We start from the raw sequence: 72,089 nt of genomic DNA on the forward strand, positions 1-72,089 counted from the left end.
GGGGATCCTGTGGGGTCCACAGATGCTGAGATGATCCTGTGGGGTCCACAGATCCTGAGGTGTCAAGGAATTGCATCCCTGCACCAATTAGGCATCTAAAATGCCTTTGCATGCAATTCTGGCGTTTAAACGCCGAATTGATGCTTGTTCTGGGCGTTCAACGCCCAGATGCAGCATATTTCTGGCGTTGAACGCCAGCCAGTTGCTTGTTTCTGGTGTTCAGTGCCAGCTCTTCTTCACTGCGCATTTTTGGCGTCTGGACGCTAGGATGCTGCTTGTTTCTGGCATTCAACGCCAGATCCATACTCTGTTCTGGCGTTAAACGCCAGCCAGATGCTCCTTACTGGCGTTTAAACGCCAGTAAGATCCTCCTCCAGGGTGTGATTTTTCTTCTACTGTTTTTGATTCTGTTTTTAATTTTTTGATTTATTTTGTGACTCCACATGATCATGAACCTAATAAAATATGAAATAACAATAAAATAAAATTAGAGAAATAAAAATTGGGTTGCCTCCCAACAAGCGCTTCTTTAATGTCAATAGCTTAACAGTGGGCTCTCATGGAGCCTCACAGATGTTCAGAGCATTGTTGAGACTCCCCAACACCAAACTTAGAGTTTGGATATGGGAGTTCAACACCAAACTTAGAGTTTGACTGTGGGGGCTCTGGTTAACTCTATTTTGAGAAAAGCTTACTGTGCCTCTTTTCCATGTTTACAGAAGGATGTCCTTGAGTTTTAAACTCAAAGGAGTCCTCATTCAATTGAAGAACTAGTTCACCTCTGTTAACATCAATCACAGCTCTTGCTGTGGCTAGGAAGGGTCTCCCAAGGATGATGGATTCATCTTCATCCTTCCCAGTATCTAGGACTATGAAATCAGCAGGGATGTAAAGGCCTTCAACCTTTACTAATACGTCCTCTACTTGTCTATAAGCCTGTTTTCTTGAATTGTCTGCCATCTCTAATGAGATTTTAGCAGCTTGCACCCCAAAGATTCCCAGTTTCTCTATTACAGAGAAGGGCATGAGGTTTATCCCTGAACCAAGGTCACACAGAGCCTTTTCAAAGATCATGGTGCCTATGGTACAAGGTATTAGGAACTTTCCAGGATCCTGTTTCTTCTGAGGCAATGTCAGTTGATCCAGATCACTCAGTTCATTGGTGAACAAGGGAGGTTCATCTTCCCAAGTCTCAATACCAAATAATTTGGCATTCAGCTTCATGATTGCACCAAGGTACTTGGTAACTTGCTCCTTAGTAACATCCTCATTCTCTTCAGAAGAGGAATACTCATCAGAGCTCATGAATGACATAAGGAGGTTTAATGGAATCTCTATGGTCTCTAGTTGAGTCTCAGATTCCTTTGGTTCCTCAGAGGGAAACTCCTTATTGATCACTGGACGTCCCAGGAGGTCTTCCTCCTTGGGATTCACGTCCTCCCCTTCTTCCTTGGATTCGGCCATGATGGTTATATCAATGGCCTTGCACTCTCCTTTTGGATTTTCTTCTGTATTACTTGGGAGAGTACTAGGAGGGATTTCAGTGATCCTTTTACTCAACTGGCCCACTTGTGCATCCAAATTTCTAATGGAGGACCTTGTTTCATTCATGAAACTCACAGTGGCCTTAGATAGATCAGAGACTAAGTTTGCTAAATTAGAAGTATTTTGTTCAGAGTTCTCTGTCTGTTGCTGAGTGGATGATGGAAAAGGTTTACTATTGTTAAACCTATTTCTTCCACCATTATTAAAGCCTTGTTGAGGCCTTTGTTGATCCTTCCATGAGAGATTTGGGTGATTTCTCCATGAGAGGTTATAGGTGTTTCCATAAGGTTCACCCATGTAATTCACCTCTGCTATTGCAGGGTTTTCAGGATCATAAGCTTCTTCTTCAGAAGATGCCTCTTGAGTACTGTTGGATGCAGCTTGCATTCCATTCAGACTCTGAGAAATCATATTGACTTGCTGAGTCAATATTTTATTCTATGCCAATATGGCATTCAGAGTATCAATTTCAAGAACTCCCTTCTTCTGAGGCGTCCCATTACTCACAGGATTCCTCTCAGAAGTGTACATGAACTGGTTATTAGCAACCATGTCAATGAGTTCTTGAGCTTCTGCAGGCATTTTCTCTAGCTCTGTCTCTTACAGCAAAGGGTAAAAGCATGAGCCTGTAGACTTCAGGATCTACTCCATTAGTCTTAACAGTATCACAGATCTGCAAAAATTCAATTAAGAACTGAAAAGGATCTTCAGATGGAAGTCCATGGAACTTGCAGTTCTGCTGCATCAGAGAAACTAATTGAGGTTTCAGCTCAAAATTGTTTGCTCCAATAGTAGGGATGGAGATGCTTCTTCCATGTAAATTGGAATTAGGTGCAGTAAAGTCACCAAGCATTCTCCTTGCATTATTATTATTTTCGGCTGCCATCTCCTCTTCCTGTTCGAAAATTTCTGAAAGGTGCTTGCTGGATTGTTGTAATTTAGCTTCTCTTAGTTTCCTTTTCAGAGTCCTTTCAGGTTCTGGATCTGCTTCAACAAGAATATTCTTGTCCTTGCTCCTGCTCATATGAAAAAGAGGAAACAGAAAAATAATAATAGGGATCCTTTTTACCACAGTATAGAGGTCCCTGTGTGAGTAAAAGAAAAGAAGAAGAAAAAATGTAATGTAAGGAAAGAAACACAAGGGTGAGGAGAGTAGAGATGTGAGATGAAGAGAAGTGTTGGTAGATGAATAAATAAATAGAATGAGATGAGAGAGAGAAAGAGAATTTTTGAAAATTATTTTTGAAAAATGGTTAGTGATTTTCGAAAATTAAATGAAGAAATAAATTAAAATTGAATTTTGAAAAAGAGGGAGATATTTTCGAAAATTAGAGAGAGAGAGTTAGTTAGGTAGTTTTGAAATAGATAAGAAATAAACAAAAAATTAGTTAGTTAGTTGAAACAAATTTGAAAATCAATTTTGAAAAGATAAGAAGATAAGAAGTTAGAAAAGATATTTTAAAATCAGATTTTTGAAAAAGATATGATTTTGATAAAAAGATATTTTTGAAAAGATATGATTGAAATTAGTTTTGGAAAAGATTTGATTTTTAAAATCACACTTAATGACTTGATTCACAAGAAATCACAAGATATGATTCTAGAACTTAAAGTTTGAATCTTTCTTAACAAGCAAGTAAAAGCTTGAAAATTTTTTTGAATCAAAACATTAATTGATGATGTTATTTTCGAAAATTATGTGATAAAGATAAGAAAAAAATTTTTGAAAAATATTTTTAAAATTTTCGAAAATAAATAAAAAAATGAAAAAGATTTGATTTTTGAAAAAGATTTTGAAAAAGATAAGATTTTTAAATTGAAAATTTGATTTGACTCATAAGAAACAATTGAATTTTAAAAATTTTTGAAAAAATCAAATCTAATTTTCGAAATTTTGAGAGAGAAAAAGGGGAAGATATTTTTTTGATTTTTGAAATTTTAATGATGAGAGAGAAAAACATGAAAATGATGCAATGCATGAAAATTTTGGATCAAAATATGTGATGAATGCAAGAACACTATGAATGTCAAGATGAACACCAAGAACACTTTGAATGTCAAGATGAACACCAAGAACATATTTTTGAAAAATTTTTGAAAAAGAAAACATGCAAGACACCAAACTTAGAAATCTTTAATGCTTAGACACTAAGAATTCAAGAATGCATATGAAAAACAAGAAAAGACACAAAACAAGAAAACATCAAGATCAAACAAGAAGATTTACCAAGAACAACTTGAAGATCATGAAGAACACTATGAATGCATGATTTTTTTCAAAAAATGCAAAATGAATATGCAATTGACACCAAACTTACAATTTGACTCAAGACTCAAACAAGAAACATGAAATATTTTTTTTTATTTTTATGATTTTCTAATTTTTTTGTATTTTTCGAAAATTATTTGTGAAAAAGAAAAATAAGGATTCCAAAATTTTTAATATGAATTCCAGGAATCTTGCATTCTTAGTCTAAAGCTCCAATCTGAGGGTTAGACATGGCTTAATAGCCAGTCAAGCTTTAGCATGTAAATCAGGTGGATCTGGAACAGCAGCAGGTGGATTAGCAACAACTAGCTTGCTCTTGATAATATTGGGTTGGGAGTCCCAGTCCAAATGAATTTAGACATGGCTTTACAGCCAGTCAGGCTTCAACATGCTTTATGAAACACTAGAATTCATTCTTAAAAAATTTTAGAATAATTTTCGAAAACAGATGAGAAATTTTTGAAAGAATTTTTTTTTTGAAAAATTTTTGAGAATAAAACAAAAAAGAAAATTACCTAATCTGAGCAACAAGATGAACCGTCAGTTGTCCAAACTCAAACAATCCCCGGAAACGGCGCCAAAAACTTGGTATGCGAAATTGTTACTCAGGTTGTAAAATTTGTTGTTCGTTCTCTTCCTGGCAATGGCACCAAAAACGGATGCACAGAACCATAGTCCAAACATAACTTCACAACTTCGCACAACTAACCAGTAAGTGCACTGGGTCGTCCAAGTAATAAAACCTTACGTGAGTAAGGGTCGATCCCACGGAGATTGTTGGTATGAAGCAAGCTATGGTCACCTTGTAAATCTCAGTCAGGCGGATATCAAATGGTTATGGAGTTTTTGAATAATAATAAATAAATAGAAAATAAGGATAGAAATACTTATGTAATTCATTGGTGAGAATTTCAGATAAGCGTATAGAGATGCTTTCGTTCTTCTGAACCTCTGCTTTCCTGTTGTCTTCATCCAATCAGTCTTACTCCTTTCCATGGCTGGCTTTATGTAAGGACATCACCATTGTCAATGGCTACTTTTCATCCTCTCTGTGAAAATGGTCCGATGCGCTGTCACTGCATGGCTAATCATCTGGAGGCATCACCGTGGTCAATGGTTGCATCCCATCCTCTTGTGAAAATGGTCCAAATGCTCTGTCACAGCACGGCTAATCATCTGAGGTTCTCGATCATACTGGAATAGTATTCACCCTCCTTTTGCGTCTGTCACTACGCCCAGCACTCGCGAGTTTGAAGTTCGTCACAGTCATTCAATCCTAGAGTCCTACTCGGAATACCACAGACAAGGTTTAGACTTTTCGGACTCTCATGAATGCCGCCATCAATCTAGCTTATACCACGAAGATTCTGACTAAGAGATCCAAGAGATACTCATTCAATCTAAGGTGGAACGGAAGTGGTTGTCAGGCACGCGTTCGTGGGGGAATAATGATGATTGTCACGTTCATCACATTCATATTGAAGTGCGAATGAATATCTTAGAAGCGGAATAAGTTGAATTGAATAGAGAAACAGTAGTACTTTGTATTAATTCATGAGGAACAGCAGAGCTCCACACCTTAATCTATGGAGTGTAGAAACTCTACCGTTGAAAAATACATAAGTGAAAGGTTCAGGCATGGCCAAATGGCCAGCCCCCAAAACATGATCACAGGATCAAAAATACAATCCAGGATGTCAAATACAATAGTAAAAAGTCCTATTTATACTAAACTAGTTACTAGGGTTTACAGAAGTAAGTAATTGATGCATAAATCCACTTCCGGGGCCCACTTGGTGTGTGCTTGGGCTGAGCTTGAATGTTACACGTGCAGAGGCTCTTTCTGAAGTTGAACGCCAGGTTGTAACGTGTTTCTGGCGTTCAACTCTGGTTCGTGACGTGTTTCTAGTGTTTAACTCCAGACAGCAGCGTAAAACTGGCGTTCAACGCCCTTTTACGTCATCTAAACTCGGCCAAAGTATAAACTATTATATATTGCTGGAAAGCCCTGGACGTCTACTTTCCAACGCAACTGGAAGCGCGCCATTTTGAGTTCTGTAGCTCCAGAAAATCCACTTTGAGTATAGGGAGGTCAGAATCCAACAGCATCAGCAGTCCTTCTTCAACCTCTAAATCTGATTTTTGCTCAAGTCCCTCAATTTCAGCTAGAAAGTACCTGAAATCACAGAAAAATACACAAACTCATAGTAAAGTCCAGAAATGTGAATTTAACATAAAAAACTAATAAAAACATCCCTAAAAGTAACTAGATCCTACTAAAAACATACTAAAAACAATGCCAAAAGCGTATAAATTATCCGCTCATCAGTCTCATTACCAAATAGCTTGGCATTTAGCTTCATGATTGCTCTAAGGTACTTAGCAACTTGTTCTTCAGTAACATCTTCATCCTCTTCAGAGGAAGAATACTCATCAGAGCTCATGAATGGAAAAAGTAAATTCAATGGAATCTCTATGGTCTCAGTGTGAGCCTCAGATTCCCATGGTTCCTCCTTAGGGAACTCCTTGGAGGCCAGTGGACATCCATTGAGGTCTTCCTTAGTGTAGATCACTGCCTCTTCCTCCTCTCCAGGTTCGGCCGTGTGGGTTATGTTGATGGCCTTGCACTCTCCTTTTGGATTCTCTTCTGTATTGCTTGGAAGAGTACTAGGAGGGAGTTCAGTAACTTTCTTGCTCAGCTGACCCACTTGTGCCTCCAAATTTCTAATGGAGGACCTTGTTTCAGTCATGAAACTTTGAGTGGTTTTAATTAGATCAGAGACTACAGTTGCTAAGTCAGAGTGGCTCTGCTTAGAATTCTCTGTCTGTTACTGAGAAGATGATGGAAAAGGCTTGCTATTGCTAAACCTATTTCTTCCACCATTATTGTTGTTGAAGCCTTGTTGAGGCCTCTAGTGATCCTTCCATGAGAGGTTTGGATGATTTCTCCATGAAGGATTATAGGTGCTTCCATAGGGTTCTCCCATGTAATTCACCTCTTCCATTGCTGGGTTCTCAGGATCATAAGCTTCTTCTTCAGATGAAGCTTCTTTGGTACTGCCTATTGCTGCTTGCATTCCAGACAGACTCTGAGAAATCATATTGACTTGTTGAGTCAATATTTTGTTCTGAGCCAATATGGCATTCAGAGTATCAATCTCAAGAACTCCTTTCTTCTGATTTGTCCCATTATTCACAGGATTCCTTTCAGAAGTGTACATGAATTGGTTATTTGCAACCATTTTAATGAGTTCCTGAGCTTCTGTAGGCATCTTCTTCAGATGAAGAGATCCTCCAGCAGAGCTGTCCAATGACATCTTGGACAATTCAGATAGACCATCATAGAAAATACCTATGATGCTCCATTCTGAAAGCATGTCAGAAGGACACCTTCTGATCAATTGCTTGTATCTTTCCCAGGCTTCATAGAGGGATTCACCTTCCTTCTGTCTGAAGGTTTGGACTTTCACTCTAAGCTTGCTCAATTTTTTAGGTGGAAAGAATTTTGCCAAGAAGGCATTAACTAGCTTTTCCCAAGAGTTCAGGCTTTCTTTAGGTTGTGAATCCAACCATGTTCTAGCTCTGTCTCTTACAGCAAAGGGAAAAAGCATAAGTCTATAGGCCTCGGGATCAACCCCATTAGTCTTGACAGTGTCACAGATTTGCAAGAATTCAGCTAAGAATTGATGAGAATCTTCTAATGGAAGTCCATGAAACTTGCAATTCTGTTGCATTAGAGAAACTAATTGAGGCTTAAGCTCAAAGTTGATTGTTCCAATGGCAGGGATTGAGATGCTTCTCCCATAGAAGTCAGGAGTAGGTGCAGTAAAGTCACCAAGCACCTTCCTTGCATTGTTAGCATTGTTGTTGTTTTCGGCTGCCATGGCTTCTTCTTGTTTGAAAAGTTCTGTTAGGTCCTCTATAGAGAGTTGTACTTTAGCTTCTCTGAGCTTTCTCTTCAAGGTCCTTTCAGGTTCAGGATCAGCTTCAACAAGAATGCCCTTGTCCTTGCTCCTGCTCATATTGAAAGAGAGGAGAAGAAAATATGGAATCCTCTATGTCACAGTATAAAGATTCCTTGAGGTGTCAGAGGTAAAGAAGAATAGAAGGAGAAGGTAGAAAAGAAAGAATTCGAACTTATCAAGAGGGATAGATTTCGAATTGTACATTGAGGAGGAGTGTTAGTCTATAAATAGAAGGATGTGAGAAGAGGGGAAGAATTTTCGAAAATAAAGTAAAAAGATTTTGAAATAATTAAGAGAAATTTTGAAAATCTGGTAAATGATTTTCGAAAACTAAGATTGGGAAAGAAATTAAGTGATTTTTGAAAAAGATTTTGAAATTAGAAATAAAAAAGATATGATTGAAACTTAATTTTGAAAAAGATGTGATTGAAAAGACATGATTGAGAAGATATGATTGAGAATCAAATTTAAAAGAAGAAAGTTTTTAAAATTAAAGTTGATTACTTGACCAACAAGAAATTAAAAGATATGATTCTAGAATTAAAACTTTTGATCCTTTCTTAATAGGCAAGTAACAACTTGAAAATTTTGAATTAAATCACTAATTGTAGCAAGGATTTTCGAAAATAGTAATAAATAAAAAAAATTGAAAAGAAATTGATTTTGAAAAGATATGATTGAAAAAATATGATTTGAAAAAAAATTGATTTTGAAAAATTATGAAAACTTGAAAAAGATTTGAATTAAAAACAAAATCTTCCCTCTAATGTCCTCCTGGCGTTAAACGCCCAGAATGGCATCCATTCTGGCGTTTAACACCCAAAATGCTACCTTTTTGGGTGTTTAACGCCCAGCCAGGCACCCTGGCTGGCGTTTAAACTCCAGTTTTCCTTCTTCACTGGGCGTTTTGAACGCCCAGTTTTTTCTGTGTAATTTCTCTGCTGAATGTTCTGAATCTTCAATTCTCTGTGTTATTGACTTGAAAAGACACAATTTTAAAATTTTTTTTTGAATTTTTAATGATGAGAAACAATAAAAAATGCAACTAAGATCAAATAAACAATGCATGCAAGACACCAAACTTAGAAGTTTGTGTACTAAGGACTATAACAATTTGAAAATGTATGTAAGAAACAACAAAAGACACAAAATAAGAGAAATTAAAGATCAGATCACTGAAATCATCAAGAACAACTTGAAGATCAATGAAGAACATAATGCATATATTTGAAAAATGCAAGAAGAATAAAGACATGCAACTGACACCAAGCTTAAAAATTGACACTTGACTTAAACAAGAAACATAAAATATTTTTTGTTTTTATGATTTTATAAATTTTTTTGTGATTTTTCGAAAATTATATGGAAAAAGAGAAAAAGGACTTCAAAATTCTTAATGAGAATTCCAGGAATCATGCAATGTTAGTCTAAAACTCCGGTCCAGGAATTAGACATGGCTTACTAGTCAGCCAAGCTTTCAGTGAAAGCTTCAGTCCAAAACACTAGACATGGCCAATGGCCAGCCAAGCTTTAGCAAATCATTACGTTCAACAGCAAGATTGATAGAAATCAACAAGCCCTTGTGATGATAAGTTGAAACCTCGGTCCAAAAGATTAGACATGGCTTCTCAGCCAGCCAGACTTCAACAAATCATCATGAAACTCTAGAATTCATTCTTAAAAACTCTGAAGAACAAAATAGAAATACATTTTTTTTTGAAATTTTTCGAAAATTAAAAGGTAAAAATCTTAAACATAAAATAAAATTACATAATCTGAGCAACAAGATGAACCGTCAGTTATCCAAACTCGAACAATCTCTAGCAACGACGCAAAAAACTTGGTGCACGAAATTGTGATCATCAATGGCGCCAACAACTTGGTACGCACAATTGTAATCTCAACTCTTTATCACAACTCCACACAACTAACCAGCAAGTGCACTGGGTCGTCCAAGTAATAAACCTTACGTGAGTAAGGGTCGATCCCACGGAGATTGTCGGCTTGAAGTAAGCTATAGTCATCTTGTAAATCTCAGTCAGGCGGATTCAAATGGTTATGGAGAATTGATAATTAAAAGATGAATAAAACATAAAATAAAGATAGAGATACTTATGTAATTCATTGGTAGGAATATCAGATAAGCGTATGAAGATGCTTTATTCCTTCTGAACTTCTGCTTTCCTATTGCCTTCTTCCAATCATTCATACTTCTTTCCATGGCAAGCTTTATGTTGAGCATCATTGTTGTCAATGGCTACATCACTGTTGATCCTTTTGCGTCTGTCACTACGCCCAACACTCGCAAGTTTGAAACTTGTCACAGTCATCCCTTTCCAGATCCTACTCGGAATACCACAGACAAGGTTTAGACTTTCCGGATCTCAGGAATGGCTGCCAATAATTCTAGCCTATACCACGAAGGTTCCAATCTTAGATTAGAAACCCAAGAGATATACATTCAAGCTTGTTTGCATGTAGAACGGAAGTGGTTGTCAGGCACGCGTTCATAGGTGAGAATGGTGATGAGTGTCACGGATCATCACATTCGTCAGGTTGAAGAACAAGTGTATATCTTAGAGAAGAAGTAGGCGTGAATTGAATAGAAAAACAATAGTACTTTGCATTAATTCATGAGGAACAGCAGAGCTCTACACCTTAATCTATAGTGTGTAGAAACTCTACCGTTGAAAATACATAAGAACAAAAGGTCTAGGCATGGCCGAATGGCCAGCCTCCCAAAGCGTGAACATACAAGTTCCAAGATGAAAAGTATGATCCCGTGTCTAAAATACAATAGCAAAAGGTCCTATTTGTAGAAAACTAGTAACCTAGGGTTTACAAAAATGAGTAAATGATGCAGAATCTACTTCCGGCCCACTTGGTGTGTACTTGGGCTGAGCATTGAAGCTTTCACATGTAGAGACTTTTCTTGGAGTTAAACGCTAGCTTTTGTGCCAGTTTGGGCGTTTAACTCCAGCTTTTATGTCAGTTCCGGCGTTTTGACGCCAGAATTTCTATGCTGACTTGGAACGCCGGTTTGGGCCATCAAATCTCGGGCAAAGTATGGACTATTATATATTGCTGGAAAGCCCAGGATGTCTACTTTCCAACTCAATTGAAAGCGCGCCAATTAGGCTTCTGTAGCTCCAGGAAATCCACTTCGAGTGCAGGGAGATCAGAATCCAACAGCATCTGCAGTCCTTTTTCAGCCTCTGAATCAGATTTTTGCTCAGGTCCCTCAATTTCAGCCAGAAAATACCTGAAATCATACAAAAACACACAAACTCATAGTAAAGTCTAGAAAAGTGAATTTTAAATAAAAACTAATAAAAATATAATAAAAACTAACTAAAATATACTAAAAACATACTAAAAACAATGCCAAAAAGCGTATAAATTATTCGCTCATCAGTACTCTATTTAGATTTATAGTTGCTTATGTTAATCCTGATTCTAGCTACTTCTGTACCGTATCTTTTCCTACAGATTGAGATTTCTATTTTGTTATGAAAGTGAATGATCGGTTAAGATGGATATTGGTTAGGGTTGCTGTTGATGATGATGACTCTATCATCTACTTGGTCTGTTTGATTCTTGGTCTGTTTGATTCGAAATCCTTCTGGGGTAGGCATGTCAGGGTTTTCAGTTCATTTAATTTAAATGTTTTTTAAATCTGTTATTTCTGAATTTCATATTGCATTTTCGGTCTGATGAGCGGATAATTTTTACGCTTTTTGGCACTGTTTTTAGTATATTTTTAGTATATTTTAGTTAGCTTTTATTATATTTTTATTAGTTTTTATTTAAAATTCACTTTTCTAGACTTTACTATGAGTTTGTGTATTTTTATATGATTTCAAGTATTTTCTGGCTAAAATTGAGGGACCTGAGCAAAAATCTGATTCAGAGGCTGAAAAAGGACTGCAGATGCTGTTGGATTCTGACCTCCCTGCACTCGAAGTAGATTTTCTGGAGCTACAGAAGCCCAATTGGTGCGCTCTCAATTGCGTTAGAAAGTAGACATCCTGGGCTTTCCAGAAATATATAATAGTCTATACTTTGCCCGAGATTTGATGGCCCAAACCGGCGTTCCAAGTCAGCATAGAAATTCTGGCGTCAAAACGCCAGAACTGGCATAAAAGCTGGAGTTAAATGCCCAAACTGGCACAAAAGCTAGCGTTTAACTCCAAGAAAAGTCTCTACACATGAAAGCTTCAATGCTCAGCCCAAGCACACACCAAGTGGGCACCGGAAGTGGATTTTTACACTAAACATCCTAGCTTACTCGTTTTCTGTAACCCTAGGTCACTAGTCTATTATAAAAACTACTTTTAGTGATTCATCTTGTACCTCATGACATTCTACACGTTTCATATTGTATCTTCTACGGCATGAGTCTCTAAACCCCATTGTTGGGGGTGAGGAGCTCTGCTGTTCTTCATGAATTAATGTAATTACTACTGTTTTCCATTCTATCACGCTTGCTTCTATTCTAAGATATTTATTCGCACTTCAACCTGATAAATGTGATGATCCGTGACAATCATCATCAGTCTCACCTATGAACGCGTGCCTGACAACCACCTCCGTTCTACATGCAATCAAGCTTGAATGTGTATCTCTTGGGTTTCTAATCTAAGATTGGAACCTTCGTGGTATAGGCTAGAATTACTGGCGGCCATTCCCGAGATCCCGAAAGTCTAAACCTTGTCTGTGGTATTCCGAGTAGGATCTGGGAAGGGATGACCGTGATGAGCTTCAAACTCGCGAGTGTTGGGCGTGTGACAGACGCAAAAGGATCAATGGATCCTATTCCAACATGATCGAGAACCAACAGCTGATTAGCCGTGCGGTGACAGCGCATTTGGAACATTTTCACTGAGAGGACGGGAAGTAGCCATTGACAACGGTGATGCCCAACATAAAGCTTTCCATGGAAGGAGCCTTGCGTGCATGAAGAAGAAGACAGTAGGAAAGCAGAGATTCAGAAAATAAAGCATCTCCAAAACCTCAACCTGTTCTCCATTACTGCAAAACAAGTATTTATTTCATGTTCTTTTATTTTTTACAATTAAATCTGAGAATTATTGATATTCTGACTAAGAGTTACAAGATAACCATAGCTTGCTTCAAGCCGACAATCTCCGTGGGATCGACCCTTACTCATGTATGGTATTACTTGGACGACCCAGTGCACTTGCTGGTTAGTTGTGCGGAATTGCAAAAGTGTGATTGTGATTTCGTTCACCAAGTTTTTGGCGCCGTTGCCGGGGATTGTTCGAGTTTGGACAACTGACGGTTTATCTTGTTGCTTAGATTAGGAATATTTTATTTTTTGTTGGTTTAGAGTCTTTTATTTGAGTTTAGTTTCATATTTTAAGTTGGTGTCAATTGCATGCTTTTACTTTCTTTTAATTTTTCGAATTTACATACTCTTAGTTGTTTCTTGATCTTTAAAAATTCTAAGTTTGGTGTCTTCTTTGTGTTTTCCTTTAATTTTTCGAAAATTTGTGTTTGATTTTCTAAAAATTTTAAGTTTGGTGTGTTTTTGTGCTTTTATTTACTTAAAAATTTTTCAAAAATTTGTTCTTGGTGTTCATCTTGATCTTCAAAGTGTTCTTGGTGTTCATCTTGACATTCAAAGTTTTCTTGTTTGTTCTCTTTATTTTGATCTAAAATTTCTGAGTTTAGTGTCATTTTGTTGTTTTTCTCTTTCCTCATTAAAATTCAAAAATAAAAAAATTTCTTTTCCTTATTTTACTCATAAATTTCAAAATTTTGCATTAAATTAGTCAAAGATTTTCAAAATCATATCTTTTTTTAGTCAAGTCAAAATTCTAATTTCAAAAATTGATCTTTTGAAATATTTTTCAAAAATCAAATCTTTTTAATTTCTTCAATCATATCTTTTTTTTTATTAAATTGCAATCATATCTTCTCAATCATATCTTTTTAAAGATAATTTTCAATCATATCTTTTTGATTGCTAATTTTCAAAATCTTTTTAATCAATTAATTAATTTAGTTTTCAATTTGCTTTTATTTTCTTCTAATTTTTGAAAGTTCTATTTTAAATTCCATTTATTTTGTTTTATTTTTTTTTTCTTTTTTCGGTTACTTTTAATTAAAAAAATAATAAAATAATAATAATAATAAAAAAAATTTTAAAATATAATTTAATTGCAATTCATATCAATTTCCTTTCCTCCATCATGGACATAAGTGGAAGTGAACAGTCTAGAAAGACTCTGGGATCATATGCTAACCCCATTACAGCTGCATATGGGAGTAGCATCTGTATACCTCCCATCAAGACAAGCAGTTTTGAGCTAAATTCTCAGCTCATTATCATGGTGCAGCAAAATTGCCAGTATTCTGGTCTTCCACAGGAAGAACCTACTGAGTTTCTGGCACAGTTCTTACAAATTGCTAACACAGTACGTGATAAAGAAGTGGATCAGAATGTCTACAGATTATTATTGTTTCCATTTGCTGTAAAAGATCAAGCTAAGAGGTGGTTAAATAACCAACCCACAGCAAGCATAAAAACATGGAGACAGTTATCAGACAAATTCCTGAATCAATTTTAGCCTCCAAAAAGGATGACACAGCTAAGGCTGGACATCCAAGGCTTTAAACAAGAGGATCATGAATCCCTTTATAATGCCTGGGAGAGGTATAGAGGGATGCTGAGAAAATGCCCCTCTGAAATATTTTTAAAGTGGGTACAGTTAGATATCTTCTACTATGGGCTTACAGAAAAAGCTCAGATGTCTCTAGACCACTCAGCTGGTGGATCTATACACATGAGGAAGACGATTGAAGAGGCTCAAGAACTCATAGATACGGTTGCTAGAAATTAGTATATGTACTCAAGTAGTGAATCCTCTATAAAAGAAGAGGCTAGGGCAGTAACTACTGATCCTAATCCTCAAGAACAAATTATTGAACTTAATCAGCAATTACTCCTTGTGACAAAACAATTAGCAGAATTTAAAGATATGCTCCAAGACATTAAAAATGCTAACAAGAATATGGAAGCACAATTGAATCAGACAAGACAGCAGCTATCTAAACAGATAACAGAAGAATGCCAAGCTGTCCAATTAAGGAGCGGGAAGACATTAAATAAATCAGCTCAAAGTAACAGAAAGCCAAGAAAGGAACAACTGACAGAGGATGACCAAACCACTGCCTAAAATCCCTCTGAGGACAGCAAGAGAACAGAGAGGAATGATTCTGGCATTCAAACGCCAGAAAAGGGTGAAAAATTGGCGTCAAACGCCCATCCCTTGCCCAGCTCTGGCGTTCAAACGCCAATGAGGGATCAGACACCTGCAAGTGCTGATAGCAACCCCTCTAAGAAGGCTTCTCCAACCACCTCTGTAGGGAATAAACCTACAGCAACTAAGGTTGAAGAATATAAAGCCAAGATGCCTTATCCTCAGAAACTCTGCCAAGCGGAGCAGGATAAACAATTTGCCCGCTTTGCAGACTATCTCAGGACTCTTGAGATAAATATCCCGTTTACAGAGGCACTTGAGCAAATGCCCTCTTATGCTAAGTTCATGAAAGAGATCTTAAGTCATAAGAAGGATTGGAGAGAAACTGAAAAGGTGTTTCTCACTGAAGAATGCAGTGCAGTCATTCTGAAATGCTTACCAGAGAAGCTTCAAGATCCAGGAAGCTTTATGATACCATGCACATTAGAGGGTGCTTGCACCAAGACAGCTCTATGTGACCTTGGAGCAAGTATCAACCTAATACCTGCATCCACTATCAGAAAGCTTGGCTTGACTGAAGAAGTCAAACTAACCCGGATATGTCTTCAACTTGCTGATGGCTCCATTAAATATCCATCAGGCATAATTGAGGACATGATTGTCAAGGTTGGGCTATTTGTCTTTCCCACTGACTTTGTAGTGCTGGAAATAGAGGTACACAAGAGTGCAACTCTCATTTTAGGAAGGCTTTTCCTAGCAACTGGACGAACTCTTATTGATGTACAAAAGGGGGAAGTGACCCTGAGAGTCAATGAGGATGAGTTCAAGTTAAATGCTGTCAAAGCTATGCAGCATCCAGACACATCAGATGACTGCATAAGCACTGATATTATTGACTCTTTGGTGGAAGAGATCAATATGGCTGAAAGTCTTGAATCAGAGCTAGAGGACATCTTTAAAGATGTTCAGCCTGGTCTGGAGGAATCAGAGAAAATAAAAGAACCTCTGAAAATTCCTCAGGAAGAGGATAAGCCTCCTAAACCCGAGCTCAAACCACTACCACCATCCCTGAAATATGTATTTCTGGAAAAAGGTGACACTTTTCTAGTGATCATAAGCTCTGCTTTAAATCCACAGGAAGAGAAAGCACTAATTCAAGTGCTAAGGACACACAAGACAGCTCTTGGGTGGTCCATAAGTGATCTTAAGGGCATTAGCCCAGCAAGATGCATGCACAAGATCCTATTGGAGAATGATGCTAAGCCAGTGGTTCAACCATAGAGGCAGCTAAATCCAGCCATGAAAGAGGTGGTGCAGAAAGAGGTCACTAAGTTACTAGAGGCTGGGATTATTTATCCTATTTTTGATAGCCCTTGGGTAAGCCCTGTCCAAGTTATACCCAAAAAGGGAGGCATGACAGTGGTTCACAATGAAAAGAATGAACTGGTTCCTATAAGAACAGTTATAGAGTGGCGTATGTGTATTGACTACAGAAGGCTTAATACAGCCACCAGAGAGGATCATTTTTCTTTACCATTCATAGACCAGATGCTAGAGAGACTAGCAGGTCATGACTATTACTACTTTTTGGATGGCTATTCAGGCTACAACCAAATTGCAGTAGATCCTCAAGACCAAGAGAAAACAATATTCACATGTCCCTCTGGCGTATTTGCTTACAGAAGGATGCCTTTTGGTCTGTGCAATGCACCTGCAACCTTTCAGAGGTGATGCTCTCTATCTTCTCTGATATGGTAGAAAAATTTTTGGAAGTCTTCATGGATGACTTTTCAGTATTTGGAGACTCATTCAGCTCCTGTCTTGACCATTTAGCACTTGTTCTGAAAAGATGCCAAGAGACCAACCTAGTTTTAAACTGGGAAAAATGCCACTTTATGGTGACTGAGGGAATTGTCCTTGGGCATAAAATTTCAAACAAGGGAATAGAAGTGGATCAAGCTAAAGTGGAGGTAATTGAAAAATTGCCACCACCTGCCAATGTTAAGGCAATCAGAAGCTTTCTGGGGCATGCAGGATTCTATAGGAGGTTTATAAAGGATTTTTCAAAAATTGCAAAACCTCTGAGCAATCTGCTAGCTACTGACATGCCATTTGTGTTTGACACAGAGTGTCTGCAGGCGTTTGAGACCCTGAAAGCTAAGCTGGTCACAGCACCGGTCATCTCTGCACCAAACTGGACATTACCATTCGAACTAATATGTGATGTCAGTGACCATGCCATTGGTGTAGTGTTGGGACAGAGGTATAACAAGCTTCTGCACGTCATTTACTATGCTAGCCGTGTTTTAAATGATGCACAGAAGAATTACACAACCACAGAAAAAGAGTTACTTACAGTGGTTTATGCCATTGACAAGTTTAGATCCTATTTAGTAGGTTCAAAAGTGATTCTGTATACTGACCATGCTACTCTTAAATACCTACTCACAAAGCAGGATTCAAAACCCAGACTCATAAGATGGGTGTTGCTTCTGCAAGAGTTTGATATAGAAATAAGAGAAGAAAAAGGACAGAGAACCAGGTAGCTGATCACCTGTCCTGAATAGAACCAGTAGCAGGGGCGTCCCTTCCTCCTACTGAGATCTCTGAGACCTTTCCGGATGAGCAACTCTTTGCCATTCAGGAAGCACCATGGTTTGCAAACATTGCAAACTATAAAGCTATGAGGTTCATACCCAATGATACAGCAGGGTACAAAGAAAAAAACTAATTTCTGATGTAAACTACTACCTATGGGATGAGCCATACATCTTTAAAAGATGTGCAGACGGAATGATCCGCAGATATGTACCTAGAGAGGAGGCACAGAAGATCCTGTGGCATTGCCATAGATTACAATATGGAGGACATTTTGGAGGTGAGCGAACAGCCAATAAGGTCTTCCAATGTGGCTTCTACTGGCCTACTATCTATAAAGATGCCCGAGAGTTTGTGCGTAACTGTGACAGTTGCCAAAGAGCTGGTAACCTACCTCATGGTTATGCCATGCCTCAACAAAGGATCTTAGAGATTGAGTTGTTTGATGTGTGGGGCATTGACTTCATGGGTCCTTTCCCACCATCATACTCAAACACTTATATTCTGGTGGCTGTAGACTACGTATCTAAATGGGTAGAAGCAATTGCCACACCCACTAATAATACTAAGACTGTGCTGAAGTTCCTCCAGAAACATATTTTCAGCAGATTTGGTGTTCCCAGAGTACTAATCAGTGATGGGGGCACTCATTTCTGCAATAAACAACTTTACTCTGCTATGGTCAGATATGGAATTAGCCATAAAGTGGCAACTCCGTATCATCCACAGACAAATGGGCAGGCTGAAGTCTCTAACAGAGAACTAAAGAGAATCTTGGAACGGACTGTAATTGCCCGTAGAAAGGATTGGGCAAAGAGCTTGGATGATGCTCTATGGGCATACAGAACAGCATTCAAGACTCCTATAGGAACCTCTCCATACCAGCTTGTGTATGGTAAGGCCTGTCATCTGCCCATGGAACTGGAACATAAGACCTACTGGGCAACCAGATTCCTAAACCTGGATTCTAAGTTAGCTGGAGAGAAAAGATTGCTCCAGCTGAACGAGCTAGAGGAATTCAGACTCAATGCTTTTGAAAATGCAAAAAATTTATAAGGAGAAAGAAAAAAGGTGGCATGACAAGAAACTGTCATCTAGAGTCTTTGAACCAGGACAGAAGGTTCTGTTGTTTAACTATAGGCTCAAATTATTTCCCGGGAAATTAAAATCCCGGTGGAGGAGACCATATGTGATTACAGGTGTGTCACCATATGGATATGTTGAGCTTCAGGATTTTGACTCTGATAAAAAGTTCATTGTTAATGGACTGAGAATCAAACATTATCTTGAAAGCAATTTTGAGCAAGAATGCTCAAAACTGAGGCTTGGATAAAGCTCAGTCAAGGTCCAGCTAAAGACAATAAAGAAGCGCTTGTTGGGAGGCAACCCAATTTTATTATATCTATTTATTTTCTATTGTTATTTTATGTTTCCTGTAGGTTGATGATCATGTGAAGTCACAAAAATAACTGAAAAAGCAAAAATAGAATGAAAAATAGTATTAAAAATAGCACACCCTAGAGGAGAAGCTTACTGGCGTTTAAACGCCAGTAAGGGTAGCAGAATGGGCGTTAAACGCCCAGTCTGGCACCATTCTGGGCGTTTAACGCCAGAAAGGGGGCACAGAGCTGGTGTTTAACGCCTAAAAAGGGCAAAAAGCTGGCGTTAAACACCAGAAATGGGCAGCAATCTGGCGTTTAACGCCAGGATTGGCAGCAAAGGGCGTTTTGCAAGCCTAATTGGTGCAGGGATGAGAAATCCTTGACACCTCAGGATCTGTGGACCCCACAGGATCCCCACCAACCTCAATTCACTCTCTCTTCTTCACACCTTTTCATAATACTCTTCCCCAAATACCCTTCATCTTCACACATCTTAAACACTACTTCACCCCCTTGGCCGAAACACTAACCCCCTCCATCTCCTCTATTTCTTCTTCCTCTACTCTCTTCTTTCTTCTTTTTGCTTGGGGACGAGCAAACATTCTAAGTTTGGTGTGGTAAAAGCTAAAGCTTTTTATTTTTCCATAACTATTTATGGCACCAAAGGCCGGAGAAACCTCTAGAAAGAGGAAAGGGAAGGCAAAAGCTTTCACCTCCCTAGGAGAATTAAGTTCCAATATGGGACAACTAAGGGTGGAACACCAAGAGCATCCCATTCTCCTTCATGAAATTAGAGAAGATCAAAGAATCATGAGAGAGGAGCAACAAAGGCAAGGAAGAGACATTGAGGAGCTCAAGCACTCCATAAGATCTTCAAGAGGAAGAACAAGCCGTCATCACTAAGGTGGACCCGTTCTTTAATTCCCTTGTTCTTTATTTTCTGTTTTTCAAATTGTTATGCTTTATGTTTATCTATGTTTGTGTTTTTATTACATGATTAGTAGTATCTTAGTGTCATGCCTTAAAGCTATGAATCTATCACCTTTCTTAAATAAAAAGTGTTTTTAATTAAAAAAGAAAAAGAAGTGCATGAATTTCGAATTTTAAAACAGCTTAATTATTTTGATGTGGTGGCAATACTTTTGTTTTTCTGAATGAATGCTTGAACAGTGCATATGTTTGAATTTGTTATTTATGAATGTTAAAATTGTTGGCTCTTGAAAGAATGATGGAAAAGGAGAAGTGTTATTGATAATCTGAAAAATCAAAAAAATTAATTCTTGAAGTAAGAAAAAGCAGTGAATAGAAAAAAAAAGAGAGGATGATATGCGAAAAAAAAGAGAAGAAAAAGAAAGAGAAAGCAAGCAGAAGAAGCCAATAGCCCTTTAAACCAAAAGGCAAGGGTAATAAAAAGGATCCAAGGCTTTGAGCATCAGTGGATAGGAGGGCCCTCAGGAATAAAATCCTGGCCTAAGCAGCTAAACCAAGCTGTCCTTAACCATGTGCTTATGGCGTGAAGGTGTCAAGTGAAAACTTGAGACTGAGCGGTTAAAGTCGTGGTCCAGAGTAAAAAAGAGTGTGCTTAAGAGCTCTGGACACCTTTAATTGGGGACTTTAGCAAAGCTGAGTCACAATCTGAAAAGGTTCACCCAGTTACGTGTCTGTGGCATTTATGTATCCGGTGGTAACACTGGAAAACAAAATGCTTAGGGTCACGGCCAAGACTCATAAAGTAGCTGTGTTCAAAAATCAACATACTTAACTAGGAGAATCAATAACACTATCAGGATTCTGAGTTCCTATAGAAGCCAATCAATCTGAACTTCAAAGGATAAAGTGAGATGCCAAAACTATTCAGAGGCAAAAAGCTAAAAGCCCCGCTCATCTAATTAATGCTGATCTTCATAAATGTTTTTGGAATTCATTGTATATTCTCTTCTTTTTATCCTATTTGATTTTCAGTTGCTTGGGGACAAGCAACAATTTAAGTTTGGTGTTGTGATGAGCGGATAATTTATACGCTTTTTGGCACTGTTTTTAGTATGTTTTAAGTATATTTTAGTTAGTTTTTATTATATTTTTATTAGTTTTTATTTAAAATTCACTTTTCTGGACTTTACTATGAGTTTGTGTGTTTTTATGTGATTTCAGGTATTTTCTGGCTGAAATTGAGGGACCTGAGCAAAAATTTGATTCAGAGGCTGAAAAAGGACTGCAGATGCTGTTGGATTCTGACCTCCCTGCACTCGAAGTGGATTTCCGGAGCTACAGAAGCTTAATTGGTGCACTCTCAATTGCGTTGGAATGTAGACATCCTGGGCTTTCCAGCAATATATAATAGTTCATACTTTGCCCGAGATTTGATGGCCCAAACTGGGGTTCCAAGTCAGCATAGAAATTCTGGCATCAAAACGCCAGAACTGGCATAAAAGTTGGAGTTAAACGCCCAAACTGGCACAAAAGCTGGCGTTTAAGTCCAAGAAAAGTCTCTACACATGAAAGCTTCAATGCTCAGCCCAAGCACACACCAAGTGGGCCCCGGAAGTGGATTTTTATACTAAACATCCTAGCTTACTCGTTTTCTGTAACCCTAGGTCACTAGTCTATTATAAAAACTACTTTTAGTGATTCATCTTGTACCTCATGATATTCTACACGTTTCATATTGTATCTTCTATGGCATGAGTCTCTAAACCCCATTGTTGGGGGTGAGGAGCTCTGCTATTCTTCATGAATTAATGTAATTACTACTGTTTTCCATTCTATCACGCTTGCTTCTATTCTAAGATATTCATTCGCACTTCAACCTGATGAATGTGATGATCCGTGACAATCATCAGTCTCACCTATGAACGCGTGCCTGACAACCACCTCCGTTCTACATGCAATCAAGCTTGAATGTGTATCTCTTGGGTTTCTAATCTAAGATTGGAACCTTCGTGGTATAGGCTAGAATTACTGGCGGCCATTCCTGAGATCCGAAAAGTCTAAACCTTGTCTGTGGTATTCCGAGTAGGATCTGGGAAGGGATGACCGTGACGAGCTTCAAACTCGTGAGTGTTGGGCGTGTGACAGACGCAAAAGGATCAATGGATCCAATTCCAACATGATCAAGAACCAACAGCTGATTAGCCGTGCGGTGACAGCGCATTTTGGAACATTTTCACTGAGAGGACGGGAAGTAGCCATTGACAACGGTGATGCCCAACATAAAGCTTGCCATGGAAGGTGTAAGACCCAGAACCTTTAAAAAGTATTTTTATGATCAAGTCTCAAATCATATGGTTATTTATAGCCTTAATTTCAGAAATTATTTTATTAAAGGTAATTAAGGCAAGTTTCGATTTATTGAATTTGAGATAAGTTATGATTATTATCCAATTTTATAATTATTGGATTATTTTCTATATTTGAATTATAAAATTGATAGTTATGAAATAATAAAGATTTTATACGATTTGGATTAGATAAGTAATATTTTAAATATTACTATTGCTATTTTGGAAAATGAAGAAATCAAGTATATTATTTCTAATTATTTGGCTGGGACATTTTATTGAGAATAATTTGTGAAATTGATGAGCAAATAGTATTTTTATACATTATTATTGTTGGGTTAAAATTCATTTCTAGTTACTACTATATTGTCACTATTTTCATTTAAAATTACAAAAGTAACCCTAACCCTAATTTTTGAAAATGAAACCCTAACCCTGAAAACCCTAAACCGACCCGTTTCACCCAGTTCCCTAATGCTACAGCAGCAGCAGCTGCTGCCCCTCTCTACCCTATACACACAAACACACGCACACATTGAGACCCAAGGGGGAGAAAGAAAACAAAATAGAGGGAGAAAAGGGAAAGAGTTCGCTGGCGGGGAGGTGAGGAGAGCGACGCAGCCGCCGAGCCCATCACCATGCCGATCGTCTTCATCGCCGCTAGCTGAAGAGAGATGTGATGGAGAGGGAGGGTCTGCGGACGGAGGTGTCGCCGTCCCCCTGAGGCCGCATTGTCGCCACTGCTTCTCCCAACGACGCTGCTGCACGACCCAGAGGAACTCGTCTCCGTTGGAACTGCCGCACCTAATCCACCCGCGCCGCCGTCGCAGAGCATATTTGAGGCAAGGGAGAGGGTCATGATGGGGGAAAGGGTCGCACTGCCCAGTCGCCGGTCTGCTCGTCGCCAGCGTTGCCGCGAGCTTGCCGCCACCGTTGTGAAGGATCCGCCATTCCCTTGTTGCCGCTGGAGAGAGGGAGATCGGAACGAGTAAGGAGGAGGAGGGTTGTGTCCGCCACCATCTGAGCTCGCTGCTGTGGGTGATGGCAAGCTGAACTGGAGCCAGAAGAGTGTTCAGGCCGCCGTAGGTGCCGCTGCCAGACAAGGGAGTTACGTCTCCATGATACTGACCGCCGGGAGTCGTTCTGTGACTTCCGGGACCACCGGCAGAGCCTCTGGTTACTTCTGCCATGGCCGGAAAACTCTACCGGTAAGGGCTTTGAACTTGGTTTTCATTCGTTTAAGATTCCGGAAGCTTTATCGCCTCTGTATGTGGGTTTCAGTTACCAACGCCGGAGTCCGGTTGCCGCTGTCGTTTGAGGTGGCTGTCGGGCTGCCGCCGAACCAGTTCAGAGACCGCCATTGTTCGGTTCAGCCGTTCCTTCTTTGTTTTGGTAAGTAAGTATGTTTCGAAAAGCCTCGCGTTAGCATTTCGTTGTGTTTGGTTAATGAATATGAATTTTGGTAACGTGGGGTTGAGTCCTGATTATTGTATGTTGCGATTAGTGTCGCTGTGGTTATTGCGGATGTGGCTTGAAGCTGAGGTTGCGGTTGTTGATGATTTTGGGTTGAGGCAGAAAGGACTCTGTGATGCGTTTGAGTTATGGAATTTGCGTTTTAAGGTAGGGGCGCTTTCCGAAAACTATAGTTTATTATTGGAATTATTACATATGGATACTGATGTGAGATATGGTGTATTTAGTGATTGTATCTGCCTTATGTATTATTTGATTGAGTCGAATGATTATGGATGTTTGTTTGGCTGAATTGTTGTGCGGCTTTGTGAAATGTAATGTTTTGAAGTGATTCTTTAAAGATTTGAAATTTGAGTTTAATCCGTTGAGGATTGATTTGATTTGAGTCAATTATTTGATGATGTGAAAAGTCGAATGCACTTTTGAATTTAGCCTGGTTTACTTTAATTGACTTGATCTTGGACAAATGATTTGTTACTGAACCGTTTCTTTAAAGCTTTGAAAATGAGTTAAATCGGTTGATATTGATTTGTTGTATTTCTAATAAGGCAACTCCCAAAATATACTCTGTTTAGTGCTATTATGCTCTCTGCCATATCTCGGAGGTCTCAAACCTGCCCCATTATCGATGATCCTTGGGATTCTACTGACACATTGCCAAACTTGCCTACTACCCAGCCTCACAGGTGTCTCTTCTTGTTAAGTTTTATTCTTTCTGAACGAGTCTTTGTTATGCTGAAAAGGATGATCCATGTCGAGGAATCTTCGATGACAATCAAACCATGAATTTTTACCGCCGTTTAGCAACCAAAATGCCTTTGTATCCTCCATACAAATGGGATATGCGATTCTTCCTTGAGTGGACCAACCTGACAACATGCCGTATCCAGGAAAATCGTTAATGGTCCACATCAACAAGGCCTGCAGTTGAAAGTTTGTCTTCATCGAAATAAAATACGTTAATGGTCCCTTAAATATGTAGAATTCACAAGGTTTTGATCAATTAGAAACTAAAAAGCATTCACTTCAATAGAGTTAGGTAAAATAAATTGAAAATAAACATTGAAGTGACAATTTTGACCAAAAACTTTCTTTAAAGCCATTGAGGTGTTTTTGTAAGTACTTGGTATACAAGGAATTCTCCAATAAAGACTTTGCATAACCAGTTCCCAAGAATTTAGCTCAGTGAAATTAGATAGCAAGAAGTCTTTGCATTCAGCAACAAAAACAGCAGTAAACAGTAACTCATGCAACTAGACGATTGATCAATTGAGCTAGGTAACATGTCAAAGCAATGTCAAAGACAATGCTAAACACGTTCATTACAAAACTTTTGCTCAATTAACATCAATTATCAAGATTGAGCAAGTAGAAATCTTTCAACCAATTTCGGTAGCATAAAATTGGCAAAGTCAGCAACCATCCATGAATTTGACAAATCACTAAATCAGACAAGGATATCAGGTCAATTCATGAAGGAATCACATAACTTCAATATTAATTTAACAATAACACAACATGTCAATCAATAAATCAAACATTTTTCCTCAAGAATTTAGCAATTGTTCAATTAGTAGTTCATAGGAATTCAAACAAATAAGTGCACATGAGTTAAAATGGCAATTTCCAAAATAATCAACATGGGACAATGAATTCATTACCACTTAATCAAAAACATCAGAAAACTCCAAACACATTCAACAAATTCAAAAATTCCAAATATAAACACATAGTGGCAAAATAAACAGACCTAAATCCACTACAAACTATGTTCTACCTACCTAACAACCTAAATCAACTAAACATATGCAATTTAACTAAATGAATTAATCAAAATTAAACTAGCAGAAATTAAAAGGGAAGAATGAACTAACCTTGAAGCAGAGTAACTAAACAGAGGAAAAAGGGGAAGGGATTGTGGTTGGCACAGAACAGTGGTGGCCATTAGAGGAGTGTCGCCGGCGGCTATAAAGGTTGGAGGAAAAATGGAAAAGGGAGAAGAATGGTCGTGGTGAGAGAGAAGGAAGGTCGTGGTGGGTTTGGGATGCAAAGGGCAAAGGGAAGAAGCGATGATGGTGAACACCGGAAGTAAGGTGGATGGTGATGGTGAATTTGGTGGTGCTGTGAAAGAAGGGATGGAAGAGAGAAGAGGGAAAGAAAGGAAAGAGGAGCTCTTTTGTTTTTGTTTTTCTAAAGAGAGGGTTAGGGTTCGCACAAAGGTAAAGAGGTCTTTGAATTCCCGCGTATGCGGATAGGATGCACTGGATATAACGCGCATATGCGGCGAGCACATGTGCACGCGAGAATGCCAAAAATTAAGGGGTTGCGTACGCGAGTCAAGACACGCGACACGACCTATGGCTAGTGTTCCCTTATGTCGCGTACGCAAAACATGGTTGCGTACGCAACTTTGCCAAAATATATTGGGGTGCATACGCGAGAATATGCACGCGATGCGGCCGAATGCCACTGGTAGATGGTGCCGCATACGCGGATGGTTGCCGCGTACGTAGGAATGGCAAAATGGAGTGGTGCGTACGCGAGAGTATGGCTGTGTACGCGAGAGGTGAAAACTCTAAACTCTATAGGACTTCGATAAAACTCCACTATTTACACCCTACAACTAACTCTCAAACTCTAGACACTCAAACTCATTATCAAACTCACTAAAAAAAAAAAGAAAACTCAAAATTCAAATGGAAAGATGCTCAAAAAGAAAAACAAGAAAGATTAGAAGGTATTACCATGGTGGGTTGTCTCCTACCTAGCACTTTTCTTCAAAGTCCTTAAGTTGGACTTTGCATGAATTTATGAACTTTTCCGAGGTGCATCCATGAGAAGATACACCTCTAGCTCCTTCTTTGATTTATATCCATGTTGAAGCTTTCTTGCAATACCTACCTGTGTAAGGTCTATATTGCACTGCTTGACTGCCCAATATGCCTTATGCCCTACCTCAACCAGAAGGTGACATGCTTTACCATAGACGATCCGAAAGGGACTCATTCCTATCGGGGTCTTGTATTCCATCCGGTAAGCCCATAAAGCATCACTCAACCGAGAACTCAAATCCTTTTGCTGTGGGTTCACCACTTTCTCTAAAATTCTTTTGATCTCCCAGTTGGATACTTCAGCTTGATCATTGGTCTGAGGGTGGTAGGCAGTAGCAACTTTGTACATCACACCATATCTTTTCAGCAATGCCTCCACTTTTCTGTTGCAAAAATGAGTTCCTTAGTCACTCACAATTTCTCGTCGTGACCCATACTGGTAAACAATATTGTTTCTTATGAAAGAAACAACCGTGTTAGCGTCGTCAATCTGTGTTGGAATCACTTTCACCCACTTTGACACATAGTCAACAGCTAAAAGAATGTAAAGAAACCCATTTAAACTAGGAAAGGGCCCCATAAAGTTAATACCCCATACATCAAAGATTTCATAGAAAAGCACGGGTTACTGAGGCATCTGATCCTTTCGAGAGGTATTTCCAGATTTTTGACATTGGTGACAAACAAGGCAATATTGGTTTACATCTCTAAACAACGTTGGCCACCAGAATCCACAATCTAATACTTTCTTAGTAGTTCTTTGATGGCCAAAATGACCTCCACGTATGAGTGAAAACTTAAGTATGGACTGAAATTCTGCTTTTGAAACACACCTGTAGATTACTTGGTCTGCCCCACGTCTCTATAAATGAGGGTCATCCCAAATATAATATATGAAATCACTCCTTAATTTATCTCTTTGGTGTTTGAAAAAATTGGGAGAAAAGATCAGGGCGACCAAGTAATTAGCCATGGGAGCAAATCAACGGGTGCTACTAGAGATTGCTTGCAAGCTATCTAACGGAAATGAATCGTCTATAGAAAATGGATCCTATTTAATGTGCTCAAGGCGGATCAAATAATCCGTAACCTAGTTTCGGGATCCATTCATATCCCTAATCTCAACGTCAAATTCTTGCAAGAGCAAGATCCAACAAATGAGTCTAGGATTTGATTCATTCTTTATTAGCAAATACTTAAGGGCCACATGATCCGAGTACACTACTATCTTAGAGCCTGGCAAGTATGGTCTAAACTTGTCCAATGCGAAAACAACTGCTAAGAGCTCTTTTTTGGTAATAGTGTAATTGGATTGCGCCGCCTCAAATGTTTTTAAAGCATAGGAAATATGATGTGTGAGCATCTTATACCCTTTTTCTTATCATTTTCTAGTTGTTTTTAGTTAAATTTTATTAAGTTTTACTATGTTTTAGTGTAAAATTTATCTTTGAATGCTACTTATGCAGAGACGAAGAAAGGATAGCAGATACTGTCAATCTTGACATCCTTGTATTCCAACGAGCATAACTTGAGCTACAGAGGTTCACTTGATGCGGCCTCAATAGTGTTAGAAAGATAACTTCCAGAGCTTTCCAACGATATATGATAGTCTATACTTATTTTCCTGCCAAATCTGGCACTAAAAGTCCAAATCTGGAATTTAACGCCTAAAGAGGAGCAAGCCCAGCGTTGAACGCCCAAAACTGGCATTCAACGCCAGCCAGGGAGCAAGGATCAGCACACTTTGCCCCCTATGGGTGTTCAACGCCCAGATTGGTGCTGAATGCCAGGCAGAACCGAAGCAATCACCAAAGTGGGCCCCAAAGTGGATTTTAGCACTCCTTAGCTTTTATCTTATCATTGTAACTTTTAAATTTAAATTAACATCTTTTAGGTTTAGCTTTTAGTATTTAAAGAGGAGATCACTTAGGTTTAAGAACAATCAGATCCAGGCAGATCTTCTTTACTTTATTTTTTCTATAAAGTATGAGTAACTAAACCTCCTGGTTAAGGTTAGGAGCTCTGCTTATTTCTATGGATTAATCTTATTACTCTTCTATTTTAATTAATGTTTGATTCAATTCTAATGTGTTGTTTTCATTCTTAATCCTAGGAATCTGGGGTGGAACAACAGTATGACCCCTTATTCTACATGAGCACTTGTGATTGTCGACAGAGCTATCTGGCTTGGGCTATAGCTTGAAAACACTCCTCCTAAACTGAGGGTTACTTACGGCAGAATGGGATACGTGACATTTAATCCTGTCAATTTTGGGTAATTAAGGTTTCTGTTGCGCTAAACTAGATTTCTGAACTTCACACTCTGATCTGAAAGAATTGACCTTGTCTGTGGTGTTTTAGTAAGATTTTGGAAGATTAACTCGCTAAGACATTAGGCTTTAATCACTTATAGTTTGCCATGGAATGAATTATTCATTGTTAAAATATTTAGTAAGAAGTGTTAATCCGGAAAGATAAATATCTCCGAGGCCTTAATTGTTTTTCTCATTATTGTTTCTATACCAATTCTTTACTGCTTTCCTTACTATCTTGTTTTATGTGTTCTCAACAATAACCCTCTTTTCTGTTTGCCTGACTAAGTCCTGCAAGACAACTATTGGTTGCTCAATTCAACAATTTCGTGGAATCGATCCTCACTCACTTTAGGTATTACTTGGACGACCTGGTGCATTTGTCGGTGAAGTTGTGTGAGTTCATATTTTGCGCACCACAATGGTACAGGGAAGCTTACCCTCGCACTTTGAAAGTGCAGCACCCACAGCATGATTGGAGACTTCACACATGATTTCAAATAGTTGGGTCCAATTAGGGCCTCTCACAATTAGTGCTGTGGTGATTCAGCTTCTCAAATGCCTCTTTGCAAGCATCTCCAAATTCAAAATCAACATCCTTTTGAAACAGGTTGGACAGAGGCAAGGCTATTTTACTAAAGTCTTTGATAAAACATCTGTAGAAGCCTGCATGTCCCAAAAAAGAATGGACCTCCCTCACAGAAGAGGGGTAAGGCAAACTAGAAATAACATCAACCTTGGCTGGGTCAATAGAAATTTCACTAGTAGAAACAACATGTCCAAACACCATACCTTGACTAACCATAAAATGACATTTCTCAAAATTTATTACAAGATGAGCATTGACACATTTTTCTGAGACCTTAGCCAAGTTATTCAAACAACTATCAAAAGAATCACTATATACGCTGAAATCATCCATAAAGATTTCCAAACAATTTTCCATAAGATTGGCAAAGATCTTGTCATGCACCTTTGGAACGTAGATAGTGCATTGCACAAGCCAAATGGCATCCCTTTATAAGCAAAGGTTCCAAAGGGGCAAGTGAAAGTAGTATTTTCCTGATCCTTAGGGGCAATATGTATTTGGAAGTAACCAGTACAGCCATCAAGGAAGCAATAGTGGGTTTTACCAGACAACCTGTCTAACATCTGGTCAATGAATGGGAGAAGGTAGTGGTCCTTCCTAGTTGTGGCGTTTAGTCTTCTATAATCAATGCAAACTCGCCAAGAGTTTTGAACCCTTGTTGTGACAACTTCACCATCTTCCTTCGTCTCTATTGTGGTCCCAGATTTCTTAGGAACTATCTGAACTGGACTAACCCACTTGCTGTCAGAGATTGAGTAGATGATATCCGCATCTAGAAGTCTAGTAACCTCTTTTTTCACCGCATCAAGAATCGTCGGATTAAGCCTTCTTTATGGTTGCCTCACTGGCCGAGCTCCGTCTTCAAGAAAGATGATATGCGTAGAAGTCCGTGGGCTAATCTCCAGAATATCCGCTAAGCTCCAACCAATGGAACTCCGATGTTTTCTTGAAACTTCAAAGAGCTTCTTCTCCTCTTGTGTAGAAAGCTCACTCACAATGATGAATGGAAACTTGTTGTTTTCCTCAAGGAAAGCATATTTAAGATGAGGTGGCAAAGGCTTCAACTCATCACTCAACTCATATTGTGGTTCTTTGTCTTCATAATTATGGGAGGATGGTGAGTCATTCTTAATAATCTCCTCATGCTTCCCCATACTTTGAATCTTATCAACACCCATTTTTCCATGAGTCTCCTCTTACACTTTCGCTACTACTTCATCGATGATATCGCACCGAAGGTTGGAGTGCTCCTGCAGTGGATGCCTCATCACTCCATCCAAATTGAACTTAATGGTCTTGTCACCCACCTTGAATGAATAAGTGCCAGTGAAGGCATCTAGTTTGAATTCGGAGGTCTTAAAAAAGGGTCTACCAAGTAAAATGGATGAAGGCTTTCCATAATCCGTTGGAGGTATCTCAAGAATGTAGAAATCAACAGGGAATACCAGATCTTTAATATGCACAAGCACATCTTTTGCTATCCCAGCCACGATAATAACACTCTTGTTAGCCAAAACAAACCTTGCAGGCAACCTCTTCAATGGAGACAACTTCAACCGTGCAAACACTAAGAGGGACATAATACTTACACACGCACCTAAATCACCCATACAGTCATAGAATGCAACACCAACAATCCAGCAAGAAACCAAACACAGTCCCGAATCACTATACTTCTTCGGGATAGAATTGATCAAAGAAGATATAGAACTATCCAAAGAAAGAGTCTCAAGATTACCTATCATTTCTTTGTGTGTACACAAGTCTTTCAAGAACTTAGCATACTTAGGAACTTGTTGAATGGCATCAAAAAGGAGAATTATTACCTCCACCTTTTTGAAGATTTGCACCATGTTAAGATCAAACTCCGGAGCCTTTTTGGCCTTCTTGACCATAGTAGGGAAAGGGATGAAAATGGACTCGTTCATCAAAATCTTCCGCTTGGGCTCTTTAGGCTTCAGATCTTTCTCTTCTTGCCTTGGCACTTCCTCCTCATTTATGTCTTCTACCTCCATAATTACTTCCTCTGTGTGAACATCCTCCATGGTCTTAAGAGAAACTTCCTCTAACATGATACCAGACCTTAAGGTGATAGCATTGAGGCCATCCTTTAGGTTAGGGAGAGGTTGAGAGGGAAGGCTATTGGAACTAGATGGTTGGGAGGTGTTTGTGTTGTTGTTGGAAGGGGGTAAAGACATTCTAGATAGAACATCGGCTATGAAAGCCATTTGGTCACAGAGGATTCTATTGTTTTCTCTTGTTTTTCTACCATAGAACGAAGTTCCTTTTTTCTTGGAGGAAGGGACAAAGAGTATCTTCAATAGAGGGTTTGACTTGAAGAAGAAGAAGATTGGTTGGTGGGAGCTGGTTGGTATTTTTGGTTGTGAGATTGGTTTTGGTGTTGGAATGTTAGATTGTGGTAGGCTTGGTTGTTTTGATAAGAATGGTTGTTGAAAGGTAGTTGATAAGAAGATTAGTAGCCTTGTTAGTATTGAGAGGGGAAATTGGATGGCCCTTGGTTCCACCTTTGATTATAGTTATCTCGCCACCCTTGATTGTAGTTATTCCCATAAGAATAAGAACCTTGATTTTTAGGGTGGTAGGTGAAACGGTTGTTGTTAGTATTGACCATCGCAAGAGTGTAGTCTCCTTGAATTTGAGAGCATTGATCGGTTGGTGCAGAATTTACCATTCACAACTTACCGGCAAGTGCACCAAGTCGTACCAAGTAATAACTCACGGTGAGTGAGTATTGATCCCACGAGAATTAACGGACTAATCAAGCAATGATTGATTAGCTATTCTAGTTAGACAAATTGAAATGAAAATTTTGATTGTCAAATAGCATAAAAGTAATAAATTAAGAAAGCAGACAATGAACGGTGGAGAAAACGGTCTGAGAAAGAGTTAAGGCTTTGGAGATGTTTAAATATCCGGATTAATATTCAATGTCAACTAGCTTGATCATGCAATGATTTCGTTTATGGTAAACCCCAAGTGATTAAATTCATATTTCTAGGCAATCAAATCCTTTCTAATCCAACCGACCGTCAATTCCTTGATCACTCATTTGTATCAGACGGTTAAGTTCAATTTCTGATTTACAAGCCACATAAACCATAAGAACCCAAAATTAATGTAGTTATATGTCACGTACTATACTAACCCAGACAATTAAGGAGTTATAAGAAATTGGTTTCAAGCTATATTCTAATGATATAACTTTTCCAAGGCTCAAATGGAACTCAAGTTAGATTAGAGTTATTATCCAGTAATCACCAATCCTTAGGATGAAGAACGAAACCAATTCTTAAACAGTAAACAATGCATTAATCAAGAGTAGGAGAACATATAATTATTAATCCATCAACATAAATAGAGCTCCTAATCTTAACAATGGAGGTTTAGTTGCTCATAGTGTGGAAAACTCTAGCAGAGAAAAAAAAGTCTAAAAGTGCAGAATGAAAATTAGGAAAAGAGAAGTCCCTATGTGGGCGGATCTCAATCCTACTTATAGTCCTCATTAAAATTGATTTAAAACTTAAATAAAAACCTAAAAAATCTTTTCTAATAGTTATTTGATTTATAAAAACCAAATCTCCAAAAGCCTTGTTGTTTTGTTGCACTTATGGTCCCCGCTTTTCCACGCTATTGGCGCTAAACGCCTGGCATTTAGTGCCACTCATCCAGCAAACCTTGTACGCTAAATGCCGATGAGAGAACGTTTAGTGCCAGCTATCCAAAAACCAGGCACGAATTACAAAGTTTTTGGCACTAAATGCTGAGTCGTGGCATTTAGTGCCACTAGTCCAGCTATCCCTACTGAATATTTGTGATACAGAAAATTCTCAGTGTGGTGTTGAGTTGTTTGGATATCAATGAGTACAATTCACACAGCAAAAGCAAACAAAGAAAAGGAGAAGCAAAGTGTGACAGCTAAGAATTCAGGTTCTTTTAGTTCCTTCAAGAGATGGGGCAGGAAAAGCCCCTTTCTGAGATATGGCCTTCCAATGATATCTCTTACTATTCTTGGTGCTCTTGGCCTTGGTCATCTCTTGCAAGGCAGGTATGTTGATCTCTCTAAAATTCAAATCTTTTTAGTTGTGAATTGTGAAAATCTATATTCTTCTGTTATGTGAAGATGTGAAGGTGTTGGGTCTATAAAACCAAAGCTATATATGGTTACACAATGGGAAACATGTGAATATTGCATTATCAATTAGGCTCATGTTGGAAGGCACAAAAAACTCATGCTTATTCTGATTTTTGAAGCTCTCATTCTGAATCTATTATCTCACTTATTGAAGACTTTCAATGTTTAAAGATTTGTGTTATTTTATAATATTGGATCAACATTATTCAATAGAATCCAATGCATGGAGAATACTGTTCACATTCTTAATTTCTTAACCATGTTTTCAAGATTGGTGTGCATATACAAAAACATATTTTGGTGGTCTTCTAGTGATGTCACTTGTTCCTAAATACAACTAAGAAAACAAGATAATGCCCTAGATTTTAGTTAGTTATGTTATCTACTTAGATGTTCCTTCTTTATTTGTTCTCTTATGCTCGCAGCAAGGATATTGCAAAGGTGAAGGATGATCAGGAATGGGAAATAACTGAAGCAAGAAAAGCATTGTCTAGACTTGGACCAGTAGATGCATACAATCCAAAAACCATCTCATTGGAGGATGAGCTCAAGGTGTGTTTTCCCCCCTAAATACATGAAAAATTGATATATCTCAACACATTGTATCTACTTGCATGAATTTCATCAATAAACCAAGAAAGTCAAAGTAGTATTATTTTTGAAAAGGAGTAGTTATTCTTAGCTAGGACATGCTTATAATAAGCACTGTATTTAATATTAAACTTAAACATGTGTTGAATAATATGGGGCTGGCGTGAAGAATTCACCAATATAGATAACGCTTTGGTGTACATTTTGACTATTGAATATAGTACTTTGAGAGATAATCTAGTTTCAGGACCTAAGAAAATTTCTTCCCTTCCATTAGAAATTTCAGGGTAAACATTTTTATTATAGACATGATACATAATAAGGTGCAATAGTATTGTCTGATCTATGTAGCTGACCTCACTTAGTGGGATATAGTGTTGTTGTTGTTGTTGTCTTCATTAGAAATTTCAGGTAATAATGACTATCCAAAAGTTCACTTTTATTTATTTTGTTGTGTAGGCCTTGCAACAAAAGGTGAACATTGACGATTATGAGTACAAGAAAATTCCTAAACCAAATGAGGGCAAGTGAGATTAGATTATAGCTGTGAACTTCAAACAACTTCCAAACTTCTCTTATATCAAGCACAGAACTAATTTTATGGGGTCAAAGAGTCGGTTCTTACATACAAGTAGGGAAGCTGTTATTGCCACTTATTGTGTTTTGACTATGGAAGATAAAGTTGAGATTTAATTGTACGAGTCTCTTTGTTTTAAGCGATTTTTAAGTAGAGAATTTAAAACTCATCGTAAGTGTGTGTTAGATTCTACTTTAATAAGAGTATGTGCTTGTTTGGGTGCCATTATTTTGATAAAAAAAATTTTTTTCAATGAAAAAAGATCTTTTTTATTTTTTAGCGTGTTTGGCAAATTTCTAATAGTAAAAGTAAAAGTGCTAGAAAAATAAAAAAAAAAACATCTTTTTTGAGAAGTTTCAATTTACATCTTTTTTAAAAGATCTTTTTTCTTTAAAAAAATATGTTTTTCATGTAATAAATAAACAAAAAAGTACTTCTATATTGTTATACCCAAACATAAGTGATAGATAAAAAGATCTTTTTGCATGAGATATCCAAACATAAAATTACTTTTACTTTTCCATAAGATCTTTTAAAAAAAGATATCTCGAAAAAAATCTTTTCTTAGAAGCTCACCCAAACAAGCCCTATATATGTCTTTTCATATTTTGGTTGGTCAATATTAATCATTTCTTCAATTTATGCACATTGGATGCAGTAACTATAATGCTTATTAGGCCATTCCATTTTTGCAGTCATAACATCAACTTTGGTTCAACCTTTTTGGTATATTTATAATTTAATGCTTTTGGTATGCGAAATTGTTACTCAGAGGTTGTAAAATTTGTTGTTCGTTCTCTCCCTGGCAATGGCTCCAAGAACTGGTGCACAATACCATGGTCCAGACATAACTTCACAACTTCGCACAACTAACCAGCAAGTGCACTGGGTCGTCCAAGTAATAAAACCTTACGTGAGTAAGGGTCGATCCCACGGAGATTGTTGGTATGAAGCAAGCTATGGTCACCTTGTAAATCTCAGTCAGGCGGATATCAAATGGTTATGGAGTTTTCGAATAATAATAAATAAATATAAAATAAAGATAGAAATCCTTATGTATATCATTGGTGAGAATTTCAGATAAGCGTATAGAGATGCTTTCGTTCCTCTGACTCTCTGCTTTCCCGCTGTCTTCATCCAATCAGTCTTACTCCTTTCCATGGCAAGCTTTCTGTAAGGGCATCACCGTTGTCAATGGCTACATCCCATCCTCTCTATGAAAATGGTCCAAATGCTCTGTCACGGCATGGCTAATCATCTGGAGGTTCTCGATCATGCTGGAATAGGATTCACCCTCCTTTTGCATCTGTCACTACGCCCAGCACTCGCGAGTTTGAAGTTCGTCACAGCCATCCCTTTCCAGATCCTACTCGGAATACCGCAGACAAAGGTTTAGACTTTCCGGATCTCAGGAATGGCCATCCATGGGTTCTAACTTATACCACGAAGATACTAATAACTCGGACTCGGTCCCCTGTATTAGATATCTAAGAGATACTCATTCTAGCTTGGTTGCAGGTAGAACGGAAGTGTTTGTCAGGCACGCGTTCATAAGTAAGAATGATGATGAGCGTCACATAATCATCACATTCATCATGTTCTTGGGTGCGAATGGATATCTTAGAATCGGAATAAGTTGAATTGAATAGAAAACAGTAGTACTTTGCATTAATTCATGAGGAACAGCAGAGCTCTACACCTTAATCTATGGAGTGTAGAAACTCTACCGTTGAAAATACATAAGTGAAAGGTTCAGGCATGGCCGAGAGGCCAGCCCCCAAAACATGATCACAAGATCAAAAATACAATCCAAGATGATCCGAAGATCCAAATACAATAGTAAAAAGTCCTATTTAAACTAAACTAGTTACTAGGGTTTACAGAAGTAAGTAATTGATGCATAAATCCACTTCCGGGGCCCACTTGGTGTGTGCTTGGGCTGAGCTTGAAGTTTACACGTGGAGAGGTCATTCTTGGAGTTGAACGCCAGTTTGTAACATATTTCTGGCGTTCAACTCTGGCTTGTGACGTGTTTCTGGCGTTTAACTCCAGACTGCAGCGTAGAACTGGCGTTCAACGACCTTTTGCGTCGTCTAAACTCGACCAAAGTATGAACTATTATATATTTCTGGAAAGCCCTGGATGTCTACTTTCCAACGCAATTAGAAGCGTGCCATTTTGAGTTCTGTAGCTCTAGAAAATCCACTTTGAGTGCAGGGAGGTCAGAATCCAACAGCATCAGCAGTCCTTCTTCAACCTCTGAATCTGATTTTTGCTCAAGTCCCTCAATTTCAGCCAGAAAATACCTGAAATCACAGAAAAACACACAAACTCATAGTAAAGTCCAGAAATGTGAATTTAACATAAAAACTAATAAAAACATCCCTAAAAGTAACTAGATCCTACTAAAAACATACTAAAAACAATGCCAAAAAGCGTATAAATTATCCGCTCATCACAACACCAAACTTAAATTGTTGCTTGTCCCCAAGCAACTAAAAATCAAATAAGATAAAAAGAAGAGAATATACTATAAATTTCAAACTATCAATGAAACATAGCTCCAATCAGATGAGCGGGACTTGTAGCTTTTTGCCTCTTGAATAGTTTTGGCATCTCACTTTATCCATTGAGGTTCAGAATGATTGGCATCTATAGGAACTCAGAGTTCAGATAGTGTTATTGATTCTCCTAGTTCAGTATGTTGATTCTTGAACACAGCTACTTTATGAGTCTTGGCCGTGGCCCTAAGCACTTTGTTTTCCAGTATTACCACCGGATACATAAATGCCACAGACACATAATTGGGTGAACCTTTTCAGATTGTGACTCAGCTTTGCTAAAGTCCCCAATTAGAGGTGTCCAGGGTTCTTAAGCACACTCTTCTTTTACTTTGGACCTTGACTTTAACCGCTCAGTCTCAAGTTTTCACTTGACACCTTCACGCCACAAGCACATGGTTAGGGTCAGCTTGGTTTAGCCGCTTAGGCCAGGATTTTATTCCTTTAGGCCCTCCTATCCACTGATGTTCAAAGCCTTGGGATCCTTTTTATTACCCTTGCCTTTTGGTTTTAAGGGATATTGGCTTTTTGCTCTTGCCTTTTGGTTTTAAGAGCTTTGGCTTTTTCTGCTTGCTTTTTCTTTTTCTATTTTTTTTCGCTATTTTTTTCTGCAAGGTTTGTTCTTTGCTGCTTTTTCTTGCTTCAAGAATCATTTTTATGATTTTTCAGATTATCAAATGACATGTCTCCTTGTCATCATTCTTTCAAGAGCCAACATATTTAACATTCATAAACAACAACTTCAAAAGACATATGCACTGTTCAAGCATTCATTCAGAAAACAAGAAGCATTGTCACCACATCAAAATAATTAAACTAAGTTCAAGGATAAATTCGAAACTCATGTACTTCTTGTTCTTTTGAATTAAAACATTTTTATTTAAGAGAGGTGATGGATTCATAGGACATTCATAACTTTAAGACATAGTTACTAAATACTAATGATCATGTAATAAGACACAAACATAGATAAGCATTTAACATAAAGAAAACGAAAAACAGAAAATTTAAGAACAAGGAATGAGTCCAGCTTAGTGATGGTGGTGTTTTCTTCTTGAGAAACCAATGATGTCCTTGAGCTCTTCTATGTCTCTTCCTTGTCTTTGTTTCTCCTTCCTCATTGCTTTTTGATCTTTTCTAATTTCATGGAGGATGATGGAGTGCTCTTGATGTTCCACCCTTAGTTGCTCCCAATAATTGTGTGGGGGAAAATGTATCCCCTGAGCTATCTCAGGGATCTCTTGATTTGCAGTCAAATATTCTACCACTGAGCTATAGATCCTTGATGGAAGCTTTTGTTTTCCCTTTAAAAAAAGCTATGCTTTTACCACACCAAACTTAGAATGTTGCTCGCCCTCGAGCAAAAAAAGAAAAAATAGATGAAGAAGAAGATGTGGAAAAAACTAGGATTATGAGGAGGGAAGGTGGGGATCCTGTGGGGTTCACAAATCCTGAAATGATCCTGTGAGGTCCACAGATCTTGAGGTGTCAAGGATCTACATCCCTGCACCAATTAGGCATGTAAAATGCCTTTGCATGCAATTCTGGCGTTTAAACGCCGAACTGATGCTTGTTCTGGGCATTCAGCGCCCAGATGCAGCATGTTTCTGGCGTTGAACGCCAGCTTCATGCTTGTTTCTGGCGTTCAGCGCCAGCTCCATGCTCTGTTCTGGCGTTGAACGCCAGCCAGATGCTCCTTATTGGCGTTTGAACGCCAGTGAACTCCTCCTCCAGGGTGTGCTATTTTTTTTTATGCTGTTTTTTATTTTTCTTCAATTTTTTTGATTGTTTTTGTGACTCCACATGATCATGAACCTATGAAGACATATAACTAATAAAAAATATAATTAAATAAAAATTGGGTTGCCTCCCAACAAGCGCTTCTTTAATGTCAATAGCTTGATAGTGGGCTCTCATGGAGCCTCACAGATGTTCAGAGCATTGTTGAGACTCCCCAACACCAAACTTAGAGTTTGGATATGGGAGTTCAACACCAAACTTAGAGTTTGGTTGTGGCCTCCCAACACCAAACTTAGAGTTTGGCTGTGGGGGCTCTGGTTGACTCTACAGTGGGAGAAGCTTACTGTACCTTTTTTCCATGTTTACAGAAGGATAACCTTGAGTTGTAAACACAAGGGAGTCCTTATTCAATTGAAGGACTAATTCACCTCTATCAACATCAATCACAGCTCTTGCTGTGGCTAGGAAGGGTCTTCCAAGGATGATGGATTCATCCCCATCCTTCCCAGTATCTAGGATTATGAAATCAGCAGGGATGTAAAGGCCTTCAACCTTTACTATCATGTCCTCTACTTGTCCATAAGCCTGTTTTCTGGAATTGTCTGCCATCTCTAATGAGATTTTAGCAGCTTGTACCTCAAAGATTCCCAGTTTCTCCATTACAGAGAGTGGCATGAGGTTTATTCCTGACCCCAGGTCACATAGAGCCTTCTCAAAGGTCATGGTGCCTATGGTACAAGGTATCAGGAACTTTCCAGGATCCTGTTTCTTCTGTGGCAAACTCAGTTGATCCAATGCATTTAATTCATTGGTGAACAGGGGAGGTTCATCTCCCCAAGTTTCTTTACCAAATAAATTGGCATTCAGCTTCATGATTGCACCAAGGAACTTGGCAACTTGCTCTTCAGTAACATCTTCATTCTTTTCAGAAGAAGAATACTCATCAGAGCTCATGAATGACATAAGGAGGTTCAATGGAATCTCTATGGTCTCTAGATGAGTCTCAGATTCCTTTGCTTCCTCAGAAGGAAAGTCCTTATTGATCACTGGACGTCCCAGGAGGTCTTCCTCCTTGGGATTCACGTCCTTCTCCTTTCCTGTGGATTCGACCATGATGGTCAACTCAATGGCCTTGCACTCTCCTTTTGGATTCTCTTCTGTATTGCTTGGGAGAGTACTAGGAGGGATTTCAGTGATTCTTTTACTCAGCTGGCCCACTTGTGCTTCCAAATTTCTAATGGAGGACCTTGTTTCATTCATGAAACTCACAGTGGCCTTAGATAGATCAGAGACTAAGTTTGCTAAATTAGAGGTATTTTGTTCAGAGTTCTCTGTCTGTTGCTGAGTGGATGATGGAAAAGGTTTACTATTGTTAAACCTGTTTCTTCCACCATTATTAAAGCCTTGTTGAGGCTTTTGTTGATCCTTCTATGAGAGGTTTGGGTGATTTCTCCATGAGGGGTTATAGGTGTTTCCATATGGTTCACCCATGTAATTCACCTCTGCTATTGCAGGGTTCTCAGGATCATAAGCTTCTTCTTCAGAAGATGCCTCTTGAGTACTGTTGGATGCAGCTTGCATTCCATTCAGACTCTGAGAAATCATATTGACTTGCTGAGTCAATATTTTATTCTGAGCCAATATGGTATTCAGAGTATCAATTTCAAGAACTCCCTTCTTCTGAGGCGTCCCATTACCCACAGGATTCCTCTCAGAAGTGTACATGAACTGGTTATTAGCAACCATGTCAATGAGTTCTTGAACTTCTACAGGTGTTTTCTTTAGGTGAATGGATCCACCTGCAGAAGTATCCAATGACATCTTAGCTAATTCAGACAGACCATCATAGAATATATCCAGGATGGTCCATTCTGAAAGCATGTCAGAAGGACACTTTTTGGTCAGTTCCTTGTATCTTTCCCAAGCTTCATAGAGGGATTCACCTTCTTTCTGTCTGAAGGTTTGAACATCCACTCTAAGCTTACTCAGCTTTTGAGGAGGAAAGAACTTGGCTAAGAAAGCCTTGACCAGCTTATCCCAAGAGTTCAGGCTATCTTTAGGTTGAGAATCCAACCATATTCTACCTCTGTCTCTCACAGCAAAAGAAAAAGTATGAGCCTGTAGACTTCAGGATCTACTCCATTAGTCTTAACAGTGTCACAGATCTGCAAGAATTCAGTTAAGAACTGAAAAGGATCTTCAGATGGAAGTCCATGAAACTTGCAGTTTTGTTGCATCAGAGAAACTAGTTGAGGTTTAAGCTCAAAATTGTTTGCTCCAATGGCTGGGATTGAGATGCTTCTTCCATGTAAATTGGAATTAGGTGCAGTAAAGTCACCAAGCATCCTCTTTGTATTATTATTATTTTCGGCTGCCATCTCCTCTTCCTGTTCAAAAATTTCTGTAAGGTTATCTCTGGATTGTTGTATTTTAGCTTCTCTTAGTTTCCTCTTCAGAGTCATTTCAGGTTTAGGGTCTGCTTCAACAAGAATGTTCTTGTCCTTGCTCCTGCTCATATGAAAAAGAGGGAACAGAAAAATAATAATAGTAGGGATCCTTTTTGCCCAGGTATAGAGGTTCCCCTTTGTGAGTAGAAGAAGAAAAGAATGTAATGTAAAGAATAGAACAAGAGAAAATTCGAACACAGATGGGAGAGGGGGTTCAAATTTGGGTGAGATGAAGTGTTAGTAGATGAATAAATAAATAGAAGGAGATGAGAGAGAAAGAGGATTTTCGAAAATAAAATTTTGAAAAGTGGTTAGTGATTTTCGAAAATTAGGAATGAAATCAAATTAAAATTAAAAATTGAAACAATTAGTTAATTAAAAAGAAATTTTGAAAAAGAGGGAAGAGATTTTCGAAAACTAGAGAGAGAGTTAGTTAGGTAGTTTTAAAAAAGATAAGAAACAAACAAAAAGTCAATTAGTTAGTTGAAAAAGATTTAAAAATCAATTTTGAAAAGATAAGAAGATAAGAAGTTAGAAAAGATATTTGAAAATCAAATTTTTGAAAAAGATAAGATTTTTAAAAAAAAGATATGATAGAAAGATATGATTAGAATTAGTTTTGAAAAAGATTTGATTTTTAAAATCATAATTAATGACTTGACTCACAAGAAATCACAAGATATGATTCTAGAACTTAAAGTTTGAATCTTTCTTAACAAGCAAGTAACAAACTTGAAATTTTTGAATCAAAACATTAATTAATGAGAATATTTTCGAAAATTATAAGATAAAATTAAGAAAAGATTTTTGAAAAATATTTTTAAAATTTTCAAAAATAAATAAGAAAAATGAAAAAGATTTTATTTTTGAAAAAGATTTTGAAAAAGATAAGATTTTTAAATTGAAAATTTGATTTGACTCATAAGAAACAACTAGATTTTAAAAAAATTTTTGAAAAAGTCAATCCAAATTTTCGAAATTTTAAGAGAGAAAAAAGGAAAGATATTTTTTTTTATTTTTTTTAATTTTTAATGATGAAAGAGAAAAACATGAAAAAGACTCAATGCATGAAAGTTATGGATCAAAACAATGAATGCATGCAAGAATGCTATGAATGTCAAGATGAACACCAAGAACACTTTGAATATCATGATGAACATCAAGAACATGTTTTTGAAAAATTTTCAATGCAAAGAAAACATGCAAGACACCAAACTTAGAAATCTTTCATGTTCAGACACTATGAATGCAAAAATGCATATGAAAAACAAGAAAAGACACGAAACAAGAAAATATGAAGATCAAACAAGAAGACTGGCCAAGAACAACTTGAAGATCATGAAGAACACTATGAATGCATGAATTTTCAAAAAATGCATAAATTTTTTAGAAAAAAATGCAATTGACACTAAACTTAAAAATTGACTCAAGACTCAAACAAGAAACACAAAATATTTTTTATTTTTATGATTTTATAAATTTTTTTGGATTTTTCGAAAGTTAATTTGAAAAAGAAAAATAAGGATTCCAAAAAATTTAAGAAGAATTCCAGGAATCTTTCAATATTAGCCCAAAGCTCCAATCAAAGGGTTGGACATGGCTTAATAGCCAGTCAGCTTTAGGATATAAATCAGGCATGCAACAGCTGATATTCAAATTAACTTGCCTCTATGCTGATGGTTGGAAGCCCCTATCCAAAAGAATTAGACATGGCTTTGCAGCCAGCTAGGCTTCACATGCTTCATGAAACTCTAGAATTCATTCTTAAAAATTCTGAAGAAAAAACTATATATATATATATATTTTGAAAATATTTTTTGGGAAAAACGAAAAAGAGGAAAGTATTTTTGAAAAATTTTTTGAAAACTTTTTGAAAATAAAATAAGAAGAAAATTACCCAATCTGAGCAACAAGATGAACCGTCAGTTGTCCAAACTCGATCAATCCCCGGCAACGGCGCCAAAAACTTGGTAATGCGAAATTGTTACTCTAAGGTTGTAAAATTTGTTGTTCGTTCTCTCCCTGGCAATGGCTCCAAGAACTGGTGCACAATACCATGGTCCAGACATAACTTCACAACTTTGCACAACTAACCAGCAAGTGCAATGGGTCGTCCAAGTAGTAAAACCTTACATGAGTAAGGGTCGATCCCACGGAGATTATCGGTATGAAGCAAGCTATGGTCACCTTGTAAATCTCAGTCAGGCGGATATCAAATGGTTATGGAGTTTTTGAATAATAATAAATAAATAGAAAATAAAGATAGAAATACTTATGTATATCATTGGTGAGAATTTCAGATAAGCGTATAGAGATGCTTTCGTTCCTCTGACTCTCTGCTTTTCCGCTGTCTTCATCCAATCAGTCTTACTCCTTTCCATGGCAAGCTTTCTGTAAGGGCATTGCCGTTGTCAATGGCTACATCCCATCCTCTCTGTGAAAATGGTTCAAATGCTCTGTCACGGCATGGCTAATCATCTGGAGGTTCTCGATCATGCTGGAATAGGATTCACCCTCCTTCTGCGTCTGTCACTACGCCCAGCACTCGCGAGTTTGAAGTTCGTCACAGCCATCCCTTCCCAGATCCTACTCGAAATACCACAGACAATGTTTAGACTTTTCGGATCTCAGGAATGACCATCCATGGGTTCTAACTTATACCACGAAGATACTAATAACTCGGACTCGGTCCCCTGTATTAGATATCTAAGAGATACTCATTCTAGCTTGGTTGCAGGTAGAACGGAAGTGTTTGTCAGGCACATGTTCATATGTGAGAATGATGATGAGCGTCACATAATCATCACATTCATCATGTTCTTGGGTGCGAATGGATATCTTAGAATCGGAATAAGTTGAATTGAATAGAAAACAGTAGTACTTTGCATTAATTCATGAGGAACAGCAGAGCTCCACACCTTAATCTATGGAGTGTAGAAACTCTACCGTTGAAAATACATAAGTGAAAGGTTCAGGCATGGCCGAGAGGCCAGCCCCCAAAACGTGATTACAGGATCAAAAATACAATCCAAGATGATCCGAAGATCCAAATACAATAGTAAAAAGTCCTATTTATACTAAACTAGTTACTAGGGTTTACAGAAGTAAGTAATTGATGCATAAATCCACTTCCGGGGCCCACTTGGTGTGTGCTTCGGCTGAGCTTGAAGTTTACACGTGGAGAGGTCATTCTTGGAGTTGAACGCCAGTTTGTAACGTGTTTCTGGCGTTCAACTCTGGCTTGTGACGTGTTTCTGGCGTTTAACTCCAGACTGCAGCGTAGAACTGGCGTTCAACGCCCTTTTGCGTCGTCTAAACTCGACCAAAGTATGGACTATTATATATTTCTGGAAAGCCCTGGATGTCTACTTTCCAACGCAATTGGAAGCGTGCCATTTTGAGTTCTGTAGCTCCAGAAAATTTACTTTGAGTGCAGGGAGGTCAGAATCCAACAGCATCAGCAGTCCTTCTTCAACCTCTGAATCTGATTTTTGCTCAAGTCCCTCAATTTCAGCCAGAAAATACCTGAAATCACAGAAAAACACACAAACTCATAGTAAAGTCCAGAAATATGAATTTAACATAAAAACTAATAAAAACATCCCTAAAAGTAACTAGATCCTACTAAAACAATGCCAAAAAGCGTATGAATTATCCGCTCATCAGCTTTATGAGTCCATCATTAAATACCATTGACAGTAAATAAAGAAGTAATAATCCTTCACCATGCAACAGTTGAACAATATCCCACAAATGACCAAGCATGGGATTGAATGGACCACTCTACTGAGTACTCACAAGCAACCCATTCGTCTGTGACCTTTGACTCCCTCACATGTGACTCGGTACAAAAGATTACTCGCACCAAATTGGACAGCGACCTACTCCACTTCTCTTTTTTCATGTGTATAACTGTGTATTATTGTTATAATGATTTGTGTATTTGAATTTGATCATTACTCTGATAGTTTTCTTGTATATTATATATTTTCTTCTCTACCTTATTTTATCCAATGATACATATTATCAGCAACATATTGTTGTTTAAAAAAAATGATGTTGTAATACATATACTTACGCCGGAAAGGTATCCCTGTTCGGCTGCAAGCTGTGCCTGGGCCATTGCCTCAACTGCTTGGAGCCTATTTCGATTTTAACTTATTCGCTTTCCAGTGTCATTATTTCTTGAGTTAAGGGATACTTGTAAACACATTTGACCTTTACCAATGATGTTTCATTGCTCGATGTAGTTGGGCCATCAACCGAAACTAGAACTAGAAAGTCCCTCTCTTCATCAGCATATAGGTCTCCAACATTAATAAAACCTTTGCATCGATCGGCCCCGACACGGCTTGGGTAGCTCCCTGCCTTAAGGGAAGAAAGACTAAGATTTGGATGTATAAGCATTCCTCCACTGCATTGAGCAAAAGCGTCTTATAACACAGCTTCAGTCTCGATGAAAGAAAATGTACCACCAGACATCTCCGAAATTGAGGGCATTGATGAAGCATCATGGTCTGTGCCAAATCCAAAAGCATGCACGGGAATTTGAAAGCCTGAATGGTCACAGCCACTGAGAGAAGTACGCAAAAGCAACTGGTAATTTGGTTGAGATTGGTTAGTTCCAGGGCTATTGACGGTGTAATTATCTTGTCCATCAGATAGAATAATACTAGCAACTGGATTCTTCTCTTTTCGGTCTTCTATTATCTTAGCACCTTTTCTTAACCCCTCGGGAATATTAGTGCCCCCATTTGCAACCAAAGAATTAACAACTAGCAAAGCCTGTTGCCGCCCGGAATCCATCATCCTCGACAATTGAAAGAGACGGCAGGTTGTGGAAGAGAAAGCAATAATGGAAAGCCGGTCATTAGAGCCAAGGTTCTATAAAACAAATCCCATAGCTCTTTTCAGTAGTGCCATCATGGTTGTAGCCATGCTTCCTCGAAGTGATTGGCTCAAACAACTTTTATGGATAGATTTCTTTGGATCAAAGTTTTCTGTCCTTACGGTTTATAATGGCTTTGGGTTCCTCCTCATAAGATAATTGTTCCATCAAACTAAACGATTTGTGGCCTAATCACATGAGATGGATCTAAAATGTATTTACAAAACATGAAAATATGAAAAATTGGGTGAATCTTAAACAATTCCGGGGGTAAAGCTAATCGGTCTGCTACTGCACCTACCCTATCCAAAGATTTCAAATATGCCAACATATCGAGGGTTACGCTTTTTTCTTTTACCGAACTTGATAACACCTTTTAGAAAGACATACCCTCTTATAGAAAATTTTAAAGCACACCTCCTACGTCTTTCTTTAATCATCCACTAACTTTATCTAGAGATTCTTGTACTAAATTAAGACTTAATATTTTCACCTCACAAATCTTAAACAATCGATCTAAGCTCTAGATCGTCGTACGTATAAAGCTTCAAAAGGTGCTATTTGTATGCTCGCTTGATAGTCGTTGTTGTAAGAAAATTCTATTAAAGACAAGTACTTACTCCAACTTCCACCAAAGACTAATATGTAGGCTCGTAACATGTCTTTAAGAATGTGGATAGTTCTTTTTGACTGTCCAACTGTCTGAGGATGGAAGGTCGTGCTAAGATTGAGTCGACTTCCTAAAGTCTCATGAAAAATTTTCCAAAAGTGAGAAGTGAATTGTGCCCCTCGGTCAGAGATGATGGATAGAGGAGTTCCATGAAGCTTAACTATCTCATCAACATATAATTGAGTGTATTGATGAGCTGTAAACTTACTAGAAAAAATGTACTGGCTTGGTCATTCGATCTACTATGATTCATATTGAGTCAAAACCTTTGATGGTACGAGGTAGTCTTGTCACAAAATCTATGGTGTTTTTTTTCTACATTCATTCTGGTATCTCAATTTATTGGAGTAAACCTGCAAACTTTTGATGTTCATCTTTGACTTGTTGGCACACTAAGCATCGCTATATAAAGTCACCAATGTCCCCTTTCATGCCTTCCCACTAGAACAGCTTTCGCAAATATTGATACATCTTAGTGGAACTAGGATGTATAGATAGAATAGCGAGAGTTATGACCTTCCTCTAAGATTATTTTGCTAAGATTTTCAACATTTGTTACACACAATTATTTACCCAATTTCACTAGGTAACCAAGAGGGAGTTCAACCAACTCCTGCCAACTCTTATTAGACTGGACCCTAAAGCTCATCAAACAAAAAAAACACCCCAAATTATCCCAGTTTACCCTAATTCAAATTTGTCCCTCGCATTTCTACCTAGTCATTCTTCACCACCGCTGTACATTTCCATCCCCCTCCCCCATTGCTAAACCTCCCTACCATAGAAATGTGCTGCTAACCTCCTTTCGACGCCATTTCTGTCTACTTGAAGAATGCTGCCCAGTGCCGGCTCCGTTCGAACCTGCGACGTCGCACCACCACCACCATCATTTTGCCAAGACGCGTGCAGTCCGCCACTGCCCTCACGACGCGCCGACGCTTTTCCCTATCTTCCATTGCAGGCTGCTACTCCTCCTCCACTCCATTGTTCCCCAACAAGTTAGTAGATGCTTAAGGTTTTATTTAATAGATGATTCTCTGAACTGTCCTAGGGTTTATAAACTAGGATTAGTGGTTCAATTGAGGTGTTTTTTAATTTTTACTGAATAACTGGACGTTCCTATTTTTAATGAAGTTTACATGTTTGCCTTGCTGATTTGAACTGATTTTTCCATGGTACTTGTTCTGCCTGCATTGTTGATTAATTTTTAAAAGGTTATTAAAAGGTGCTTCCTTCTCTAATGTGTTACTGACTTCATGTAATAGACATTGGTTTGTCTTCTGTTGGACCTTTCCTTTTACGGATGTGTCCTCTTTTAAAAATTGCTTAAATATGTCTTTAATTAATGTGTCTTTTGTTGGATGTATTTTTAATGGAGGTGTCTTCTGTTTTAAGTTCATTTTCATGCACTTTTTCATGGTTTAGATTATACATAAAGTTGTGAGTAACTGAATTTAATTGGTTTATCTCAATATTCCAAGTTTTTTGTTTGATTAATGGATGTTGCTATTGAATGATTTTATGTTTTGTTGTTGTTGTACCTTGTACTTAGTTGATACTTCCATGGTGGTTTAAGAGTTTCTAAAAAAGGAGAACTTGAGACTTAGATTATTTTTTTGTCAAATTAGTCTTGGTTTAAAATTTATTGATTTATAGGCTTTGAATGGTTTGAATTATGTAAAAATATTTGAAGTTGCTCTTGTTGAATTTTTTTTAACTGTGTGTAGTTGAAATGTGATTAATGGATAAGCTAAATTTTTAGAACTACATGTGGGTGGTTGTTTTTTGAGCTGTGATTCTATTTTAATTTAGTATTAATTGGAGTCTTTTGTTAGATGTGTCTTTAATGGAGGTGTCTTCTGTTTAAAGATCATTTTTATGCATTTTTCCATGGTTCAGATTATACATGACTGTCAGTAACTGAATTCAATTAGTTTTGTTCAATGTTCCAAGTTTTTAGTTTGATTAATAGATGTTACTATTGAATAATTTTATGTCTTATTGTTGTTGTACCTTGTACTTAGTTGATGCTTCCATGTAGTTTGGGAGACTTAGATTATTTGTTTGATGAATTAGTCTTTGTTTAAAATTTATTGATTTATAGGATTTGAATGGTCTGAATGTTTGAAGTTGCTCTTGGTATGGACATTATGCTCCTCTTGTTGAGTTTTTTTTTAACTGTACGTGTACTTAAAATGTGATCAATGGATAAACTAATTTTTCATAACTATATGTGGATGGTAATTTTGTGAGCTGTGATTCTATTTTAATTTAGTATTAATTGGATTTTTTGCTTTTTTTTAAACACTTATTTAAAATTTATATGGATGTGTCTTTAAAATATGTGTCTTCTATTTAAAATTTATATGGATGTGTCTTTTATTTAAAATTTGTTTGGATGTGTTTGTAATGCATGTGTCTTTTATTGGATGTGTCTTTAATGAATATGTCTTCTATTTAAAACTTGCTTGAATATGTCTTTAATGGATGTGTCTTCTGATTAGAACTTAGATATTGCTTTTTGAGACTTGTGGACTTTCTTTTGGTTCAGACCTGGATTTTTCTTCTTTGTTGGACTTATTAGTGTGTGTCTCTATTGAAACTCTAGTGGAATTTCTTTCTGGTGTGGATGTGTCTTCTCTATTAGGACATTGGTGTATTTTTTTGTATTTGTTAAACACTTGCACTATTGCAGCTTTGTCATCATTTTTTGTTCTTGTGTGTTTATAGGGGAAGTATTCTCAATGTTGATGCTTTGTGCGACCATTTGACATGGAAGACGTTGTTCGTGAATATGCCGAAGTATCTTCACAAGAAGCAGCAGATAGTCTAGCCAACTCCGTGGTTTTTCATCGCAAATGCATGTTTAAGAATTTACATCGCTGATCACTATGTCAAATGCATCTTTCCTCTTTTGAAGCTTTTTTAGAGCCTCAGTTGCCAAACAACATGTAGTCACTAAAAAATAAGAGATCGGATTCAGAGTAGCATATATAAGATATGCTTGTTTTATTTGCAGTAAAAGTCACTTATATAAACACATAGCAGCAACAAGAAATTGTAACTATTCTAAAACAAAAAAGAAAAGGAAAGGAAACATCATCCCTTATCATATTAACAATCGGACCCTAATAATATCAACAAACCATAGTAATGATATTATGAGTAAAAGAAACAGTTAGTAGTTACCTTGGTAAGAGCACTTCTTGAGCATCTTTTCAAGGATCTTAAGCCATGTTGGGTCATCATCAACAATCAGAACTCTCATCCAAAGGCTATTTTCGGATGTTGTCTTCTTCTTCTTCTTGTATATTTTTTACTTTGCAAATGTACAATAATAAGAAAAATTCAAAATCTTTAACAAAAAATATCCAAAACACAAAAAAAAAAACATTCAAAACTTGCGAAATAGAAACATTCAGAATATATAAAAAAAACATACAAAACAATAGAAGAAGACACATCTGAAACCTCAAAAAATGAAAATCCACAGCTTCAGGGAGTTAGATTACAAACATAATCAGTGCATTATAAAATGAAGTTTAAGCTAGAAATATTCTTGTTTAAGCAACAACATTCATAAGTTTCTTAGACAAACTTTGTTCTTCAGTAGGTGATACAAGTTGAAATCTTTACTGACTAGTCAAAATTTTAATTTATCCACAAAATAAGTCATGACTTTCAATGAGTAAAAAAAATGGCTCTACTTCTTATTATTCCATGAACACACACAATAGACCGAAATTTCTAAATTGCAAAATCAAAATCCTACTTATAAGATAGACAATCATTAGAAATTTGGAATTTTCCTTACATTAGATTGGAACACCCTCTTCTATCTTTTCTTTAAATATTTAATATCAAATAAAATAACAAGAAAAGAAATTCTTCAATGTCGTTGAGATAGAATTTACCTGAAAAAACATAGCTTCTCCATGGTTGCATTGACTGCAGCGAGCTGCCTTGGTGCGTGGAAGAGTTGGGACTGCAGCCAGTAAAAACAATTTCAAAATTCAAACACCAAACACATGTGGATTCACATATAACACCAACAAAAATTTCAAACATAGCGAATAACATACTTGATCCTCCAAAATTCAAACACCATACACATGTACTTGGACAAATTAGAAATTTGGAGAGGGAGATTGAACCATTGAGTGACTGATAAACCACTATTGTACGGTTTATTTTGTATTGAATTGAGCGAGTTTTATCCATTATTCTCACACTTATGCATATAAATTGCGTGTTTTATATTTTCCTTCCTAATTTTGTGATAGTTGAAAACATGTTTCCTAGGCCTTTAAATTGTCAATTTTAATTACCCTTTATTACCATTCGATGTCGTGATCTATGCGTCAAGTGTTTTCAGGCTTTATAGGGCAAGAATGGCTTAGAGGATGGAAAGGAAACATGCAAAAGTGGAAGGAACGTGAGAAAATGAAGTTTTGAGAAGCTAGCAGCGACGCGTACACGTGACTGGCGCGGAAGGCGAGCGAAGCGTACGCGTGATTGACACGTACGCGTGACAAGGATTTTTGCCAAGCGACGCGTACGCGTGACATACGCCACGTGCAGAAATTGTAGAAAGCGCTGGGGGTGATTTTTGGGTTCCATTTGGGCCCAGTTCCAAGCCTGAGAACACAAAATAGAGGCTGCAGAGTAGGGGAATCATTCACACATTCATTCATACAATTTTCATACACATAATTGGAGGTGTTAGATGTAATTTTCTAGAGAGAGAGAGGCTCTCTCCTCTCTCTAGGGTTTAGGATTCTTAGGTTTAGCTATTTTCAATTTTAGATTTCTACTCTATTTCAATTTAGTTTCTCTTCTACTTTTATTTGTCTTAGCATTTTAGTCTATTTAATTCCCTTGTTGATTACTTTATGTTGCAAATTTAGTTTATAAATTCTCATGATAGATTTGATTTTCCATTTAATGCAATTTGAGGTATTTTATATTTATTGCTTCTTCTATTATTTGTTAGTCATTGATGTTTGCAATTGGTAGTTTAGATCTAATATTCCTTGTTAATTTTCTATGCTTTTATGTTATGCCTTCCAAGTGTTTGATAGAATGCTTGATTGGATTTTAGTGTAGATTTCTCTCCTCTTGGCTTTGGTTGAGTAATTGGAGACTCTTGAGTTATCAAACTCCTTTGTTGATTGATAATTGAAGGTTGCTAGTTGATTTGGATCCCTCTAAAGCTAGTCTTTCCTTAAGGATTTGACTAGAACTTGAGGAATCAAATTGATTCATCCACGTGACTTTCCTTCGTAGTTAGAGGTTAACTAAGTGGGAGCAATGGACAATTGATGTCACAATTGATAAGGATAACTAGGATAGGACGTCTAGTTCTCATACCTTGCCAAGAGATTTTCTAGTTATTAATTTACTTTCTTGCCATTTTATTTCCTTGTTCCTTATTTCAAAAACCCAAAAAGATACAATCTCATAACCAATTATAAGTAACACACCTCCCTGCAATTCCTTGAGAGACGACCCGAGTTTAAATACATCAGTTTAATTTTATTGGGTTTGTTTTAGTGACAACCAAATTTTTGTATGAAAGGAAGAACAGAGTGATTAACCCAATAAACACTGAATGATTAGAGAGTAAACACAAAATCCAGTGAGGGTTCAATAGCTCATTAACATATATCTCTGTTGAAATTATTAATTGTCCTGCAAGTTTATAACATGTTTTTCTCTCCCATTTCAATTGTAAAGGCACTTTATCAACTATCTAAGGTTTGGCTATATATATATGACTCCTTGAGAATGTGAATTAATTCAACTACATGCAAGCTTTATATACAAGTGAATAAAAACTAGAATTGCATGATGCATGATGCATTTAGGTAGTTGCATTTAGATTAGATTGCATTGCATGACATTCCACCACTTCAACCTAACATTACTCTTGGATTTAGCATGAGGACATGCTATTGTTTAAGTGTGGAGAGGTTGATAAACCCATATTTTATGATATATTTTGTGCTTAATCTGAGTGATTTATTCAATCCTTCACCCACTTATTCATATTAACTGCATGGTTTTACTTTTCCTTCCTTATTATGTGATGTATGTGAAAAACATGTTTCCTAGGCTTTAAAATTAATTATTTTAATTACCTTTATTTCCATTCGGTGCCGTGATTAGTGTGTTGAGTAGTTTCAGATCTTCTAAGGCAGGAATGACTTAAAGAATGGAAAGGAAACATACAAAAATAGAAGGAAAGTACAAAACAGAGTTTTGAAGAAACTGGCAGCCACGCAATCGCATGGGCGACGCGGCCGCATACCAGCGCGACAAGGCATTGACGCGGCCGCATGACTGACGCGACCGCGCAACAAGGAAAACTCCGAATGACGCGACCGCGTGACAGAGGCCACGCACCAGAAATTGCAGAAAACGCTCATAGCGAATTCTGAAACCCTTTTTGGCCCAAATCCAAGTCCAGAAGGCATACACCAGAGGTTATAAAGTGGAGGAATGCATCCATTCAAAGAGAGTCACCACTTTAGTTAGTTTTCATGATTTAGATTTAGTTTAGAGAGAGGTTCTCTCCTCTCTCTTAGGATTAGGATTTAGGATTTCTCTTAGTTTTAGGAGTGACTCTCGATCCCAGGTTCAATGTTCTTTTACTTTAAGCTTCCCTTTCACTTTTTACTCATTCCATTACTTTAGTTGGTTATTTGATTTTGCAATTTAATTTATGAATTCTTCCATGTTACAGATTACTCTTTTGAATTAATGTTATTTGAGGTATTTCAGTTTATTATTGCTTTTCTTTTATTTACATTATTGTTATTCCCATCTGAAGGCATTTTTATTCCAGTAGATTTACTTTTTCTCCTTTTTGGTCTTGGTTAAGAAATCAGTAACTCAGGAGTTATCAAACTCAAACATGAATGATAATTGTTATCTTTGTTAATTAAATTGAACTTCAATAATCCCAATCTTTTCTTAGGAAATAATTAGGATCCGAAGATCAAACCAATTAATCCCTTGACCTTCCTTTATCTTAGTAAAGGTTAACAAAGTGGAATTAAGATTCAATTCTCATCATCATTGATAAGGATAACTAGGATAGGACCTCCAATTTCTCATACCTTGCCAAAAGTTTATTTACAGTCATTTATTTATTTTACTTGCCATTTAAATTACTTGTTCTTCATTTACTTTATTTGCTACTTAAACTATTCACTCCTCATTCTCAAAACCCCGATTTGCAATCTCCATAACCAATAATAAGAACATACTTCCCTACAGTTCCTTGAGAAGATGACCCGAGGTTTGAATACTTCGGTTATCAATTTTAAAGGGGTTTGTTACTTGTGACAACCAAAACGTTTGTATGAAAGGACTTCTGTTGGTTTAGAAACTATACTTGCAACGAGGATTTATCTGCAAATTTCTAGACCACACAAAAGTTCCTCTCTTCATGCGCCTTATTATTGGTTATTGTGAATATTGTGAATAATTTTGCTTTTTCATTTCTTTGTTAGTGTTTCTAGTTTTAGGAGTTTATTTTCATTAATTCTTATTAGTTTTTGTTTTCACTTGCTACTATGAATTCTCACCCCTTTGGCTACGAGTTTGGTTCAAATTATGTTGTAGGGAATGGAAGCTATAATGAGAACATGCATCAAGGTTGGGATAATCAAAGATGGGAGGAGCCACAAGGATTTGATCAACCCTTTTGGCAACAAACTCCTCCAATGTGCCATGGGCAACGACCATTCTACGATGCATCCTAAGACAATGGTTATGGTGGACTTTTTCGTGACAACCAACTTCCACCAAATTACTATGGTCAAGAGCCATTCCAGGGTGCGTACCAAGACGATGGATATGGTGGACTCCCTTGTAGTTACCAACAAGCCCCACCATATGCCTATGAACCCCCTCCTCAACATAGCTTTGAACCACCATACTCACAAGCCACATACTACCATTCACCTCCATATGATCATAATCCTTATCCACCTTACCAACCACCCCATGAGCCATATGAACCATACATAGAGCCACCCCAATTCCAACCCAATTACTTCCAAGAACCACCACCTTCATATACACCATGTCCATATCCATCAACCCTAGAGCCATATGATCCTAATCATGCAATCCGAACGGAACAAGAATCAAAGGATCGTCTCAAGGAAACACTGGATCAATTTCATGCAACCTTTCATCAATTAGAGCGAGTGGTAAGCCAAAAAGCACACGAAGATCTCATGGCTAAAGAATCTCAACTTGAGAACAAGGAATTGAAGTGTGTTGTGTAACAAGTGGAAAAGATGGAGAGTGTTGAGCCACCACATCCTTATTATGATGAACCACCCTCATATCATGAACCTTTCCTCCCAAATAATGAACCCTCATATCCACCCCAATCTCCAATGAATGACACTCTAAGTGTTCTTCTTCAAGGGCAAAGAGAGATGCAAAGGACGACACAAGAGTTCATAGCTACCTTAACCGAGGTAGTAGGTAATTTAGCCTCTCTGTGCTTTGATACTCAAAGCACTCCTATGGCTACATGTGGAAAATTATTAGAAGAGCGTAGCATGAAAGAGACACTAGAAAATTCAGTGGACAATAAGGAACATGACTTTGTATTGGAACAAGTGGAGGAAGCCATAATAGTTGAAGAGGGAGAAGTGGTTGAAGACTTAGGAGATGCTGAACCTCCATGGGAATCTAGAGTTGTAGAGTATTCCTCCAAGAAAATTGAAATTGATGTCAAGAAGGCCAGTGCACAGCCTCCATGGCATATTCCTTATGAAGACTTGGATGGGACAGATCAAGAAGCAAGTTCCCTTGGTGATGAGGATCATAAATCAAGTCCTCCTAGTGATGAATCTACATCCGCAAATGAACTCCTTGAATATGAAGACCCTTTCCTGATTGAGTCTGGGAATAATGTGGAAGTGGAAGTCCTTCGGAAAGGGTGGACGGGAGTTGAGTACGCTTTGTCAAGAACGTTCGAGACTTCTCTACCTAGGTGGCCATCTACTCCTTCATTTGAGTGGGTAAGACTTATCTCTATTCACTTTACTGTCCCACTTGAATATGGTATTCTTGAAACGGATGGCCAACTTAGGAGGCTTTGTGGCATTAAGCGTAAGAGAAGGATGTTTAGTAGTTGGAGTTGCAAATCAAGGCTCATCAAGGTTGATACTTTAAGAACTAGATGCAAGGGTGGAACTAGTGAACATTTGGTTAGATCTAAGAGAAGAGTTTGGTATTGCATTGAGAATTCGGATTGCTTGCCACCCAGTTGGAGCGATGATGAGCCACTTCAAGACGGGTGTAGGAACAAGATTTGGGATCCGGGCATACAAGAGGATCAATTTTGGGAGCACAAAACTTGTGAAGAACTCCATCAAAGCTTGGGAAATTTACTTGGAATAGATAGAGCTTATTGGAAGTCCAAGCATTGGTGGCAGTTTCAAGATGAGTTCAAGCACAAGCCACCATGACAAGGAGCCCACCAAATGTCCAACTTAAGGACAATAACTAAAAGTGCTAGGTGGGAGACAACCCACCATGGTACGATCTTTCATTTTTATTCTTAGTTTTATTTTATTTTATTTTTATCAGTGTTCATTTATAATTTCTGCATAATTACCTGCATTCTGCATTAAAAAAAGGGGGTAACCCATGCATACGCGTACGTGACGCGTGGGCGTCGATGCAAATCTCGCTCTCCCATCTAATGAACAGAAAGTTGTGATGGAATCGTGCGGCTGGTGTGCAAAAAGCATAATTTGACCCACGCGCACGCGTCTGCGTCATCTTCAATTCTGGCACTCCACGTGTGGGTGTGCCTGACGCGTACGCGTCGCACGTAAATGCTGCCCCCATTCAACTTGAAGAGAAAGTTGCGCGAAAGCGGCGTAGGAATTGTGCGTTTAGCACAATTTCGGCCGACACGTATGCGTGCTTCATGCGTACGCGTCATCTTGATTTATCTCCCTTCACGCGTTCGCGTCTATGACACTTACGCGTCGATGCATTTTTGTCTCGTCCACGCTCAAGCGTGATCCACGCGTACGCATGGATTTGATTTCATTAACCCCAGACACGAGAACCCTAACCCATTCGCGTGCCCTATCCCTTCTCCCTCAACGTTCCATTTTCTCTTCTTTCCCTCCAAACCTCCATCAACACCATCATCAACCTCTGCTTCTTACCACCACCGACCTTCGTCTGACGACCCCAAGCCGCCGCCGACCACCCATTCTCTCCCTTCTTCTTCTTTTTCTTCTTCTCCTTCTTCTCTATTCTCTCTTCCCCCTTTCGCCACCTCTTGACCCTTCTCGAATTCACCAAGCACCGCCGCGGACAGCCACTGCGCCACTGTGCCGCCGCCATCTCTGGGCGGCACTATCCTTTCCCTTCCTTCCCAATTCTGTTACTACTCCTCCCAGGTCCCCCTGCTTCCATCTCTGCATTTCAATTCTTCTTCTGTTCAATTAAGTTAGTTAGCTTAGTTTAAATTTTATTAGAATTAGGATAGTTAGAGATGCATGTTCTTAGTTGATTTTAGGTGGTTAGATAGTTAGGATGTGGTTAGTGGATTTAGGTCTGATATTTGCTCTGTTCTTGCTGTCTGGGAATGGTTAATTCTTCTTTGTTTGTGCTGATGATTTACCCCTGTGCTTAACTGAATTGTGATGCTGTTGTTATGTCTCAATTTGATCTTCATTGTTAATTCAGTGGAGCTTCATTCCTTGAATCCATATTCCTTATTAATGATTGATTGCTGAATTTAATGAAAGAAGGCTGATTACATATCTTCTTTTTGAGCAGTTTTTGCTGAATTAATGCCATGGTTTTAGCCATTATTTTGTTCATTGATTAAAGAAAGCATGTTGCATATGCTTGATTGGTTATGGAATAAATGCTTATTGGTGTCTTGTTGGCTCATTTGCTTAATTCTTATGAATTTACATATGGTTTTGGTGTTTTTAATTGTTAATGAATTCATAGGAAATCCGAATTGATTAATTGAGTTTGGAAAATAGCCAATTCGCTACTATGCTGATCTGGGCTGTTTTATTATGCTTAATGATGCCTGAGTCACATGAATTTCCTTGTTGTTCATGCTAATTGACATATATTGAAATTCATGAGTTTGAAATTTCTACTACTGATTGAAATTGCTAGCTTATTGAATGGTTCATGTTGCTGTTTTTTCTGGAATTTACTTTGAATCATCAATTGCTCCATTTCAATTTCCATTTCAATTCTGCACTTAAGTGTTTGAACTCAACCATGCCTGCCTGTGATTAACTCAGTGTTTTGCTACTGTTTTGGTTTATAATGCTCAATGCATATGAAGTTCGTGTGTAACTCTCGTTTGAATCTGTCCTGAGTTATATGGATTAAAAATTCTGCTCATGTTTGAAAATACACCCTTTGCTTATCTGACATTATAGTTGCTGGTTTTGCATGAATCATTCTGAGATTCAAATGAGTTGATGATTCTGTTTGAAATCGAGCTTGAGTTGTTGATTTGCTGCTGTTTATTTACTCCGAGAACGCTCACATTACTGCCGAAATGCTGCCTAATTTTTCTAAAAACTGTTTTACTCAACTTCCACTCATGAATTGACTTTAGTACTTTTGAATTGTGATTTATTTGGTTTAAACCAAAGCTAATTCATGGGGTGATGGGTTAGCATTTCCATTCCTTTTGGTTTCCTTTTATTTGAAATGCATTGTCGATGATTTTATTTCTTTTTGTGCTTCTTTCATTACATGTTTTATCATCAATGACTTGCATTGTATGCTTGAATGTGAGCTTGCTTGTTCTTAAACCTTTTGAACTTCTTTTAGTTAGGAACTACACTACCATGCCACTAATTATAGCCTACTTCTCTAACTTTTAACTAAATTGACTTTCTCACTTTTCTTTTTTGTTTTCACTCTTTTTCAAACTAACTCTTTTAATTCCTTTCAAGGCATGATACTTGTTGTTTCTTAACTAACAAGCATTCTAGATTTCATTATATAAATTCTTGGATTGTGATTTCTGATTAATTTCTTTGAATCTTACCTTTCTTTCATTCCAATGATTTTTCTCTTTCTGACTCACTTCATGTGTTAGCTTCAACTCCTCTTTTACCTATCTCCTGCTTGTTATGCGTGTATATTGTTTGCCTTTTTGTTTCTCTGCTTTAATTTGATAATCTGTATCCTGGAAATTTTATTTTTCAGGATGTCTGATAGGAAAGAAAAAGACAAGCCTAAGGCCAGCTCCGGTAAGAGGAAGAGAGGACAGTCATCCGTTACTCTATCGGATGTTCTATCGGATTAATCTTGGCATGAAAAGAACTTTACTAATTAAGAAAAAGCTGATCAACTTGTGCTTGCTAATGACCCAGTCAAATTTGCCAATCTTTACTGTGAACTCAAGTTTTCGGTCTTCGCGGAAAAATGGCACCTCTACTTGGAAAGGACGCTCAAAATACCAACCGAATTAAGAAAGTACACTGAACATCAGATCAAAAAGAGAGGTTGGGTATTTCTGGATAGAGATCTGGCAGAAGTAAACGCATCATGGGTCCGTGAGTTCTATTGTAACTATTATAGGACGACCCTTGATGCAGTGCAGCTTAGGGAAAAGCAGATCTTAGTCACAGAGGAGGCGATAGAGTATATCCTCCACTTCTAGCCTATAACAGATGATATAGATGGTTTCCAGAAGGCCGAGGAGTCTATTAGATTCATGAGTTTTGATTGGGATGCTGTCCGGTGTACCATAGCCATTGATCCTGATGTTCTGTGGGCTATGAGAAAGTCAAAGGTAACTCCACGGGGTATAAAAATTATTTATCTCAATGATGAGGCTAGGCTGTGGCAACAGATACTGAGTAATTATGTTATGCCTAGTACTCACGAGTCAGAAGTGTCAGCTACCAGGATCATCTTTATTTGGTGCGTCATGGAAGGAAAGAACCTATACCTTCCACGGCTCATCAGGAAGTACATGTCTAGAGTTCATGTCAGAGGCACCCTGCCATTTCCTTATTTGATCACCCAGATGGCTCGTCGAGCTGAGGTACCTTGGGAGCTAGAGGATGAGAGACTACAGATTACCGAGTGCAAGAAGGTTATTCCGCACGGCAAGCGGTTCGGACCTCTAGGCCATAGACCACCTACTACTACTACCTCTACTGATGCAGCTACATCCTCAGCAGCACCTGCAGTACCACCTGCTTTCGCAGTACCATCATCCGCTTCTCAGCCAGTCTACCATCTTGTGCACCATCTTTTTGAGCGCCTTGATCAAATAGAGCGCCGCAATCAGTGGCGTTATGAGCAGTCTGAGCGTCGTAATAAGCGACGCTATTCACATCTGAAGCTGATTGTGACGTCGGGGCGTACTGACATCCCCTCTGAGCCTGACACACCCTCGGAGCACTCCGAGGAGGAGGAGGAGGATGAGCAGAAGGCGACTCAGCCTGAGTACCCTACAGAGCCACAGGCACCTGCACAGCCATAGCCGACAGAGCCAGTGGCACATCCTTCGATAGGAGACGATAGAGATGCAGGCGATGATCCTTCACACCCAGCTTGACTGAGAGCATCGAGAACGATGCTGTGCTTTAAGTGTGGGGATGTCGCCGTCTCTGGCGGATTATATTTTGGTGAACCATTTCAGACTTTTGTTCTATTTTGCTTTATTTTGTATTTTTGCTTTATTTTATTTTATTTTATTTTTCTTTTAGTACTTGCACATTTCTATTTTATTATACTCTTGTTTATTTTTACTTTGTTGCATTTTGCACTTTGGGCTCTGATAAACCACTATTTCATGGTTTATAATGTGCTTAATTGTGTGGTTTTATCATGATCTTTACCCACTTATTCATATGATTAGCATGTATTTATATTTCCTTCCTAAAATTATTACATGATTGAAAACTTGCTTCCTAGAGATTTTTAATTATGTATTTTAATTCTCCTTTATTCCATTCAATGCCGTGATCTGTGTGTTAAGTGCTTCAGGCTTTATAGGGCATAAATGAGTTGGAGATTGGAAAGGAAGCCTGCAAAAATAGAAGGAACACAAGAAATTGAGGAGATGACCAGCGAGAAGTGACGCGGCTGCATGGCTCACGCAACCGTGCGGATTAGAATAGCACAAGTGACGAAGAGGCGTGGACGACGCGCCCGCATGGCAAAGCAAAATGCCGAATGACGCGTCCGCATGAATGACGCGATCGCGTGACGTGCGCGATCTGCATAATCTGCAGAATTTGCTGGGGGCGATTTTGAGCCCTGTTTTGACCCAGTTTTCGGCCTAGAAAAGCAGACTAGAGCCAGGGAACATGCAGAAACCAAGAACAACATTCATTCTACACAATTTTAGTTTTTAGATCTAGTTTTACTCCTCCTCTAGGTTTTCTCTCTCTACACATTCATAGTTCTTAGGATTTTATTTCTATTGCTTTTTGCATTGGGATATTGAGAAGAGTTATCACCTTATCAAGACTGTCATTCTAGTTCGTTTTCTTTAGGGTTAAGTACTGAAATCGTCCCTAAGGTAAGTGGCGAAAATCAAATTCGTCCCCGACGTTTTTTTGCTATTAAAATCATCCCGAACGTTCAGAAACACTTTAAAATCATCCTTTCCCGAATTTTTGGACAAAAATACCCTTGACTATTAATTAAAAAAAAAAAACCCTACCCCCACCCTCACCCATCAGCATCTCTTCGCTTCTCTCTCCCCCCCCAACCCCCCAATTTCCCTTCCTCCTACACCCACCCCCAAATCCCATCCCATCCCATCCCATCATCAACATCATCATCACCATCAGTTTCCACTCCCTCACCCCCATCACCGCCGCCGCCTCACCCCCTCACCGCCGCCGCCCCTGCGTCCAACCCGCCGCCGCACCGTGGGTCCAACCCCCCGCACCGCACCGCACCACCGCACCACCGCTTCTTCTTCTTCTTTTTCTTTTTCTTCTGTGAACTGAATTTGTTGAATCTGTGGACTGGATTTTTTGTAAAATTTGTTGTGCATGTTTGAATTTTTTGTTGATGATGATGATGATGATGAACATGAAGAGAGGGGCATGAGAAAGGGGGTGGGGGAGGAGGTATTACAGTGAGGGGGTGAGGGAGTGGGTGAGGGGGAGGTGGTGAGGGGTAGGGGGTGAGGGATGGGGGGTTACAGTGAAGGGGTGAGGGAGTGGGTGAGGGGGTGGAGGATTACAGTGAGGGGGTGAGGGAGTGGGTGAAGGGGAGGCGGTGAGAGGTAGGGGGTGAGGGGGTGGAGGGTTACAGTGAGAGGGTGAGGGAGTGGATGAGGGGGTGGAGGATTACAGTGAGGGGGTGAGAGAGTGGGTGAGGGGGAGGCGGTGAGGGGTAGGGGGTGAGGGGGTGGAGGGTTACAGTGAGGGGGTGAAGGGTGGGGGATGAGGGGGTGGAGGGGGTGAGGGGTGGGGGTTTACGGTGAGGGAGTGGGTGAGGGGTGGGGGGTTACCGGAGTGGGGTTAAGGTGTTGGTGTTTGTGTTTGTGTCTGTAGTGGTGGTGGTGGTGGTGGTGGTGGTGGTGGTGGTGAAGGTGAAGGTGAAGGTGAAGGTGAAGAGGAGAATGATGATGATGAGGGTATTTTGGTCCAAAAATTTGGAAAAGGATGATTTTAAAGTGTTTCTGAACGTTCGGGATGATTTTAATAGCAAAAAAACGTTGGGGACGAATTTGATTTTCGCCACTTACCTTAGGGACGATTTCAGTACTTAACCCTTTTCTTTACTTGGCTTTACTCTTCCATGTCCTTTAATTTACTCAATTTTACTATTGGATTATTTTAAAATTTATTAATACAAGAATTACTTTTATTTTTAATTGATTCCCTTGAGTTTTATCTATCATGTCTTTCTTTAATTCCCTTTCCTATGTTATGAGTTCTATATTCACAATGAGCGAGTAGTTCCCTAACTTGATGGGGAGTTGATTGAAAGGAACCCTTGAGTTGGGATGCTTAAAAGAAAAATTGTAATTAGGTTTATTGTTGGGATGCTTTCTAGTCATTGACACCAATCCTTTTCAATTGAGCGGATTGGAACTTGTGAATAGAAACAGCATTCTAACTTGTTTGACTTTCCCTTACCTAGTAAGGGATAACTAAATAGAACAACCTTCAATTATCAATTAATCTTGAGAGTACTTCAACAAGAATAGGGCTTCCAACTAATCTACTCCCAGTCAAGGCTTTTATTTAAATTATTTAATTTCTCTAATTTAATTTCCTGTTTATTCAACTCAAACCATTTTGAAAACATCTGATTAATAAAATAGCACACCTTTCTGCAACTCGTTGGGAGACGACCTGGGATTCATACTCCCAGTATTTTAATTTTAATTCTTGTGACAACCTTCTAAATTGATAAGCGGAATTCTGGTTGGTTGAGAACTATACTTGCAATGCATATCTTATAACAATTCTTGACTCACCAATTTTTGCCACGTCAGGCTTGTATATATCTTAGATATTTAGCTTGAATTGCACTTTTAGTCTATTAGTTGTGATGTGAAAAAACATGGATTATTGAGCTTAGTTTATCCTTTTGCATATGAGAAATTGGTTTAATTGAAAATAGAGATAAACTAAAAACTTTTAGCTTTTTATAATCACAACATCTCATTTAGTATATATATATATATATATTGGAATATGGTTTTTGAGCTAAGAACACACAACCCGTGAGTTTTTGAGCTTAACTGCATGGTTACATTATTTAACCATGATTTTTATTCTTGTGTGTTTTCTTCTCTATGATTGCAAGCTTGAGTTTGTTCCATTCTATAAGTCCATTATTTAGTGTATGTTCATGCTTATATGTGATTGAGGCCATCATTTGATATTAGCTCACTTATCCCAAATAGCCTACCATTTCATTTGCCTTTATTTGCTACTTTGAGCTTTCTGAACCCCCTTTTTGGTTCTGTATTTTACACATCACTAGCCTTAAGCAGAAAAATAATTAATTACCCCAATTGAATCTTTGATTAGCTTAAGATAGAGATTGTGTGTCAACTAAGTGTGGGGAATTATGGGAACTTGGGTTGATGAGAAAGTGTTGTGTTTTATTGACAAAAATATTGGAAATTTGGGTGCTTACTCATGTGAAACCAGAAAAACCATATTCATTGATATGTTATGTTTACTTTCATGTTTAAAAAAAAAATTGAATAAGGGGTAAAATTCACCCCAAGGTTAGTTCAATAAAAAGATAATTGCATATGTGATAAAAATTAAAGAAAACTTAGATACATGAGTATGTGATGAAAAAGTGAGATTTTGGATAGTTAGGCTTAATTTTAGAATTGTATAGAGTATGTATATGTGTTATGAGAGAACTTAGGTTAGTCAAAGATTCATATGATAGCTCACTTGGCTAAATATATACCCTCACCCTTACCTTAGCCCCATTACATTCTTGAAAAGCCCTCATGATATTTGCATTTTTACACTGGATAATTGTTGATTGGTTAGATGAAGAACAAAGTTCTAAAAAGCATGACTAGAGGAGATTTGAGTTATTTAACCCCAAACACTTGAGTGATTAGAGTGCATATACAAATCTAGTGAGGGTTCAATAGCTCATTTCCATATGTTCATATTTGATCATTGCTTGTCTTGCAAGTTTGTGAACTCTTTTGATTAACTCAACTCAATTGTGACTGTGTTTTGATATGATTGATTTAGCCCCTGATTGTGCATATATGATTTCTTGGAAATTTGACTCAATTTGACCACATGTATGCTTATATATATATATAGTAATTAGAATAGCATGATACATGTAGGTGGCTCACATCTAAATAGGTTACATTGCATAAGTTCTACCATTCTTCCTTCACTCTTTTGGTTCTCTTGAGTTTAGCATGAGGATATGCTAATGTTTAAGTGTGGGGAGATTGATAAACCGCTATTTTACGGTTTATTTTATATTGAATTGAGCGAGTTTTATCCATTATTCTCACACTTATGCATATAAATTGCGTGTTTTACATTTTCCTTCCTAATTCTGTGCCATAGTTGAAAAAATATTTTCTAGGCCTTTAAACTGTCAATTTTGATTACCCTTTATTACCATTCGATGCCGTGATCTGTGTGTCAAGTGTTTTCAGGCTTTATAGGGCAGGAATGGCTTAGAGGATGGAAAGGAAACATGAAAAAGTGGAAGGAACGCGAGAAAATGAAGTTTTGAGAAGCTGGAAGCGACGCATATGCTTGGACGACTCGTACGTGTGACTGGCGCGGAAGGCGAGCGAAGCGTACGCGTGACATGCGCCACGTGCAGAAATTGCAGAAAGCGCTAGGGGCGATTTCTGGGCTCCATTTGGGCCCAGTTCCAAGTCCGAGAACACAGAATAGAGGCTGCAGAGTGGGGAATCATTCACACATTCATTCATACAACTTTCATACACATAATTGGAGGTTTTAGATGTAGTTTTCTAGAGAGAGAGAGAGAGAGAAGCTCTCTCCTCTCTCTAGGGTTTAGGATTCTTAGGTTTAGCTATTTTCAATTTTAGATTTCTACTCTATTTCAATTTAGTTTCTCTTCTACTTTTATTTGTCTTAGCATTCTAGTCTATTTAATTCCCTTGTTGATTACTTTATGTTGCCAATTTAGTTTATGAATTCTCATGATAGATTTGATTTTCCATTTAATACAATTTGAGGTATTTCATATTTATTGCTTCTTCTATTATTTGTTAGTCATTGATGTTTGCAATTGGTAGTTTGGATCTAATATTCCTTGTTAATTTTCTATGCTTTTATGTTATGCCTTCCAAGTGTTTGATAGAATGCTTGATTAGATTTTAGTGTAGATTTCTCTCCTCTTGGCTTTGGTTGAGTAATTGGAGACTCTTGAGTTATCAAACTCCTTTGTTGATTGATAATTGAAGGTTGCTGGTGCACGAATTGTGAATCACACTTTTCACAACTCGTACCACTAACCAGCAAGTGCACTGGGTCATCCAAGTAATACCTTACGTGAGTAAGGGTCGAATCCCACGGAGATTGTTGGTTTGAAGCAATCTATGGTTATCTTGTAATTCTTAGTCAGGAAGTCAATTGTATTAATCAGTTGAATTGTGAATAAACAAGAGAGCATGGGTTAAAGGTTACTTGTTATGCAGTAATGGAGAATATGTTGGAGTTTTAGAGATGCCCTGTCTTCTGAATCTCTGCTTTCCTCTGTCCTCTGATTCACGCACGCACGTCCTTCTATGGCAAGCTGTGTGTTGGGGCATCACCGTTGTCAATGGTTACATCCCCTCCTCTTGTGAAAATGATCCAAATGCTCTGTCACAGCACGGCTAATCATTTGAGGTTCCCGATCGTGCTGGAATAGGATTCACCCTCCTTTTGCGTCTGTCACTACGCCCAGCACTAGCGAGTTTGAAACCCGTCACAGTCATTCAATCCTTGAATCCTACTCGGAATACCACAGACAAGGTTTAGACTTTCCGGATTCTCATGAATGCCGCCATCAATCTAGCTTATACCACGGAGATTCTGATTAGGGAATCTAAGAGATATTCATTCAATCTGATGTAGAATGGAGGTGATTGTTAGACACACGTTCATGGATTGAGGAAGGTGATGAGTGTCACTGATCATCACCTTCTCCATAGTTAGGCGCAAATGGATATCTTAGATAGGAACACGCATGTTTGAATGGAAAACAGAAATACTTGCATTAATTCATCGAGACACAGCAGAGCTCCTCACCCCCAACAATGGAGTTTAGAGACTCATGCCGTCAAAGAGTACAAAGTTTTGATCTAAAATGTCATGAGATACAAAATAAGTCTCTAAAAGTTGTTTAAATACTAAACTAGTAGCCTAGGTTTACAGAAATTGAGTAAACCATAACAGATGGTATAGAGATCCACTTCTGGGGCCCACTTGGTGTGTGCTGGGGCTGAGACTTAAGCAATTCACGTGCATAAGGCCATTTTGGGCGTTCAACGCCAGGTTTGGATCCATTTCTGGCGTTGAACTCCAACTTTTAATGCTTTTCTGGCGTTGGACGCCAGAATTGGGCAGAGAACTGGCGTTGAACGCCAGTTTACGTCATCTATCCTTGAGAAAAGTATGGACTATTATATATTTCTAGAAAGCCCTGGATGTCTACTTTCCAACGCAATTGGAAGCACGCCATTTCGAGTTCTGTAGCTCCAGAAAATATACTTTGAGTGCAGGGAGGTCAGAATCCAACAGCATCAGCAGTCCTTTTTCAGCCTAAATCAGATTTTTGCTCAGCTCCCTCAATTTCAGCCAGAAAAATACCTGAAATTACAGAAAAATACACAACTCATAGTAAAGTCCAGAAATATGAATTTTTCCTAAAAACTAATGAAAATAAACTAAAAACTAACTAAAACATACTAAAAACTATATGAAATTAACCCCAAAAAGCGTATAAAATATCCGCTCATCACAACACCAAACTTAAACTGTTGCTTGTCCTCAAGCAACTAGACAAATAAAATAGAAGACTAATAGTTTGAGAAGCAATAATATCTCAGAGTTTTTGAGTGAAGCTCAGATTCTAATTAGATGAGCGGGACTAGTAGCTTTTTGCTTCCGAACAGTTTTGGCATCTCACTTTATTCATTGAAGCTCAGAGTGATTGGCATCTATAGGAACTTAGAATTCAGATAGTGTTATTGATTCTCCTATTTTAGTATGATGATTCTTGAACACAGCTATTTCATGAGTCTTGGCCGTGGCCCTAAGCACTTTGTTTTCCAATATTACCACCGGATACATAAATGCCACAGACACATAATTGGGTGAACCTTTTAGATTGTGACTCAGCTTTGCTAAAGTCCCCAATTAGAGGTGTCCAGAGTTCTTAAGCACACTCTTATTTTTGCTTTGGACCTTGACTTTAACCGCTCAGTCTCAAGTTTTCACTTGACACCTTCACGCCACAAGCACATGGCTAGGGACAGCTTGGTTTAGCCGCTTAGGCCAGGATTTTATTCCCTTAGGCCCTCCTATCCACTGATGCTCAAAGTCTTGGGATCCTTTTTATTGCCCTTGCCTTTTGGTTTTAAGGGCTATTGGCTTTTTGCTCTTGCCTTTTGGTTTTAAGAGCTTTGGCTTTTTCTGCTTGCTTTCTCTCTCTTCTTCTCTTTTTTCTTTTTTTTTTCTGCAAGCTTTGTTCTATGCTGCTTTTTCTTGCTTCAAGAATCATTTTTATGATTTTTTAGATTATCAATAACATGTCTCATGTTCATCATTCTTTCAAGAGCCAACATATTTAACAGTCTTAAACAACAAATTCAAAAGACATATGCACTGTTCAAGCATTCATTCAGAAGACAGAAAGCATTGCCACCACATGTAACTAATTAGAATTTCTCTTATTAAAAACTCGAAATTTTATTGCCTCTTATTCAAAAGATCTACTATTTTATTCATGTTTGATGATGATGAGAAAAATAAACTATAGCTTAATTGGAGATAAAATCAAAATAGATACTAATTACTACTATATGACTCCTAAGGTAAACTTTTATAATGACACTATCACAGAGTTAAAGCAGAGATTGGAATTTAACAACCTTTGTTCTGGGAAATAGGTGTTCCTCTGATCCGTGGGGTGCTTGATTCTTCAAGAGATAACTTCTGGCGCTTCAATTCCCTTAAGTCACGCCCTTGCTCTTCTTGTTCTTTAAACATATAGGTCAGCATTTGACTGTGTTCCTTCTGTTCTTTTATTATTTGTTCCATAGCTTCCCGTATCTTGGTGACAGACGTCTCCAGATACTCCCAGTATTCAGATTGAGGGATTTCTGGGAGAAATTCCTGTGTTTTCTTCTTGGTGGGATCATCATGTGCTTGTTGTTTCTCCATTGATGCTTTGATGATTGGTTTCTCAACTGAGATATACTCAGTTATTCCCATCCTTACCCCGGCGTCCTTACAGAGCAGAGAAATCACGCTTGGATAAGCCAACCTGGCTTTTTTAGAATTTTTGTTAGCAATTTTGTAGAGTTCAGCTGAGATCAACTGATGAACTTCCACTTCTTTTCCCATCATGATACAATGGATCATCACTGCTCTTTTAACTGTGACTTCAGAACGGTTGCTAGTAGGCAACAGAGAATGCCCAATGAAGTCCAGCCATCCTCTGGCGACTGGTTTAAGATCCTCTCTCTTGAGTTGATTTGGGACACCCTTTGTGTTGGTGGTCCACCTGGCTCCAGGGATACATATGTCCTCTAGAATCTTATCCAGGCCCTTGTCTGTTCTCATCATTCTCCTGTTGAAGGAGTCTGGATCATCTTTCAGCTGAGGTAGCTTTAAGATCTCTCTGATCTTGTCAGGGATGGTATGAACAATCTTTCCTCTGACCATGGTCCGATATTCATAGAAAGCAGTTCCAGATAGTTTCTGCTTGTCAGTCTGCCACATATTAGCATAGAACTCCTGGACCATATTCCTTCCCACTTTCGTTTTAGGATTAGCTAGGACTTCCCAGTTCCTGATTCGAATTTGTTCCTGGATCTCCGGATATTCATCTTCTTTCAGATCGAATCTAACTTCCGGGATCACTGATCTCAGACCCATTATTTTGTTATAATGGTCTGAATGTTCTTTAGATAAGAACTTCCCTTGATTCCAAAGTGGTTTTGGAACGCTCTCTTTCTTGCCTCTTGGAGTGGGTTGTTTTCCTTTGGGAGCCATGATCTTAGTGATCGCGGATAAACACACCAAACTTAGAGGTTTGCTTGTCCTCAAGCAAAAGAAAAGAAAGGAGAGGGATAGAAGGAGAGCTAGGTGCACTTGTTGATGGAAGGGGAGGGAGGCCGAACCCAAATTTAAAGGGAGGGAGGGTGGGTTTTCGAAAAAAAAGATAAAGATATGATAAAAAAGATTGATTTGGAAAAGATAAGATAGAAGATATGATAAGAGAAGATTTTTGAAAAAGATAGATCTAGATTTTTTTTGAAAAAGATAAATTGGAGATTTTTTTTTAAATATTGATGAGTTGAAAAGATAGATTTGTTTTTTTTTAAAAGATTTGAAAAGAGTTGGATTGAATTTGCAAAGAGGGTTTGTGCTTATGGATTAAGATATATTTGATATTTTTAAAGTAGGATTTTTAGAAATTATGGAATTTAGAAATCAAGGTTCTTAACATGTTTATGCAAGAAATCATGAATTGAAGTATGAAAATCAAGATTTAGAATGAAAAAATTTGAAGAAAAATGAGTTTTGTCTCCTCCCTGCCATCCTGGCGTTTGAACGCCCAAACACTGCCTGTTTTGGGCGTTCAACGCCCAAATGCTGCTCTCATGGGCGTTCAACGCCCAGCTGCTGCCATTACTGGCGTTCAACGCCCAGTGGGTGCCCATTTCTGGCATTGAACGCCCAGATTGCTACCATTACTGGCGTTCAACGCCCAGTGGATGCCCATTTTGGGCGTTGAACGCCCAAAATACACTTTTACTGGCGATTTCTTGCCAATGAGCTCTTTTTCTCTGTTTTGTGTGCCGAGTCCTTCTGTAACTCTGTGGACTTATACAAATGATTCCTCACCTTAGTGTCAGTGAACTTTATATAAACAAATAAAAATAAAAATAGGGCAAAATGCTTAGAGGATTGTTGCCCCATGGCTAGGTTGCCTCCCAGCAAGCGCTTCTTTATTGTCTTTAGTTGGACCTTGCTGAGCTTTAAATCTAGCTTCAGCCTTGAGCACTCTTGCTCAATGTTGCCTTCAAGATAATGCTTGATTCTCTGTCCATTGACAATGAACTTCTTATCAGAATCAATATCTTGAAGCTCCACATAACCATATGGTGATACACTTGTAATCACGTATGGTCCCCTCCACCGGGATTTCAGTTTCCCGGGGAATAGCCTGTGTCTAGAGTTAAACAACAGAACCTTCTGTCCTGGTTCAAAGATTCTAGATGACAGCTTTCTGTCATGCCACTTTTTTTGTTTCTCTTTATAAAGCTTGGCATTTTCGAAAGCTGTGAATCTGAATTCCTCTAGCTCATTTAGCTGGAGCAATCGTTTTTCTCCTGCTAATTTGGCATCAAAGTTTAGGAATCTGGTTGCCCAGTAGGCCTTATGTTCCAGTTCCACGGGCAGGTGACATGCCTTACCATACACGATTTGGTATGGAGAGGTCCCTATAGGGGTCTTGAATGCTATTCTGTAAGCCCACAGAGCATCATCCAAGCTCCGTGCCCAATCCTTTCTACGGGTATTTACTGTCCGTTCCAGGATTCTCTTTAATTCTCTGTTAGAGACTTCAGCTTGCCCATTAGTTTGTGGATGATATGGAGTAGCCACCTTGTGGTGAATCCCATACCGAACCATGGCAGAGTAAAGCTGTTTATTGCAGAAGTGGGTGCCCCCATCACTGATTAGTACTCTAGGGACACCGAACCTGCTAAAGATATGTTTCTGGAGGAACTTCAGCACCGTTTTAGTATCATTGGTGGGTATGGCAATGGCCTCAACCCATTTTGATACATAATCAACTCCCACTAGAATATAAGTGTTTGAGTATGATGGTGGGAAAGGTCCCATGAAGTCAATTCCCCATACGTCAAACAACTCAATCTCCAAGATTTCTTGTTGAGGCATGGCATAACCATGAGGCAGATTGCCAGCTCTTTGGCAACTGTCACAGTTACGTACAAACTCTCGGAAATCTTTATAGAGTGTGGGCCAATAGAAGCCACATTGGAGGACCTTGGTGGCTGTTCGCTCACCTCCGAAATGGCCTCCATATTGTGATCTATGGCAATGCCATAGGATCCTCTGTGCTTCTTCTCTAGGCACACACCTACGAATTATTCCGTCTGCACATCTCTTAAAGAGATAGGGTTCATCCCACAAGTAGTACTTTGCATCAGTAATTAATTTCTTCTTTTGTATCATGTTGTACTCCTTGGGTATGAACCTTGCAG

At 38.2% G+C, this 72,089-nt stretch overlaps 2 protein-coding genes and 2 non-coding genes across 4 annotated transcripts; 3 read left to right on the forward strand and 1 right to left on the reverse strand.

The window, feature by feature from the left end:
• The first annotated feature begins 7,185 nt into the window (after window positions 1–7,185).
• LOC112768384 (small nucleolar RNA R71) lies at window positions 7,186–7,293 on the forward strand. The gene has a single exon (XR_003185819.1). It is a non-coding gene; the product is annotated as a small nucleolar RNA R71 (small nucleolar RNA).
• Window positions 7,294–30,664: 23,371 nt separating this feature from the next.
• LOC112763137 (uncharacterized) lies at window positions 30,665–31,696 on the reverse strand. Its single transcript, XM_025808884.1, has one exon. It carries the CDS (start codon window positions 31,694–31,696, stop codon window positions 30,665–30,667), a length of 1,032 nt encoding a protein of 343 aa, XP_025664669.1.
• Window positions 31,697–33,346: 1,650 nt separating this feature from the next.
• On the forward strand, window positions 33,347–34,859 carry LOC112763138 (uncharacterized). The gene is made up of 3 exons (XM_025808885.2): window positions 33,347–33,534; window positions 34,047–34,173; window positions 34,672–34,859. Exons 1-3 carry the CDS (start codon window positions 33,347–33,349, stop codon window positions 34,741–34,743), a joined length of 387 nt encoding a protein of 128 aa, XP_025664670.1. The 3' UTR covers window positions 34,744–34,859.
• A 6,106-nt stretch (window positions 34,860–40,965) lies between these two features.
• Window positions 40,966–41,073, forward strand: LOC112768644 (small nucleolar RNA R71). The gene has a single exon (XR_003186048.1). It is a non-coding gene; the product is annotated as a small nucleolar RNA R71 (small nucleolar RNA).
• The last annotated feature ends 31,016 nt before the right edge of the window (window positions 41,074–72,089 follow it).

Source organism: Arachis hypogaea, chromosome 17 (genome assembly GCF_003086295.3).
Source record: "Arachis hypogaea cultivar Tifrunner chromosome 17, arahy.Tifrunner.gnm2.J5K5, whole genome shotgun sequence".
NCBI classification, from domain to species: Eukaryota; Viridiplantae; Streptophyta; class Magnoliopsida; order Fabales; family Fabaceae; genus Arachis; species Arachis hypogaea.

What these genes read in the sequence shown, in the direction of transcription:
- LOC112763137 (XM_025808884.1), bottom strand. Translation starts at nt 31,696, where the DNA reads ATGGCTTTCATAGCCGATGTTCTATCTAGAATGTCTTTACCCCCTTCC.
- LOC112763138 (XM_025808885.2), top strand. Translation starts at nt 33,347, where the DNA reads ATGAGTACAATTCACACAGCAAAAGCAAACAAAGAAAAGGAGAAGCAA. An exon ending in GGTCATCTCTTGCAAGGCAG is followed by an intron (nt 33,535 to 34,046) that starts GTATGTTGATCT and finishes TTATGCTCGCAG; the next exon opens with CAAGGATATTGCAAAGGTGA. An exon ending in CATTGGAGGATGAGCTCAAG is followed by an intron (nt 34,174 to 34,671) that starts GTGTGTTTTCCC and finishes TTTGTTGTGTAG; the next exon opens with GCCTTGCAACAAAAGGTGAA.